Raw genomic sequence first — 72,089 nt, 5'->3', positions numbered from 1 at the left:
CATATGCGATACCCCCCAGACTGGTGTATTACGCCTTTCACTGGTGTATCTAATTCCGTCATCATATGCGATACTCCTTAGACTGGTGTATCGAAGCCCATCATTATGTGCAGTACTCCCCAGACTGGTGTATCTAATCCCGTCATCATGTGCGATATTCCTTAGACCGTTGTATCTAATCCAATCGTGCTATACTTCCCAGACTGGTGTATTACTCCTTAGACCAGTGTATTTATTGCCATCATCATGTGCGATACTCCCCAGACGAGTGTATCAAATCCCGTCATCATGTGCGATACTCCTTATACCAGTGTATCTAATCCCGTCATATGCGATACTCCACAGAATGGTGTATTATGCTTTAGACTGGCATATCCAATCCTGTCATCATGTGCAATACTCCTTAGACCGGTGTACCTAATCCAGTCATGTGCGATACTCCCCAGACTGGTGTAACGTATTCCATCATCATGTCCGATACTCCTTAGACTGGTGTATCTAATCCCATCATGTGTGATACTCCTTAGACTGGTGTATCTAATCCTGTCATGTGCGCTACTCCCCAGACTGGTGTATCTAATCCTGTCATCCTGTGCGATACTCCTTAGACTGATGTATCTAATCCCATCATGTGCGATACTCCCCAAACTGGTGTATCTAATCCCGTCATCCTGTGCATTACTCCCCAGACTGATGTATTTAATACCATCATCATTTGCGATACTCCCCAGACTGGTGTATTTAATCCCATCATCATTTGCGATACACCCTAGACCGATGTATCTAATCCCATCATCATGTGCAATACTCCCCAGACTGGTGTACCTAATTCAGTTATCATGTGTGATACTCCCCAGACTGATGTATCTAATCCTGTAATCATGGGCGATGCTCCTTAGGCTGGTGCATCTAACCTCGTCAAGTGTGATACTCCCAAGACTGGTGTATTACGCCTTAGACCGGTGTATCTAATCCAGTCATATGCGATACCCCCCAGACTGGTGTATTACACCTTTCACTGGTGTATCTAATTCTGTCATCATATGCGATACTCCTTAGACTGGTGTATCTAATCCCATCATTATGTGTAATACTCCCCAGACTGGTGTTTCTAATCCTATCATCATGTGCGACACTCCCCAGACTTGTGTATGTAATCCCGTCATCATGTGCGATACTCCCCAGACGGGTGTATCAAATCCCGTGATTATGTGCGATACTCCTTACACCGGTGTATCCAATGCCGTCATATGCGATACCCCCCAGACTGGTGTATTACGCCTTTCACTGGTGTATCTAATTCCGTCATCATATGCGATACTCCTTAGACTGGTGTATGTAATCCCATCATTATGTGCAATACTCCCCAGACTGGTGTATCTAATCCCGTCATCATGTGTGATATTCCTTAGACCGTTGTATGTAATCCAATCGTGCTATACTTCCCAGACTGGTGTATTACTCCTTAGACCAGTCTATTTATTGCCATCATCATGTGTGATACTCCCCAGACGGGTGTATCAAATCCCGTCATGTGCGATACTCCTTATACCAGTGTATCTAATCCCGTCATATGCAATACTCCACAGAATGGTGTATTATGCTTTAGACTGGTATATCCAATCCTGTCATCATGTGCAATACTCCTTAGACCGGTGTACCTAATCCAGTCATGTGCGATACTCCCCAGACTGGTGTATCTTATTCCATCATCATGTCCGATACTCCTTAGACTGGTGTATCTAATCCCATCGTGTGTGATACTCCTTAGACTGGTGTATCTAATCCTGTCATGTGCGCTACTCCCCAGACTGGTGTATCTAATCCTGTCATCCTGTGCGATACTCCTTAGACTGATGTATCTAATCCCATCATGTGCGATACTCCCCAAACTGGTGTATCTAATCCCGTCATCCTGTGCGATACTCCCCAGACTGATGTATTTAATACCATCATCATTTGCGATACTCCCCAGACTGGTGTATTTAATCCCATCATCATTTGCGATACACCCTAGACCGATGTATCTAATCCCGTCATCATGTGCAATACTCCCCAGACTGGTGTACCTAATTCAGTTATCATGTGTGATACGCCCCAGACTGATGTATCTAATCCCGTAATCATGTGCGATACTCCTTAGGCTGGTGCATCTAACCTCGTCAAGTGTGATACTCCCAAGACTGGTGTATTACACCTTAGACTGATGTTTCTAATCCCATCATGTGTGATACTCCCCAGACTGGTGTATCTAATCCAGTCATCCTGTGCGATAGTCCCCAGACTGGTGTATGTAATCCCATCATCATTTGCGATACACCCTAGACCGATGTATCTAATCCCGTCATCATGTGCAATACTCCCCAGACTGCTGTATCAATTCAGTTATGTGTGATACTCCCAAGACTGGTATATCTAATCCCATTATCATGTGAGATACTCCCCAGACCAGTGTATCTGATCCCATCATGTGCGATACTCCTTAGTCTGGTGTATCTAATCACATTATGTGCGATACCCCCCAGACTGGTGTATTACACCTTTCACTGGTGTATCTAATTCTGTCATCATATGCGATACTCCTTAGACTGGTGTATCTAATCCCATCATTATGTGCAATACTCCCCAGACTGGTGTTTCTAATCCCATCATCATGTGCGATACTCCCCAGATTTGTGTATGTAATCCCGTCATCATGTGCGATACTCCCCAGACGGGTGTATCAAATCCCGTCATTATGTGCGATACTCCTTACACCGGTGTATCTAATGCCGTCATATGCGATACCCCCCAGACTGGTGTATTACGCCTTTCACTGGTGTATCTAATTCCGTCATCATATGCGATACTCCTTAGACTGGTGTATCTAATCCCATCATTATGTGCAATACTCCCCAGACTGGTGTATCTAATCCCGTCATCATGTGCGATATTCCTTAGACCGTTGTATCTAATCCAATCGTGCTATACTTCCCAGACTGGTGTATTACTCCTTAGACCAATGTATTTATTGCCATCATTATGTGCGATACTCCCCAGACGGGTGTATCAAATCCCGTCTTCATGTGCGATACTCCTTATACCAGTGTATCTAATCCCGTCATATGCGATACTCCACAGAATGGTGTATTATGCTTTAGACTGGTATATCCAATCCTGTCATCATGTGCAATACTCCTTAGACCGGTGTACCTAATCCAGTCATGTGCGATACTCCCCAGACTGGTGTATCTTATTCCATCATCATGTCTGATACTCCTTAGACTGGTGTATCTAATCCCATCATGTGTGATACTCCTTAGACTGGTGTATCTAATCCTGTCATGTGCGCTACTCCCCAGACTGGTGTATCTAATCCTGTCATCCTGTGCGATACTCCTTAGACTGATGTATCTAATCCCATCATGTGCGATACTCCCCAAACTGGTGTATCTAATCCCGTCATCCTGTGCGATACTCCCCAGACTGATGTATTTAATACCATCATCATTTGCGATACTCCCCAGACTGGTGTATTTAATCCCATCATCATTTGCGATACACCCTAGACCGATGTATCTAATCCCGTCATCATGTGCAATACTCCCCAGACTGGTGTACCTAATTCAGTTATCATGTGTGATACGCCCCAGACTGATGTATCTAATCCCGTAATCATGTGCGATACTCCTTAGGCTGGTGCATCTAACCTCGTCAAGTGTGATACTCCCAAGACTGGTGTATTACACCTTAGACTGATGTTTCTAATCCCATCATGTGTGATACTCCCCAGACTGGTGTATCTAATCCAGTCATCCTGTGCGATAGTCCCCAGACTGGTGTATGTAATCCCATCATCATTTGCGATACACCCTAGACCGATGTATCTAATCCCGTCATCATGTGCAATACTCCCCAGACTGCTGTATCAATTCAGTTATGTGTGATACTCCCAAGACTGGTATATCTAATCCCATTATCATGTGAGATACTCCCCAGACCAGTGTATCTGATCCCATCATGTGCGATACTCCTTAGTCTGGTGTATCTAATCACATTATGTGCGATACCCCCCAGACTGGTGTATTACACCTTTCACTGGTGTATCTAATTCTGTCATCATATGCGATACTCCTTAGACTGGTGTATCTAATCCCATCATTATGTGCAATACTCCCCAGACTGGTGTTTCTAATCCCATCATCATGTGCGATACTCCCCAGATTTGTGTATGTAATCCCGTCATCATGTGCGATACTCCCCAGACGGGTGTATCAAATCCCGTCATTATGTGCGATACTCCTTACACCGGTGTATCTAATGCCGTCATATGCGATACCCCCCAGACTGGTGTATTACGCCTTTCACTGGTGTATCTAATTCCGTCATCATATGCGATACTCCTTAGACTGGTGTATCTAATCCCATCATTATGTGCAATACTCCCCAGACTGGTGTATCTAATCCCGTCATCATGTGCGATATTCCTTAGACCGTTGTATCTAATCCAATCGTGCTATACTTCCCAGACTGGTGTATTACTCCTTAGACCAATGTATTTATTGCCATCATTATGTGCGATACTCCCCAGACGGGTGTATCAAATCCCGTCTTCATGTGCGATACTCCTTATACCAGTGTATCTAATCCCGTCATATGCGATACTCCACAGAATGGTGTATTATGCTTTAGACTGGTATATCCAATCCTGTCATCATGTGCAATACTCCTTAGACCGGTGTACCTAATCCAGTCATGTGCGATACTCCCCAGACTGGTGTATCTTATTCCATCATCATGTCTGATACTTCTTAGACTGGTGTATCTAATCCCATCATGTGTGATACTCCTTAGACTGGTGTATCTAATCCTGTCATGTGCGCTACTCCCCAGACTGGTGTATCTAATCCTGTCATCCTGTGCGATACTCCTTAGACTGATGTATCTAATCCCATCATGTGCGATACTCCCCAAACTGGTGTATCTAATCCCGTCATCCTGTGCGATACTCCCCAGACTGATGTATTTAATACCATCATCATTTGCGATACTCCCCAGACTGGTGTATTTAATCCCATCATCATTTGTGATACACCCTAGACCGATGTATCTAATCCCGTCGTCATGTGCAATACTCCCCAGACTGGTGTACCTAATTCAGTTATCATGTGTGATACTCCCCAGACTGATGTATCTAATCCCGTAATCATGTGCGATACTCCTTAGGCTGGTGCATCTAACCTCGTCAAGTGTGATACTCCCAAGACTGGTGTATTACACCTTAGACTGATGTTTCTAATCCCATCATGTGCGATACTCCTCAGACTGGTGTATGTAATCCCATCATCATTTGCGATACACCCTAGACCGATGTATCTAATTCCGTCATCATGTGCAGTACTCCCCAGACTGCTGTATCAATTCAGTTATGTTTGATACTCCCAAGACTGGTGTATCTAATCCCATTATCATGTGAGATACTCCCCAGACCAGTGTATCTGATCCCATCATGTGCAATACTCCTTAGACTGGTGTATCTAATCACATTATGTGCGATACTCCCCAGACTGGTGTATCTAATCCCATTTTGTGCGATGCTCCCCAGACCGATGAATCTAATCACGTCATTATATGCAATACTCCTTACACCGGTGTATCTAATTCCGTCATCATGTGCGATACTCCTAATTCTGGTGTATCTAATCCCGTCTTGTGCGATACCTCTAGACTGGTGTATTACGCCTTTCACCGATGTATCTAATCCTAATCCCGTCATAAGGTGCGATACTCCTTAGACCGGTGTATCTAATCCTGTCATATGCTATACTCCGCAGAATGGTGTATCTTATTCCATCATCATGTCCGATACTCCACAGACCGATGTATCTAATCCCGTTATCATATGCGATAATCCTTAGACCGGTGTATCTAATCCCTTAATCATATGCGATACTCCTTATACAGGTGTATCTAATCCCGTCATGTGTGACACTCCTTGCACCAGTGTATCTAATCTTGTTAAGTGTGATACTCCCAAGACTGATGTATTACGCCTTAGACCGGTGTATCTAATCCCGTCATCATGTGCAATTCTCCCCAGACTGGTGTATCTAATAAAGTCATCATGTGCGATACTCCTCAGACTGGTGTATCTAATCCTGTCATCATATGCGATACTCCTTATGCTGGTGTATCTAATCCCGTCATATGCGATACTCCCCAGACTTTTGTATTATGACCTTCACCGGTGTATCTAATCCGGTCATCATGTACAATACTCCTTAGACTGGTGTATCTAATCCCATCATGTGTGACACTCCTTAGACCAGTGTATCTAATCTCGTTAAGTATGATACTCCCAAGACTGATGTATTACGCCTTAGACCGGTGTATCTAATCCCGTCATCATGTGCAATTCTCTCCAGACTGGTGTATCTAATAAAGTCATTATGTGCGATACTCCTCAGATTGGTGTATCCAATCCAGTCATCATGTGCTGTCCTTTAGACTGGTTTATCTAATCCCATCATGTGCGCTTCTCCCCAGACCGGTATATTTAATCCCATCATGTGTGATACTCCTTAGATCGGTGTATCTAATCCTATCATCATGTGCGATACTCCTTAGACCGATGTATCGAATCTCGTCATGTGCGATACTCCACAGAAAGGTGTATTACTCTTTAGACTGGTGTATCCAATCCTGTCATCATGTGCGATACTCTTTAGACCGGTGTATCTAATCCCGACATGTGCGATACTCCCCAGACTGGTGTATCTAATCCTGTCATCATGTGCGGTACTCCTTAGATTGGTTTATCTATTCCCGTCATGTGCGCTACTCCCCAGACCGGTGTATTTAACCCTGTCATGTGCGATACTCCCCAGACTGGTGTATTACGCCTTAGACCAGTGTATCTAATCCCGTCATCATATGCGATACTCCTTAGACCGGTGTATCTAATACCATCATGTGCGATACTCCTTAAACCGGTGTATCTAATCCCGTCATCATGTGTGAAGGTATCAAGGATAGATGGATGAGATTGAATAGGGTAAAAAAGGGGGTTCTTTGTGGCGAACAAAGAATTTAAATTTATAGTTTCATGTGATCCTTCACTTTCCAAGGTTTTTAAATCAAGGAGGGAACAAGATTCCTGAAAGGTTCCCACATCTGTGAGTACTAGTAAGTGCGAGGTAGTGGGTTGATGAATAAAATTCTGGTCATATTGCTGTTCAACATTATCCTCAAAGTGACACCGTAATGTTATCATTCTTGCGAATTTATGAACATCTAGGATTGTTCTATATAAATCAAATTAATTCATTGGTGAAAACGATAAGTCTTTAGATAATAAAGATAGCTGCGGTTCACTGAGGATATAACTTGATAGGTTGATCCACTGATTGCAATAAAAAGTCCGTTGACGTGCTGTGAACTGGTTCATGGTTCTTGTGTTTCCTGCCACTCCTGCTCCACCTTTTATATTTTTTGAATGGTCCATATTTTCAAAACTAGTTTTGATCAAACCTTTGTTATAGACCGTATTCCTCCTAGTGGTGCTAATAAATTGGTTGTCCGAAAATGTGTCGGAAACATCCTTTGAAGTCATGCCAACTGAGGTTTCAAAAGATGTCTGTGTCTGAAAAACTAACTTTTTTTAAAAAAAAATCCTTCTGAGTATAGGTTTAAAGTTTTGCCACTTGCCATTATTTCTTTTGTAGCCATTATATGTTCTCCAAGACAATAGATTTTTAGTTTTTAGAGCAGAGTCCCACTCTTTAAATTCCTTGGAATCAGTATGAGGAAAAATAGTTGTTTTAACTTGCTGGATATCTGCCTGCACCGCAGTCAATGATTGTCCTTCATATGAAACTGTTAGCTGCTTCAGCTGATTAGAACACTGATCCAAGATACTATACCATTTTTTGTTGAATTCATCTGAACACTGTGTAGTAGGTACTTTTTTTTATACGAGTCCTTTTGGGATCATATGTTTCTCAAGATATGAACCTAAGGTTGTACTGTCCCATCATAACTTTAATTCTTTAACAAGGAGATTTTTCAACTATTTGAAGTTTGTGTCTAATTTGTTTGGGCTCTGAATCTGCTAAACTAAACATTTTCCACCGAACATAATGGGATTATTTCCTGTTCTGTGGTTACAGGGATTAAACGGGTTAAAAACCCAGGGCAGGATCACCATGGGCATTTTTTATCCTGAGAATCCTGGTGGATCTATGAACTAAATACTAGGTTTCCTCTGGGTATGAACTTGATCTACTATTACGAATATTTTTTTTATTGTACTTTGTTTCACCATTATTTTTATTGCTAACAAAAGTGTTTCTTTTAAAAAAAAATTCCTGCTCAGGATTGGTGATGCTTGATCACGTGTTTAGCCAGTATATGACTTAATACGCTAAACAAGTTCCTTAATCATTGCCTGCATTGAACACATGTAGTGTTCAATTCAGGCAATGATTAACCCCTTACTTACCGGGGACGTATTAGTACGCATATTTGCGTACCGCCGGTTCAGTGAGGGCTCCGGCGCTGAGCCCTCACTGAACCGAGCACATGTCAGCTGATTCTTACAGCTGACATGTGCCCGCAACAGCCGCGGGTGGAATCGCGATCCACCCGCGGCTGTTAACCAGTTAAATGCTGCTGTCAATCTCCGACAGCAGCATTTAACGCGCGCTTCCGGGTAGCGCGTCATAAGCCCCGCCCACCGGCGACCCCGTCACGTGATCGCGGGTCGCCGATGGGCGTGCATGACAACCCAGGGTCTGCAGCAGACGCCTGTGGTTGTCATGATCTTGTCGCTATGAGCGCCACCTAGTGGTCGGCGCTCATAGCACAGGACCATTTCTGCTGCATGCAGGGGACCTGCTCGTCCCCTGTATGTAGCAGAGGCGATCGGATAGTTGCTGCTTCTAGTCTCCTATGGAGACTATAGAAGCATGCAAAAAGTAAAAAAAAAAAGTTTTTAAAAATATAAAAAAAAATAAAAAAATATAAAAGTTTAAATCACCCCCCTTTCGCCCCATTCAAAATAAAATATATAAAAAAAAAACCCACATACACATGTTTGGTATCGCCGCGTTCAGAATCGCCCGATCTATCAATATAAAAAAAGAATTATTCCGATCGGTAAACGGCGTAACGAGAAAAAAATTCTAAACGCCAGAATTACGTTTTTTGGTCGCTGCAAAATTGCAATAAAATGCAATAACGGGCGATCAAAACATCGGATCTACCCCAAAATGGTATCAATAAAAACGTCAGCCCGGCACGCAAAAAATAAGCCCTCAAACAGCCCCAGATCCCGAAAAATGGAGACGCTACGGGTCTTAGAAAATGGCGCTATTTTTTTATTTTTTTTTTTACCAAATTTTGGAATTTTTTTTCACCACTTAAATATAAAAGAACCTATACATGTGTGGTGTCTATGAACTCGTAATGACCTGTAGAATAAGAAGAGCAGGCCAGTTTTAGCATTCAGTGAACATGGTAAAAAAAATAAATAAAAAACAACTGTGGTATTGCACTTTTTTTGCAATTTTACCGCACTTGGAATTTTTTTCCCGTTTTCCCGTACAGGATATGATAAAACTAGTAATGGCGTTGAAAAGTACAACTCGTCCCGCAAAAAATAAGCCCTCACATGGCCATATTGACCAAAAAATAAAAACGCTATGGCTCTGGGAACAAGGGGAGCAAAAACGAAAATGCAAAAACGAAAAATGCTCCGGGGCTTAAGGGGTTAAGGAACTGTTTCCGAAACACGTTTGCTGGTAAACACCCCTCTTCCATAGTGACTTAAAACCTTTTGTATACTTTAATTTTTTTAATGCATTTTCATTAAAAGTGTTTTTAAGAAGCTCAGGACGCTGGAATTACTTCTTTTTACTGACAAAAAATTTTAGGGGCTTCATCGCAAAAGGGGTGTCTACATTTGCACATGCAAATTTTTAGTCATTTGATCCCATAAATTTAATTTATGCCTGTATGTTTCTCACTTCCCTTCACCAATTAGATTATTTAGTGCTGATCCTTCACACACAAATCGACTTACAATAATAGGTAAAAAAACAAGATGGGTGAATGCTTTTGCAAACCACTGTACATCACTGGGGTGACCAAGGGGACAACGATATAACGGGGTAGGACTTAGAAGCATAGACATCACTGGTTAGAGCTGGGGGTCATATACATCACTGGCAAGGCATGTACATGATTTAGGAGAGCTGGGGGCCTTATATATCACTGGGGAGGACTGGGGGGCATATATATCACTGGAGAGGGCTGGGGGTCATATACACCACTGGGGAGCCTGGAAGCAAATAGAGGACTGGGGGACATAGATATCACTGGGAAACGCTGGGAGACATATACAGTGGCTTGCAAAATATTTTTACCTATTTTGTTACATTACAACCTGTGTTTAAATATTTTTGTAATTCTATTTGTGTGTAATGCAACAGCACTAAATACAGTGGGTACAGAAAGTAGTCAGACCCCTTTAAATTTTTCACTCTTTGTTTCATTGCAGCCATTTGGTAAATTCTAAAAAGTTCATTTTTTTTCTCATTAAAGTATACTCTGCACCCCATCTTGACCGAAAAAAAACAGAAATGTAGAAATTTTTGCAAATTTATTAAAAAAGAAAAACTGAAATATCACATGGTCATAAGTATTCAGACCCTTTGCTCAGTATTGAGTAGAAGCACCCTTTTGAGCTAGTACAGCCATGAGTCTTCTTGGGAATGGTGCAACAAGTTTTTCACACTTGGATTTGTGGATCCTCTGCCATCTTTCCTTGAAGATCTTCTCAAGTTTCGTCAGGTTGGATGGTGAACTTTGGTGGACAGCCATTTTCAGGTCTCTCCAGAGATGCTCAATTGGGTTTAGGTCAGGGCTCTGGCTCTGCCAGTCAAGAATGGTCACAGAGTTGTTCTGAAGCCACTCCTTTGTTGGCTGTATGCTTAGGGTCATTGTCTTGTTGGAAGGTGCACCTTTGGCCAAGTCTGAGGTCCAGAGCACTCTGGAAGAGGTTTTCATCCCGGATATCTCTGTACTTGGCGGCCGCATTCATGTTTCCTTCAACTGCACGCAGTCGTCCTGTCCCTGCAGCTGAAAAACACCCCCATAACATGATGCTACCACCACGTTTCACTGTTGGGATTTTATTGGGCAGGTGATGAGCAGTGCCTGGTTTTCTCCACACATACCGCATAGAATTATCACCCAAAAGGTCTATCTTCGTCTCATCAGACCAGAGAATCTTATTTCTCATAGTCTGGGAGTCCTTCATGTGTTTTTGAGCAAACTGTATGCGGGCTTTCATATGTCTTGCACTGAGTAGAGGCTTCCGTCGGGCCACTCTGCCATAAATGTCCGACTGGTGGAGGGCTTCAGTGATAGTTGACATTGTGGATCTTTCTCCCATCTCCCTACTGCATCTCTGAAGCTCAGCCACAGTGATCTTGTGGTTCTTCTTTACCTCTCTCACCAAGGCTCTTCTCCCACGATTGCTCAGTTTGGCTGGACAGCCAGGTCTAGGAAGACTTCTGGTGGTCCCAAACGTCTTCCATTTAAGAATTATGGAGGCCACTGTACTCTTAGGAACCTTGAGTAATGCAGAAATTATTTTGTAACCTTGGCCAGATCTATGCCTTGCCACAATTCTGTCTCCTTGGGCAGTTCCTTTGAGCTCATGATTCTCATTTGGTCTGACATGCACTGTGAGATGTGAGGTCTTATATAGACAGGTGTGTGCCTTTCCAAATTAAGTCCTATGAGTTTAATTAAACACAGCTGGGCTCCAATGAAGGAGTAGAACCATCTGAAGGAGGATCACAAGGAGATGGACAGCATGTGACTTAAATATGAGTGTCTGAGGAAAGGGTCTGTATACTTATGACCATGTGATATTTCAGTTTTTCTTTTTTAATAAATTTGCAAATATTTCTACATTTCTGTTTTTTTTCAGTCAAGATGTGGTGCAGAGTGTACTTTAATGAGAAAAAAAATGAACTTTTTAGAATTTACCAAATGGCTGCAATGAAACAAAGAGTGGAAAATTTAAAGGGGTCTGAATACTTTCCGTAACCACTGTAGTATGAGTTGGTGAAGTGAAGGGAGAAAAATATAGGCATTAAAGGGAACCTGTCACCAGCTTTGCCCCATATGAGATACGGCCACAACCTTTCAGGCCTCATATGCAGCATACTAATATGCCGTGTATATGCCCCCGATCAGGACTCCAACAAAAGAAAAACACCTTTTATTATACTCATCTGCGGGGCGGTCGGGTCCGAGGGCTTCGCTGGTCCTTGACCGGCGCCTCCCTACTTTCAATGCTGTCCTTCTTCTGTGTTTCATGTGGATGATACATCCCTACGTCATCCATACAGGGTCCCTTACATTGCGCTATTGCACAGGCGTACATCTCTGCCCTGTTGAGGGCACACTAAAGTACTGCAGTGCACATGCGCCAGAGCTCTTTGAACTTTCCCATCACGTGCGCACTGCAGTACTTTACTCTGATAAGTAAGTAATGGGTCAAATAGGTAGAACCACTAAATAGAGAATATGATATAGCAAGATGTGGTAAAATAAAACGTAGCTTTGTCATCCAAATAGAGTCCGTGGCATCCATATATAAAGAAGGGAACAACTTCTACATATCGAGTATATGCAACAAAGCAAGAAAAAAGAGGAATGTATACAATGGTGATCACCTTCAAAAATAGTTTATTACAATTGACAATGAAAAACAGGGCAAAAACAAATTAAAAACATTTAAAAAAACAAAATGGCTGAGACAAAAACAGACCCAGTCTCTGTAGGACTTAGGTCCACCCAACCTGGAGTGCCCTTAGACCTTAAACTATGCATAACATAATTGGCTTAATAATTATACAAAAAATATGATTACATACACAGTAGTTAGGGCTCATATACGTGATAAATTTAATATACACAAGAATATAGAAAAGTCATAGCATTAATATACAGTTCAATGTGAAGCTAATATGCTTTATGTATACACAGCAGCAAATAAATGAATGACACCTATATCAATCCGCAGTATTACTAATATTAATCTGCAGTTTTGGTATTCAGCACTTATGAGGAATGTTTAGTATAGAGTAAATTAGCATGAGCTCACTATAGGTACAAAGGAGTAATCCAGTACCAGAACCACCAATTTAAAGTGTGTCTGTTTAAGAAGGATACTACTCTGAGGTACTCAGTACAGGATAAGACCAGGAAGGGTGGTCCCCCACACGAATCGCCGCTACCAGTGCGGCTTCATCAGGGGTAGACACAGTAAGGAAAGAGCGTGTATATATATATTTATATATACAGTATATATACACTGTATATACACATAATTCATTAATTAAGGCAACTTACAGCTGGAGGGGCGGCCGCCTCAGCAAACAGACATCCGCCAAAATACTCTGACGTCATTTCCTCATAAGTGCCGACCCGAGTACTGTGGTCCCCAGTAATCTGCCTGGGGGGCCAAAGAAAAGTTAATCGCAGGCCCGAGGTTCCCCACCCCTGCTCTAATGGGAATGTACTGCAGAGGAAACAAGCTATTGCAATGACAAGGACTCAAAACATCTAATCAAATAAAAGTGAAAGAACCTAGCTAGGACTGTATGTAGGCTGCATGGGAATTCTTCATTCAGCAAGGAACAGCATCATTCCTTTTTGGACTGCTTAAAATTATGTATAAAATATAACTAAAGTGTCGGTTGCAGGGTACAGTGCAAACCAAAGCCATTCAAGATTTTTTTTATGAATGAATCAGTGGACATCCGTTTAGGAATGAGCGATTGAATTATGCATGGGGAAATTCAGTTTTTCCGACTACATAAGTATAGATATACTGTATATGTAATTTTCCACTTACAGTAGGGCAGCCTGAAACACATTTCTCCCAAAGACAGGGCAAATACAATCATTACATAGCCCTTATTTGTTTACTGTGCAGTTTTTCTGTTATTATTGATTGAATTTATTTAATTTAATATAATATTTGTTAGAAATAATACAAAATATAATAGATAAATATCTTTGATCATGGGACGTTCTGATATATTCAGAATTCATAAAAAGTAATAAGAAAAATCCCACTTGTTATCTTTTCAATAGCTCAAATAGTTAATTTATGTTCATTTATTTATATCTTGTGGTGTTTACTTTGCTTATACCAAAGACAGGGCAAATACAATCATTACATAGCCCTTATTTGTTTACTGTTATGTATAAAATTTCCTGTGCAGTTTTTCTGTTATTATTGATTGAATTTATTTAATTTAATATAATATTTGTTATAAATAATAAAAAATGTTAATAGATAAATAAATATCTTTGTCTATCTTTGATCATGGGACTTTCATATATATTGAGAATTCATAAAAAGTAATAAGAAAAATCCATCACTCTGAAGTGAGTATGATAAAAACATGAGACTTTTTGTAACATCCCTGGCGGCGTGTCGCCATGGCTTCCTATCACTCACCATGCAAGGCTGCCATCCAGGCTGCGCACTGTGTTCCTCTTCTTGCTGTGTGGATGTTTCCTGGTAGAATGCCTAGAGCGGCGGCATCACTTCCTAATTCTTAAAGGAATATTCCTAATGCATCCCCAGCCTATTGCTGTGAGGCACTGGGTACTTAAGGCACCTCCACCCAGTGGGTGGTCCCTGAGGAACAGTCAACGTTGGTATTGCCAATCCTTGGTGAGTTGGCCCTCACCCCCATCTTACTTCTAACCCCAAGAACGACAGACATTGTGGCTTGGATACAATTGGCCACAGTCGCCCTTTATTATAGCAGTAGCAATTAAAACCGTGTTATATAAACAAATTGTCTTAGGGTCCTTGAAGCCAAGAAGAGTCTGGTGACCCCAATGACACAAACCCCACTTACTCCCAGCTGCGAACCTCAAGCTCAGGAGCTCCAAGAACCCCCTCGAAAGGGGGTTCAGAAACGGTTAAAACCGCCACACCCGGGACTCGATATTCCTTTGTCATAAGTCCCATAAATCACCAGACCCAAATACCACTTATAACTGAGGGATCCATGTCCTGTTGACACTCCCATACCAATTTATAACCAACTTCAAGGACCCTAAAGCACGCCACCACAAGAGTAATTGACAACCTTAAGTACTCGAGACCCCCTTTCCTTTCATAAACATCGCCTGCTCGATGCCCCCTTGTAAAGCTAATGACCATAAATCAATTCCGAAGTCATTCAAATGAACTCCGTCAGCCAACCAAAAATCTTCCGAGCAATTCTCCAAATCAAAATGCCGAATTGACGCCCCCCCATTTCTGGAAACAAAATTGGAAAACGCTCTGTTCACCTTCTTCTGTGCTCTATTCAAACTCTTTATGGACCAGGCATTTTGCCATCTCTTTCGGGGAACAATCTCGGAGCAGATCGTTATCATCCCCGGAAAAGATGCCCAAAGCCGTAATAAATCACGTCTCTGATTAGATCCCTACACGGCCGAACCCCTAAGTCATTACCCCCTACGTGTAATAACAGTATATCTGGGGGGGCGATCTAAATGGACAAAATTATTCACCTCCCGCAACAACCTGTTCCACCCTATACCCCTAAACCCAAGCCAGCAAGTAACAGCTTTGTCCCTTGAAGCACTGAGTTGCTTTCCATCTCGTCGTATGTCTGCCCACACCGCGCCCAGTGGACATAGGTGTGGCCCATTATCCAAATCAACAGAGGGAAACCTATCCAGAAAACAACATGTGATCAGAACACAACAATACACATTTTTTTCACAAGTTAACTGTCGACTCCGGTCTCACGCAAGACAAAATCCGCCTCGATTCCCATCTCCCTATCCGTTTTACAATATTCGAATTCAGGACGCAAGCCACCGCCTCCATAGCGGCCCCTATCCGAAAAGAATGAGGGGCAAAATTACACGGATCCAACCCCAACTTGTTCAAGCACATCCTAAAAATGACGGTGAATTGATACTGCAATAATGTTCCGTCTTCGTGACACAACAATGGTACGTCCGAATTCTGCCCCAGTCCCCTGGAGGACTCAAAAGTTTTTAAAGGACACATCCCTGACCCTTGCACCTCTCCTAACCATACCTTTTTTCCCCTTCCTAACTGGTCTGTTTTTGAAAGCCTCAACCAAAATTCAACACCTTGTTTTGTTGCGAACACATCTCCTGCTAGTACCCCCCGCCTTTCTTCTTAGATGGAGCTACTAGCTCGCTAACCCTTAGGTTTTTCCTGGGCATTTTTTGGGGCACTAACAGGAAAAGCCTTACCTCATACTCTGAGCTACAAATACCTCCCAGTTCCTTTCTCAAATATTTCAGGAGCTTAAACGAAACTGGGTGCTGATCATCCCTCTGTGCCCGCCCCCTACGAATACCCTTAACTGCTTGCTTCACTAGGAAATTCTTTGTCAGATCCCTACCACCCCTGATCCTAAAGCCGAATGCCAAACCTGCGATCAACCGATTAACCTAGAGCCCCCTCCCCTAACCGTAGGTGCAGCAAGCCTACCTGATCTTCTTCAGACAAGGTATTTTTGATACCCCTCAGCCGACCCTCCCACAGCCCCCAAGCAGCTTGATAGGCCTTCCATGTGCTAAGGGATATGGATGATTTAATTAATGGTTGGGCTGCACAAATACCAAGTTCCATAAGTGATGCGGGCACTCGAGCCCCCTCTCCTCTGCATCTGGGGCCAGCAACCGAAAGCGATCCCACTGGAAACGAGAAAGGGCGTCAGCAATTGAATTCCTTTCACCTGGAATGTGAGAAGCTGTTATACATTATTAAACATTCCAATGCCAGTTACCGTAACACCCTGATTACTGGTGGAGAAGATGCCGTAATATTGTTGATCGCCAACACTACTCCCATGTTATCACAGCGGAAACTAATCCATTTGTTTTGAAATTGATGACCCCACAGTGTCACCACAAACATTATTGGGAAAACTTCCAGCAACGCTACGTTTTTTAACAGCCCTTCCACTCTCCAACTCTGGGGCCACTCCCCTGCACACCACTGGCCCTTGAAATAAGCGCCAAAACCTGTGCTTTCTGCAGCATCCATGAACAGCTCTAAGTCCACTTTGTCTGTTACCTCTTCCATTATCAAAACGCCCATTATACACTTCGAGGAAAGTGTCCCACACCGACAAATCTTCCTTATGCTCATTTGACAATCTAATTTAATGATGAAGAGCCTTTACCCCCGCCGTTGCATTTACCAGCTTCTGGAGAAGACCCTCCCCATGGGCATTACCCTACGTGCAAAATTCTGCTTGTCTAGAAGCGACTGTGTCTCCCTCAATGTAATCTTTTTCAGCCACCTAGCCCTTGCCACTTCAGCCCTTAACGCCACCACTTTCTCCTCTTGTAATCGGAGTTTCCACTTCTCTGCATCAATAATGATCCCCAGAAAACAAATACAAGACGCCAGGCACTCGGTTTTTTCAGAAGCCAGGCGGACTCCAAACAGCTCGGCAATCCATTCCATGGCATGCAATGTGGATTCACACAGCGGTGAATCCTTCAAGCCGAAACACAAAAAATCGTCCAGATTATGAATGATTGGTGCCCCCCCCCCAGACACGTCTCGGACAACCCATTCCAGGAAGCAACTGAATGCCTCAAACAAGGAGCAAGAAATGGAACAGCTTATTGGCAGGCAACGATCTATGAAATATGCTCCGTCCCAGAAACAACCCAGCAGTCTAACGTTTTTCCTTATTTTCTGACCCATCCCACCGCCTCGTCAAAAGAGGTATAAACAACGGAGCATAATTCTGTTGCAATTCCATCATTCACCGACCTACCCTTTGGATAAGAGACATGATGAATTAACCTAAATTTGTTGGGCTCCGTTCTTGCAGGGAAGATGCTCCTGGTGCCGTCCGGGCTCCACAGTCGGCGATCCGGGCCACTTGCTCATCCAGCCAGCCAGGGGGGTGATCCATTGCCGACGTCCTAAGGGTCTCCAGCAGCAATATTTGGTATTGCCGCATCTGGAACGACCTGACCTATAAAACTGTCCCACTAGTTAATCTCTTTAGTTAACACGGTAAAAAAAAAAAATAAAGCAAAAAACGATGCTTTATCATCATACTGCCAAATAAAAAATGGAATAAAATGCGATTAAAAAGACAACTGTAAATAAATATGGTGGCTTTGAAAAGGTCATCTTGTTCCCCACCCCCCAAAAAAAAAGCCGCCATACTGCTTCATCAGCCGAAAAATAAAAAAGTTATATCTCTCAGAATAAAGCAATGCAAAAAAAAATATTTTTTCTATTGTGTAAAAGCGCCAAAACATAAAAAGAAGATATCAATGTGGTACCGCTGTAAACGTACTGACCCGAAGAATAAAGCTACCTTATCAATTTTACCACACGCAGAATGGCATAAAAAAAATTCCTGAATTGTTGGTTTCTGTTTATTCTGCCTCCCAAAAATCGGCATAGAAAGCGATCAAAAAATGTCACGTGCCCGAAAATGGTACCAATGGAAAAATTATAGCTCTCTAAATATGGCGATGCAAAAAAAAAGAATTTTTTAGTGTGTGACAGCTGTCAATCATAAAAACCCGATATGAATCTGGTATCGCTTGAATCGCACCGACCTGAAGAATAAAGTCATCTAATCACTTATACCGCACGAGGAAAGCCGTAAAAAATAAACTCTAGGGTTAAGATTGTGCTGGGATTAAGGTTGTGCTAGGGTTAGGTCTTTGCTAGGGTTAGGGTTGTGCTAGGGATAGGGTTGTGTTAGGGTTATGTTTTGCCAAGTATTTAAAGGGCTCGGATGCGGCTTTAAAGAAGGCGATTAATTTTTATTATAATTAAATGATTACAGAACATAGGAAATAGTGTGATATTGCGTACACCTTTGCATAATATAAATCACAAAGGTAAAGTACTTACAGCGCACACTATACAGGAAAAACTTCACCAGGAGAAACATACATCATCTGTCTGGGAGACATCAGCCGTGAGAAGAAAAATAGCGAAGACCGAGAAAAGTCCTGGGATGAATCCACACTGCGACGTCAGTGTATCCCCTTTTAGTCCACAGGTCAACAGGCTTCTGTCTTAGCTGAAAACTTCACTAGCTTATATCTTGTTTGAAAACAAATGTTTGCGTAACCAAATGTTACACAAATTCTGACAAGAGTCTTTTTGTTCAATATAGTATCTTTCTTCTGAGTGACCAGCTCTTCAGATGTCACTTAACACCGATCAAATATAGTTATATGAAAAAGTTTGGGCACCCCTATTAATCTTAAGCTTAATGTTTTATAAAAATTGGTGTTTTTGCAACAGCTATTTCAGTTTGATATATGTAATAACTGTTGGACACAGTAATGTTTCTGCCTTGAAATGAGGTTTATTATATTAACAGAAAATGTGAAATCTGCATTCAAACAAAATTTGACAGGTGTATAAGTATGTGCACCTCACCAGAAAAGTGACATTAATATTTAGTAGATCCTCCTTTTGCAAAAATAACAGCCTCTAGTCGCCTCCTGTAGCTTTTAATGAGTTCCTGGATCCTGGATGAAGGTATTTTTGACCATTCCTCTTTACAAAACAATTCCAGTTCAGTTAAGTTTGATGGTCGCCGAGCATGGACCGCCCTCTTCAAATGATCCCACAGATGTTCAATGATATTCAGGTCTGGGGACTGGGATGGCCATTCCGGAACATTGTAATTGTTCCTCTGCATGAATGCCTGAGTAGATTTGGAGCGGTGTTTTGGATCATTGTATTGGTGAAAGATCCATCCCCTGCGTAACTTCAACTTTATCACTGATTCTTGAACATTATTGTCAAGAATCTGCTGATACTGAGTGGAATCCATGCGTCCCTCAACTTTAACAAGATTCCCGGTGCCGGCATTGGCCACACAGCCCCAAAGCATGATGGAACCTCCACCAAATTTTACTGTGGGTAGCAAGTGTTTTTCTTGGAATGCTGTGTTTTTTTGCCGCCATGCAGAACGCCTTTTTGTATGACCAAACAACCCAATCTTGGTTTCATCAGTCCACAGGACCTTCTTCCAAAAATAAATTGGCTTCCCCAAATGTGCTTTTGCATACCTCAGCCGACTCTGTTTGTGGCTTGCTTGCAGAAACGGCTTCTTTCGCATCACTCTCCCATACAGCTTCTCCTTGTGCAAAGTGCGTTGTATAGTTGACCGATGCACAGTGACACCATCTGCAGCAAGTTGATGCTGCAGCTCTCTGGAGGTGGTCTGAGGATTGTCCTTGACTGATCTCACCATTCTTCTTCTCTGCCTTTCTGATGTTTTTCTTGGCCTGCCACTTCTGGCCTTAACAAGAACTGTCCCTGTGTTCTTCCATTTCCTTACTATGTTCCTCACAGTGGAAACTGACAGGTTAAATCTCTGAGACAGCTTTTTGTATCCTTCCCCTGAACAACTATGTTGAATAATCTTTGTTTTCAGATCATTTGCCAGTTGTTTTGAGGAGCCCATGATGCCACTCTTCAGAGGAGATTCAAACAGGAGAACAACTTGCAAGTGGCCACTTTAAGTAGCTTTTCTCATGATTGCATACACCTGGCTATGAAGTTCAAAGCTCAATGAGGTTACAAAACCAAAAAAAGTGCTTTAGTAAGTCAGTAAAAAGTAGGTAGGAGTATTTAAAACAAGAAAATGATAAGGGTGCCCATACCTATGCACCTGTCAAATTTTGTTTGAATGCAGATTGTACATTTTCTGTTAGTACAATAAACCTCATTTTAAGGCAGAAACATTACTGTGTCCAACAGTTATTACATATATCAAACTGAAATAGCTGTTGCAAAAACACCAATTTTTATAAAACATTAAGCTTAAGGTTAATAGGGGTGCCCAAACTTTTTCATATAACTGTATATCACCGGAGATGAAACATGCCAAAGGCTCCTGGTACCAGATGTTTTACCATTCTATAAACACAGCATATTCTTACCAAATATTGCTAATGAATATAAACATGCATCGTTCTCACTAAACATTAATAAAAGACTGCTTGATACTATAAACTAAACATTGATAATAGAGCTATGAGGTCCAGGTGTTGGGAAAATTGCAAGGCTAACATAAGCTGAACTGTTAAAGGGTTCTTTAAAGACAGGCTACCAATATGGATTCCTGATGGACATTAAAAACCTTAGCACTATAAACCACCCTTGGTCATCTGGAAGCGATATATCATTTACATACAATACCATATCCCAAGGGAATATCTTCAGCAGATGAACGACACATTGCTATAAAAGAAGGAATACATTGTATACAACAGCATAAGGCGATACAAGCACAGATTATAGCAAAAATTATTCCTAAAATATAGCGTAAATAACCAAAATCAGGCAACCAATAAAATAACCAATCCCACCATTTACCATTACGCTGTGTGATGTGATCAATGTCATCATGTAACTGATCTATCTGAAATTGCAAATCCTGACTATGGTCTGACAAGTTAAAACAACACATACCTTCAAACTCTTCACATCCATGGTGGTGAATTAATAACAAATAATCTATAGTCGCTCTATTCTGTAAGACAGCTTTTCTGGTAAATTTGTAAATCTAATAATATATCTTCTAAGGCTCTACTGGTAGCATTTATTGATCTAGCTACAAGACAAGATAATCTCCCTACAGTCATAGCCGCATATGGGACTATGGCAGGAGATCCTACAATCGTAAGGGATAACCCTATAATTTCTGATTCAGTTAAAAGGTTTACATTATACTTATAGGGAAAATATATATTCTTGTACCGTGTTAGCCAGTAGATAAAAAAAATATTTAGATTTGAGAGTCCTCAATGGTTGATACCTTTTAATGGCTAACTGAAAAGATGGTAACAAATTGCAAGCTTTCGAGACTACTCAGGTCTCTTCATCAGGCATAGTATACCACAAAATCTGAAGAGTCACATATTTATACACAATAAGACATACAAAAATTGCAAGAGGTAAGACAGGTGAGGAAAAGCAGAGTTATTATGGAAGAGATAAACAGATCTGGCTATAAATATTTTAGCAGTTAATAGATAAAGAGTGTGAAGGTTTTATTGTCCTGCTATTAGGTCCAATGTTATGATGGCCTCACAAGTCTGAGGAGTAAATTCCTTAGTTGATGTAGAATGACATAAATCCATGCGACACATTCATTCCTGCTATGAAAGTGTTAAAGGTCACCATCAGTTTATATTCTGAAATTCTTCAGACCCCCAGCTGGACAATTGGTACATATAATTAAGTACACTACATTAGATGTGATACAGCTGAACGTGCCTGGGATCTTATAGTCCTGATGTGAATTGGGAATCTTTATCTTGTCTGTGGTCGTTATAAACGGACAGGTTTTATATTTTTTCTGGTTGCAAGGAAAGGTACCTGTAGCTGGAGGAGATGACAGGGAGCTTCTGACAATGATGCTTCTTAGATTTGGGGGGTTGCCTGAAACACAGAAGTGGGGGGTCTGGAAATATGGATTGTAATCGGGCATCTTTTTGTAGTAAAGGTTATAGTTTCCGTGCAGCTCTCCTTAGCGCCTCCAGATTTGGATTGTAGGTGATTACTAGAGGCAACCGGCTGCTTTCTTGTTTGGTTTGGTAATGTAGGAGATGATTCCTTGATATTCTGGTGGCTCTTGTAATCTGGTTCTCAATTGTTCTTTGATGGTAGCCCTGTTTCAAAAAGGTCTTTCTGAGGCCATCAAGGTGTTTGTCTCTATCCATCTGGTTGGAACATATCCGATTGTATCTGATGGCTTGGCTGTAAACAATAGAGTTTTTTATGTGTTTTGGATGGAAACTGTCCCATTTAAGGTATGTAGGACGGTCGATTGGTTCAAGGATGTCTCTATTTCATTGTTCTCTAGCTTGATGGTGGTGTCCAAAAAGTTAATTTCAGTACAGGAGTAGTTGAGTGTTAGGTTGATGGTGGGATGAAATTAATTAAAGTGTTCATGGAACGTCTTCAGTTGTTGCTCAGACCCCGTCCAGATGATTAAAATATCGTCAATGAAACGATAGTAGGCCAGAGTCCTGATGGGACATGAGGACAAAAAGTCACTTTCAAGCTTGGCCATGAAAAGATTTGCGTACTGTGGAGCCATTTTACTTCCCATCGCTGTACCAGTTTCCTGTAGATATATACTAGGAGGTCCCTGCTAAGCAGAGAAAAAAAGATGGCCACTAGAGTTCGTACAAATTCATAAAAATATCTTTATTGAAAATATAAATACCACATCAAAACAATTCGTATCGATGCACAAACAGACCACATCATGTGGACACAATGCTGGAGACCAAAACTATTGGATTAAAAAGTTACACCATAAAAACCATGTGACACAGCGGCCACAATTGGTGAGCCTACGTATAGTAGATGATTAAGGGGAGGTAATGAAAAAAATATATACATTTTATCTCCAATATATAAATGTTGCATGTAAATTTGTCAATAAAATATAGAGTATTTCATCCTCCCAATTTGTTTAAATCTAATTATGACATCCAGAATACTTATAAATTATGGTTATTAAAGAACATACCCCATATTCAAATGAATGGCATTGCTCAAACATATACCTAGATAGTCACTTGGCCACCAAACGAACCGCTGTTGGCGTCACCCCGACGCACGTTTCGGTAAGAACCTTTTTCAAGGGGTATTCATGCATACTGATCACCCACCCTAATATACCCTGTGACAATTAGTGAAGTGTGCACATGCTATACCGCCATACCGGAAGTATCCAGCGGCGCGCACAGGCCAATCACCTGACTTCCTACAGACGCATCCCAGTCACCATGGAGAGGCGTCACATGATCCACAGTCACGCGATCGGAAGTACCGCCTCGTCGTCAGGGACGCCATCCCCGCTACATACCTGCTCATGGAGTGACGCGGCCCCACCGCCGCAACCGTGGCGCACAGCGGCGTCGGCATCAGCAAGATGTCGAAAGCCAATGAGCGCAACAGAGCGACCGCGTACCGGCGATGCAGCAGCGGTATGTATCAAGGGTGGTCCCAGAGATCATATACTCGGAAACCAAAGTCTGCAATATTTCACAACTAACAAAATGGCAGTACTGTATATTTATATCTATGTATATAGAGTACACTGAGGAGGTGTACCCACCTATAAAACATATGTACCAATTATATACCATCTCTCATCACATGATTTGACATAAAAAAAAAAGGGGGTACCCTATAACCACCATCGCCTCAGGACGAAGAAAATACCACATAGAGATACCACTAAGAAATATAGCATTATTCTGGACCCACCATTCAATAGCAAAAAATCCTCATTAAGATCACATCAATCCATAGCAATGTATAACAACATTTCCATATTTACACACATATGGATACATATACAAGAATATAATATTTCATATTTAAGTATTCTTACATATTTTTTTGATAGATATTATTTACATATTATACTCTTCTTTATTTCTTTACGGATCACTCCTACAATTCTTCCACCTATAAAACTCTAGGGTCCATACAGATCATTGCTTGGTAATAGTTGTTGAAGTAATTGGAACTGGTGAGTCCAAATGAGTACTGTCATCATAGATATTGCAGGCCGATAGTGGATCAGAGGTATCGCAACCAATCTGATGGGAAGTCAATATGCATGAAATTAAAACACAAATAATCACACAAAGAATAAATAAAACTGATATTATTAATATTGGTCAAGATATACCTGGGCATCACATACAGTATGGAGATTACAAAAATGGGACGAAACTAACGTTCTCATTAAGCCCCTTGGGGTGCAGGGTTTTGAACGCCCAAATCCATTTGGATTCCAATTGAGCCAGTTTCTGTGAAACGGGTCCACCACGAATACCCACCAAAATACTATCAACGCCTTTTATTCTCAATCCAGTAGAATCACAATTGTGATATAACTTAAAGTGGCGTGGGATGGTTTTAAGCGTGGATGCATCCACATGGCCAAGTGCCGCCTCAATCCCCAACACATGCTCTCTTACCCGTGTTTTAAATTGGTGTGTAGTCATACCTATGTAGATAAGCCCACACGGACAAGATGCATGGTATATCACATATCATGTTTGACAAGTGATGTATTTATTGATCTTAAATCTTGTACCGTCCGAATCACAAAAATCCGTACAACGGTCGATGTTGGGTCAGGCGACACAGTGACCATATGGACTGCAGCCACGCCGTCCCCCACCCACTCCATCTAAGAAGGTTTGTCGAGGTTCACCCTCATAGTGACTCCGCACCAGATGGTCTCGGAGTAAGAATACATATGTAAGAATACTTAAATATGAAATATTATATTCTTGTATATGTATCCATATGTGTGTAAATATGGAAATGTTGTTATACATGGCTATGGATTGATGTGATCTTAATGAGGATTTTTTGCTATTGAATGGTGGGTCCAGAATAATGCTATATTTCTTAGTGGTATCTCTATGTGGTATTTTCTTCGTCCTGAGGCGATGGTGGTTATAGGGTACCCCCTTTTTTTCTTATGTCAAATCATGTGATGAGAGATGGTATATAATTGGTACATATGTGTTTTAGGTGGGTACACCTCCTCAGTGTACTCTATATACATAGATATAAATATACAGTACTGCCATTTTGTTAGTTGTGAAATATTGCAGACTTTGGTTTCCGAGTATATGATCTCTGGGACCACTCTTGATACATACTGCTGCTGCCTCGCCGGTATGCGGTCGATCCGTTGCTCCGATGCGCTCATCGGCTTTCGACATCTTGCTGATGCCGACGCCGCTGTGCGCCACGGTTGCGGCGGTGGGGCCGCGTCACTCCATGGCCAGGCATGTAGCGGGGATGGCGTCCCTGACGACGGGGGCGGTACTTCCGATCGTGTGACTGGATCATGTGACGCCTCTCCATGGTGACTGGGATGCGTCTGTAGGAAGTCAGGTGATTGGCCTGTGCGCGCCGCTGGATACTTCCGGTATGGCGGTATAGCATGTGCACACTTCACTAATTGTCACGGGGTATATTAGGGTGGGTGATCAGTATGCATGAATACCCCTTGAAAAAGGTTCTTACCGAAACGTGCGTCGGGGTGACGCCAACAGCGGTTCGTTTGGTGGCCAAGTGACTATCCAGGTATATGTTTGAGCAATGCCATTCATTTGAATATGGGGTATTTTCTTTAATAACCATAATTTATAAGTATTCTGGATGTCATAATTAGATTTAAACAAATTGGGAGGATGAAATACTCTATATTTTATTGACAAATTTACATGCAACATTTATTTTTTTCATTACCTCCCCTTAATCATCTACTATACGTAGGCTCACCAATTGTGGCCGCTGTGTCACATGGTTTTTATGGTGTAACTTTTAATCCAATAGTTTTGGTCTCCAGCATTGTGTCCACATGATGTGGTCTGTTTGTGCATACATACAAATTGTTTTGATGTGGTATTTATATTTTCAATAAAGATATTTTTATGAATTTGTACGAACTCTAGTGGCCATCTTTTTTTCTCTGCTCAGCAGGGACCTCCTAGTATATTTATATGATGGTCCGTTCTGACTTAAAGTCCTGCATGCAATAACATGGGTCCATATGGATTTTATGTACTTCAACCCTGTTTATTGATTTGGTTCTTTAGCCTTTCATTTCCTGTAGATATATGTTGTTATCAAATTCAAAGTAATTGTGGGTGAGGATGAATTCTGTAAGTTTGACCACAGAATCAGCAACAATTCCTGTATTTTCTATGAAGATTTTGCAGGCATTTAATCCATCCTTGTGTGGGATATTAGAATACAAAGATTCCACATCCATGGTGGTCAGGATGGTTCCTTCTGGTAGAGGACCTATTGCTGCTAGTTTATTCAGTAGGTCTGTCATGTCCCGAATGTAGCTGGGTGTACTCTTTACCAGTCCAGAAACTTGCTCAGTAAGGGTGCCCACACATGAAATAACTGGTCTTCCTGAATTTCCAAATTTGTGGATTTTGGGGAGCATATAGAATGTCCCTATTCTTGGACTCTCTGGTATCAGGTCATTCGTCAGGCAAACAAGATACCAACTTGTTTAGTTCCTTATAGTCCTGTGTAGGGTCAGACTCCAGTTTTTTGTAGTAGCGTGTGTCCATCAGTTGTCTGTTTGCTTCCTTCATGAATATAAACTGATGGTGACCTTTAACACTTTCAGAACAGGAATGAATGTGTCGCATGGATTTGTCATTCTACATCAACTAAGGAATTTACTCCTCAGACTTGTGAGGCCATCATAACACTGGACCTAATCACAGGACAATAAAACCTTCACACTCTTTATCTATTAACTGCTAAAATATTTATAGCCAGATCTGTTTATCTCTTCCATAATAACTCTGCTTTTCATCACCTGTCTTACCTATTGCATTTTTTGTATGTCTTATTGTGTATAAATATGTGACTCTTCAGATTTTGTGGTATACTATGCCTGATGAAGAGGCCTGAGTAGTCTCGAAAGCTTGCAATTTGTTACCATCTTTTCAGTTAGCCATTAAAAGGTATCAACCATTGAGGACTCTCAAATCTAAATATTTTTACATTATACTTACAATCTTCAGCTAAACAGGAAAATCCCCTCTTTGGACGTTTAGCTTTATGGGATGAAAACAAAGGATACATCATTAGGGCTAATCTAGAAATAACACATGGCCCACCTATTATGTTAGCTGAAATATAATTAAAAGTTGTATTCCCACAAGAAAGCATCCACCCCTTGGGCAATTTTACATGTTGTATATGTGAGAGAGAGATTACTGTTTTGTTGCACTTCATGTTTTTCGCTACCTCATTCTCTTGAAATTTTTATCTGAACGTGAACCGCACATGATATTATGTTCATTGTGCCTTTTGTTACCTTCTATTTTTACCTATTTTATTTTGATTACAAGTCATTTGATAACATAACTCAGCAGATGCATTATTTTGAGTCTTTATAGTTATCATGTCTTCAGTAAGGAAGTCCTCTCCAGTACAGTTTATACAAGCGTAATACAGGTTATATGTATCATTTTGGATCACATCTCCTTCAATCTCCTCATCTTGGACAAACCCCCCTATTGAGTTTGTCCACAGTTGTAAGGGAGTTGGTATAGCTACCATACAATTCTCCAGTATATTGGTAGCGGTAGCAGTTTTTGTCATACAAAAATGGCTCATGTTCATCAATTGTGCCAAGTAACTCCATAGGTTCTGTTTAATTTTACACAATGCCACATTTTCTTTGACTGGCACTTCTTCTCTTTGTTGATACTACGGTTGGGTAGAGACAGAGACCGAAAGGACCATGCCTGTAACACCGATCAGCCACCATCTCCATATTTGAATTGGACACTAAAAAGAAAGAGCAGATTTATTATTCTCTGAGATAACACCTGTCTGCTGGAATATGTTCCCATTTTTCCTGTCCTGGCTTCATCACTATTAACACATTACCTGCCCCTCTAGCAATCACCTCTGCAGGCTCTGGGGGACCTTTATCCCCAGCTTGTTTTACCCATGTTTTTGCACCATCATTTAAAGAATGACTGGAACCAAAATCTTTATCTCCTCTGACAGTTATTACTGTGGGGGCTGTTCCCTTGATCACCTTCATTTTCTGGATGGATAAAATCAACAATTGAGCTACCCTGTCTCCTTTTTGAATCAACCAGTCACTATCCCCACTATTCAGCAGGAGTACCTTAATTTCACTTTGATAGTCCTGATCTATCACTCCTCCCATCACCTGAATTCCCTTTAAGGCTAAATCTGACCTTGGAGCTATAAGACCAAAATGTTCAGGAGGCATTTGTAATCCTATAGCAGTTCTGATTGCCTTTATAACTCCTGTTCCAATCTGATTTCCTCATGGGATTGTAGATCTAATCCTGCAGCTTGTGGAGTAGCCCTATAGGGTCCTAGTGCTCCCGTCTCCAATTCCCAATAGAGAACTGTCTGTTCTGTGGTAGAAGCTTTTAAGGGCATTATCTGTAAATTGGGGGTAATCATCCTCATTAATAGTGTTTCCTGTTCTCCAATTGGCCTGTTAAGAATGTTAAGGGCTTCATTTAAATGTTTTCTCCACCCTTTGTAAGTTCCATCTCCCAATTTCTTTAATTGTTCTTTGAATAACCCATTCATCTGCTCTACCAATCCTGCAGCTTGGGGATAATATGGGATATGAAAGATTCACTCAATGTTATGTTCTGAGCAAAATTCTGCAACCTTCTTGTTCCTGAAGTGACTACCATTGTCACTCTGAATTTGTTACGGAATTCCGTAGTATAATACTATGGTTTCCATTGTTTTGATCGTACTGTTGGCATTGGCCGCTTTACACGGACAAGCCATCATGTACCCTGAGTATGTATCCACAGCCGTGCATACATACACACATCCTCCATCTTGTGGAAGGGGACCAATATAATCTACCTGCCAAATTTGTCCAGGCAATTTGCCTCGGGCTATATGGCCCCTAACCACATGGGGAATAGGTCTCTGTTGTGAATGTTGACACACTGGCCATTTCATAATTGTTTCCTTAATTACATGTAACCTGAGGGGCACTCCTCTGGTTTGTGCCCATTCATAAGTAGCTTTTTCTACAAGATGCCCACATTTCTGATGTGCCCATTGAGCCAATCCAAGTTGCTTTTCAGCTGAGTCAGGCTCCTCACTGGCATCAGCAACTGATATTTTGGAATGTTCATCCGCTATTGAATTGAAGAGTCTTTCCAGGTTATCTGAAGCACAATGGACGTCAACGTGAAATACAGTCACTTTAATTCTTTGCACAATTGCCCAAACATCTTGCCACAGTTCTTTCCCCCACACATCTTTGCTGTATATTTTCCAGCATATGGAGTGGGACAGACTTAGGTCTATATCATCAAAAGGAGTATTTGGCTCTGATCTGATGAGTGTTTATAAATGATGATGGAATAGCAACCTCTATAGGTCATGGGGAATACTAGATGAATCTCTAAATAAAAGCTACAGCAAGAGAGACACTAGAAGAAGATTTATTTGTTGATTTCTCAGTGGAGTAGACAGAAACTGTTATCTGTAATGTGTTATACATAACCATATATTGGCTTGTTAACTTGTGTTGCCCCTGAAGAGCCGCTACGACAGTTGGTGGTGAAACGCGTCGGGCATTAAGCATTTTTCATCTGAAAGGATGGTTATAGTTGAAATTGGGTACTAGGCATCTTCCTTTGAGTGGATGGTTATAGATATGTCATACTGAAATCATCTAACCAATATACTACTTGTTTAGGTATACCTAGGAGAGTATAGGCTGACCTCGGACAATATAACTACTAACAGTAGATGGGAAGCTGAACCATGATTATAACCTAGGTTATTGGTTGGGTTTTTTTTCTGTTTGATTGGTAATTAGTATACAATGTTTAGTCTGTTAGCCTGTGAGTCAGGGTTGTTTTGTTTTTTTGCACAATTGTTTGGTATGTTTTTAACTTTATACCTTAATAAATATATAATTTTAAAATGTCTTCCCTTTAGTTTATATACTGTGATTGGTTAAGATTAATAACATTTATTGTTGTGAGCCCCTATTCTTATTTTGCCAATTAATGACCAAATTTACATGAGGGCGTCTATCTATGTGGAGGGCTCGGCCAAGAAGTCAATCACTTGTGTCTCCCTCTGACTGGGAAACCTCTCTGGGAGAAAAAGTCAACTCCTGTCGCTGTGTTTTGACCTCCTGCAACAGCAATTTTACTTCAGCGTAAAGATCCTCAAACCCCGGCGCTGTGGGTTTCACTGGGGACGAAGTCGGAGTGGGCCCTCCCGCTCTCTCCGTGTCCAACTACGCCCACGCTGTGGGGATCCAGAATCTTCCACTGTCACCTTTTTATTTTGTAAACTTCCTGATTTCTTATGAAGCCCTCGCTTTTGGTATAATTTCCACATTTCATCAGTACTAGTGATGGGCGAGCACTAAAATGCTCGAGTCGAGCAAATTGGAATGCTCGACCCGAGCAATGAGCCCAATGTAAGTCTATGAAAAATTCGAACATTTTTCAGGCGGCTCCCCCCGGAGGTCTGCAGAGGCCTAAAAATTGCCCAAATCGATGGGAACAGTGCTCAAATGACATGGGAACAGCATGGGGAAGACCCCTGAAAGCATTTCTGACTCCCAGGTCACTGCTGTGAACAACGTTGTCAGAGGTATTACGCCACTTTTACGAACTCACAATAAAACATACAAAAACTAAACCAAAATGGATTTTCCTGGGAAATATGTTAAGGAACATCCTTTACAGGGTAATGACTTGTATATAAGGCAAAATAAATAACCAAAACCAAAAATACTCCTCCACACCAGCGTTTTTGATGCCTTTTTGCATTCAACCGTGACAAATGCATTCACCGGGAGATGTAATTTTAATATTTTACAACCTTATCTGGCCATGTGGTGTGTGACACATCAGACACATCCTGTTTCATTTATGAAGGAGGCACTCTGAAAGTCACAAAGCCTATTTTTATAGGGTTATCAGGCGGCCTTTTCTATTCTTAAAGGGCCAGCAGTCAGCCCTCACCATTCTTAGAGAGCCATCAGCCGGCTGTGCTTTGTTGTTCCCATTACTAAAGAGTGGGTCTCCTATACTATTATTGCGTATGCAGTGAGTGGCAGGGCTGCACAAAATTTGGACGCACCCCAGTACCCCTTTGAAGAGACTTAGAGGAGGACCTCCTGAAAACAATGTTCCCATTATTAGAAAGTGGGTCTCCCATGCTGTTTGCCTATGCAGTGAATGCAAGGGCTGCCAAACATTGGGAGGCACTCCAATGTCCCTTGGAAGAGACGTGGAGGTTAGAGGGCCTCCTGAAAACAATGTTCCTATTAATAGGAAGTGGGTCTCCCATTGTGTTGGCCTATGCAGTGAATGCAAGGGCGCCAAAAATTTGGAGGCACTCCAATGCACCTTGGAAAAGATGTGGAGGAGGGCCTCATAAAAAAATGTTCCCATTAGAAAGGAGCGGGTCTCCTATACTTGTAATGCCCATGCACTAAGCGTATGGGCTGACAAACATTTACCCCTGGGGGGTATAAATGAACATATTGAAGACCAGAAGCAAATATCCAAAATCAGGAAGCGTATACCCATGTGTGGCTGTGAAAAGATGCATGGGAATACACCTCCCAAAAAAAGACACTGGATTTAAGTTTATGTTACGCTGCTATCATGGTGGTGTTAAGAAGTCTGGCCCAATCCAGCCCTTGTTCATTTTTATAAGAGTCAGCCTGTCAGCTTTTACAGTTGACAGGTGGATGCTCTTATCAGTTGTAATTTCACCAGCGGCACTAAAAACCCTCTCTGATAAAATGCTAGCGGCCAGGCAGGCCAGGACCTCCAAGGCGTAGAGAGTCAGTTCATTCCACGTGTCCAGCTTGGATATCCAATAATTATAAGGCACAGAGGAATCATGGAGGACATTGGTACAGTCGGCAAGGTACTCCCTCAGCATCTTCCCAAACTTTGCACTCCTTGTGAGAGTAACCCGCACCTCAGGGCCTGTGCAATGGGAGGGGCTGAGAAAACTCTCCCAGAACTTTGACAGTGTTCCCCTGCCTCTGCTGGATTGGAGTTGTGTCTCTCTCGGCTGTACTCCTTGGTTGTCCAATGAACTGTGACCTCTGCTGCCAGCGTTTTCAAAAGGGAATTTTTTTTAATAGTTCCACAACAAGGGCCTTCTGGTACTGCCCCATTTTTGTAGACCTGTCCGCCTCAGGAATAAGAGATATAATGTTTTCCTTGTAGCGTGGGTCTAGAAGTGTCATCAACCAGTAATGACTGTCACCCAAAATTTGGAGAACGCAAGGGTCACGGGAAAGGCAGCGTAACACAAACTCAGCCATGCGTGCCAGACTGCTAACAGGCAAGACTTCCGTGTCCTCACCAAGAGGATGACTGATCATGCTCTCCTCCTCCTCTTCCCTGTCCTCAGGACATCCACGCTGAACTGACGGTATGACAGTTGTGCAGGTAGTACCGTCTATAGCGCAAGAAACTAGCTCCTGTTCTTCCTCCTCCTTCTCTTGCTCATTGTCACCCAATCCCCGTTGGGATGAGATGAGGCTGGACTGTGTGTAATCATCCTGTATGGTTCCTTGCTCCATCTCATTGTGCTCCGCCTGCAATTCATCCTCTTTGCTTCTGAGCAGAGAGCGTTTCAGCAGACAGAGAAGCGGGATGGTGACGCTAATTATGGCGTCATCACCGCTCACCATCTTGGTGGAATCCTCAAAATTTTGGAGGATGGTACAGATGTCTGCTATCCATGTCCACCCCTGAGGTCTTGTGTGGAGTCTGAACTGAATACAGCCTTGTTGATGCTGGTAGTGAACAACTGCCCTCTTCTGCTAACAAATTCTTTCCAACATCTGCAGTGTAGAGTTCCAACGCGTGGAGACATCACACACCAGTCGATGAGCCGGAAGCTGCAAACGCTGCTGAAGCACGGTAAGGGCAGCGGAAGCTGTACCTTACTTTCTAAAATGGGCACACAGGCGGCGTACTTTGATGAGCAGATCCGGCAGCTCTGGGTAGGTTTTGAGAAACCGATGAACCACGAGGTTAAACACATGGGCCAGGCATGGTACATGTGTGAGCTCGCCTCACCTCAGAGCCGCCACCAGGTTCCGGCCATTGTCACACATGACCATGCCTGACTGTAGGTTCAGTAGTGTCAGACACAGATCTGCTTGCTTTTTCAGAGCTGTCCACAACTTTTCAGCATTGTGCGGTTTGCCACCTAAGCATATTAGCTTCAGCACAGCCCGCTTGGCTGAGGCAGTGCTTCCAGCTTGTGACTGATGTGGTCATTTCGGAGATTGAGGCTGAAAAGGAGGAGAAGGATGAGGTGCAGGAGCTGTAGACTGTGGGGGGCAACCCTGATTGACCTAGGGCCTGCAATCCTCGGCATCGGGAGGATGTGTTCCGTCCCAAGGTCCGACTGGGCTTCCACTATGTTAACCCAGTGTGCCGTCAGCGAGATGTACCGTCCCTAACCACAAACACTTGTACACGTGTCCCTGGTTAGGTGGACTTTCCCTGTAACTGCATTGTTGAGGGCATGGCTAATGTTGTGGGACACGTGGTTGTGTAATGCAGGGACGGCACATCAGGAGAAATAGTGGCGGCTGGGGACCGAGTACCGAGGGATGGTCGCTGCCATCAGGTCGCGGAAAGCTTCCGTCTCCACGAGCCTAGAAGGCAACATTTCGAGCGCAAGCAGTCGCAAAATGTGGAAATTTAGTAGTGTGGCCTATGGGGCGTTGTCTGCGTATTTGCGCTTGCGTTCCAAGGACTGGGGTATGGACAACTGAATGCTGCGCTGGGACAAGGACGTGCTTGCTGATGATGCTATTTGAGATTGTGCAACGACAGGTGCAGGGCAGGAGGCATCTTTGCATGCACTATGGACAGGGGATTGGCTTGCACACAAAACAGCGGAAGAAGCAGTGGTGTCACCTGCAGACACTGTTCCTGGACCCTGGGGTTCGGCCCACAAAGTCGGGTGCTTTGCTGCCATGTGCCTAATCATTCTGGCCTAATGCTGGCCTGGCAGGTGGTGTAAATGGCCTTTTTGGGGTTATCGGCAGAGTCTTTAAAAATCAATTAGACTCGAGAAGACCTAACAGTTGCACTGGCAACGTCCGTCGAGTTGGTGTTACTGGGAACTCTTTCTCGCCTTCTGTTTGCGACCACCACAGTGCATCTTCATGCCTGTTGGGGTGCTCTTCCTTCCTCCCCCTGTGTGCTGCTGTCCTCATTCTGCATGTCCTCCTGCCAGGTTGGGTTAGTTACTATATCATCCACCACCTCGTCTTCCACCTCCGCACAATGGTCCTCCTCCTGACTTTCTGGCAATTGTGTCTCATAGTCCACCTCTCGTGACACTTTCCCACCATCGCCTTCGTATGACCGTGGCTGCTCAAATATTTGGGCATTGCTAAATGCGATCTTCTCTTGCCCCGCTTCAAGTAGACCAGGCAAGAGGCCCGAATCTATAAATGGAAAAGTGAACAGCTCTTCGGAGTGTCCAAGTGTGGGATCAGTTGTCTCTGGGCACTCGGCATGGTGGGAGGAAGGGGAGGATCAGGGTGAGGAATATGCAGTCCAGACTCACGGCTACTGAGACTTGACCTGTGTGGAAGACAGGGTGGTGGTGGTGGTGGTGGCTAAGTGACTGGAAGCATTATCTGCTATCCAACCACTAACCTTTTCACACTGCTCTGTGTTCAATAGTGGTGTTCTATGGTCCCCTATTAATTGGGACAGGAAGGTCGAGCGAGAAGCAGTGGGTGTTTGTTGTGGCACAATTTCAGCTTGCCCACGGCCTCGGCCTCTGCATGCACCATCACCATCACGTCCAGTTCCCCGTCTCTTGCCACGTGCCTTGTCCATTTAAAATGGACGACAATATCTTCCACGCTCACTACAAATGGCTCAAATTGGAGCGCAATTATATGTGATCCGTGTGATGGACAAACCAGTTTTAAATAGCTGCATTTTTAGCGCTGTAATATGAAAAGGACCTGGCTGTACTCTGCAGTGCCAACAAGCAAATGACGATGAAAAATGGTGTTCTCTGGATTGCTTTTTAAGTATATAATCAGGATTAAAATAAAAATATATATATTCCTGACCCGATACCTAGGGCTATTTTCTGGAAATATCTGGAAAAGCAGCAGACAGAACTGGAATGGACCCTCTTGCTATGTGCACTGCAGTCTGCTATATACTCTGCCTGCCTGCCTAGCACTGATATCTCTGCAGCTGGATTAGTCCTCAGAAGGACTGTTAGTTGAGATGAATATGTGTCTCTAATATAGTCTGGCATACCTACACTAACTAGAAACAAGCAAATCTCTCCCTAGCTTAGCAGCAGCTCTCCCTACACTGTCTGATTCCGGAGTGACTGTGACGAGCATGGCGGCGCCAGGTCTGATATAGACCTGATGACGCTGTGCGGCCAGCCAATCACTGTAATGCCACAACCAACATGGCTGCGGCATTACAGTGTGTGGCAGACCATCCCTGCATGTTGCTTGGCGCTCTAAAGAGCACCAAACATGCAGGGAGGAGACCCGAGTTCCCGCCAAGCAACCCCCGGAAATACTCGGCGAGCGCCGAGCATCTGCGACGCTCCAGCCCTCCCTGGGATATGGGTTTACTCAGAGCCGGGTCAGTGTAGGGGTAGCGGGGGAGGCAGTCGTGGCCTGGACCGTTCCGTGCCCAGGGCCGTCACATAAAAATATTGGCCTTTCAAGTAAGAGTGATATTTCGACTACGCCACCTGCGGTTTCCGGTGATGGACACCAGCGCTGCTACAGTCCACTGAGGCTGGTGTTACGGGCTGCTAAGATGGGACAGCTCCCCACAGGCGGAGCAGGCCTCAGGGCAGTGTGAGAAGGAATGGTGGGTGCAGTGCCGCGCAGGAAATAACAGGCTGAGGCGGTGTGTGAAGTCATCCAGGGCTTTTACTCACTTTCAGATGAACTTCAGCCGCAAAAGCTTCCCTCTGCTACTCACGGCGTACTGCGACCACCGGGATGGTGGGTCCAGCACTTTCCAGGTAGATCAGGAGCACCTGTCGAGACCCCTCTGGTGTGTGTTCCTCTCCTTGGTAAGTTCTCCCACTAAGTCTTCTCCTGACTGTGTGTGGTTAGAACGAGGTGTAAGGCCGGGTCCCACTGGATAAACGCAGTGTAAGAGATACAGGTGGCGTAAGCCACTCCGTCCGTATCCCCCCTGGGATCCACTAAGCCTCCGGGCTTTTCTGACTGAGACGTGAAGTAACAAAGTCAGATATCGGGGGCCAGTCACCCCTCTTGCAGCAGGAATCCCTCTGACTAGGCCAGAATAAAGAGTACAGGTGGCCACTCCGCTCCGTCCGTATCCCCCCTGGGATCCTTTTGCCTGCTCCCCTCCAGGCCTTCTTAGGTCAGGACCTTGACCGGGTAGAGACAGTGGTTAACTCAGACCCGCTCCTCGTCTCAAGGCCAGAGAACGAGGACCGTGTATCTTCAGTCAGCTGCAGACTTTTGCTGGACTCTGGCAGAAGACCACAATCACAGACGAATACCACAATCATAGACGAATATCACAATCAAAGACCTTGAACTTAAGATGGCCGTAGATTAAATATGAAAGAATAAGTGTTTCCTAAAAGTATGTTCTCCACCCTCACCCACTACATGGTTCCCCCCATCTTTGGTTCCCCCCCCCATCTCCTCTATCCCGGGCTGGGGCAGCACCCTGGTGCATTTAGACCCCCTACTGGACAGGAGTGGTTTAGTGTTGAGTGGTAAAGTGGGGTCCTGAGAAATGCTCCATCCTTACCTGGAAGAGGAGATACCACACTTCGAGCTGAGGTGCAGTACCCCTGTGGCGACTGAACCCTCAGGGGCGCCACACATCTCGAGCAGTGAAATGCTCGGGGGAGCACCGAGCAGTAGCGAGCATGCACGCTCATCACTAGTCAGTACCAATCCCATCAATTTCCTCTTTGGGAACCTCATCTTTCAACAAGGCAATAAACATATCCTTGCGCGATATGCGGGAGCCATTGTTATTGTTTTTAGATTCTCTACGCTGCTCTCCGGAAACAAAATTACCACTAGTCCTGGGGCCCCAATCTCCCAAATTACCCAATTGCCGAATTGCCTCTAGGGTGTTGGAGATGGTCTTCCCAGTCTGGTTTACCATTAGGGTCATCATTATATGTTTATAAGCTGGGGAGCAGCCCTGATTATGCGATTTCTGACAGACACACTAACTAGGACTGCCATGTAGTCATCATAGGTCCTTACAGAAATAGCATTTTTTCATGACCTCTTCCTTCAACCTATGGGAACAATCTTTTAATGTAAACCATGGCTTCTTATTAGGGGGCCAATCTGCTTCAGATGGATTTTTAGGCTGTAATGCCATAGCCACAACATCCAGTATACTGCAAGTCGAATGTTGCAACCGAATCCGCAGTGTACAGAACGCTTCCTTCACTACAGGATCATGACTTAGTTGCACAAACTTGGGACCATCTACTGTATCCACTTGTACTCCATGGGCCCCTATCTCCCACAGTCTTACCTCCCAAGTAATCAATGATTCATTGGCTTTTTGAGAAAAACAATCATGAAGATCATTAAGTTCTTGCTGACTATAATCCTTCAACACATCTCTCTGTTGTGCACCTACAGGGGTATCTATGATCCGCCTGCGATGTATGGGATGTGCTTTTACTGAGTCAGTGGGGGAATTAACCTCTCTTTCCGCATTAAAGCACTCATCCTTCTGATCAGAATCAGTGGAATCCCACTTCTACACGTAATTTCAGTTATATACATTACTTTCCTATAAAGCTTGTTGTGTGTATATGTGTCACCCCAGGTCTGGATGCCACAAATATTAAAGGCTGTGTCTGAGAGCAGGAGGGAGGTTCCCTGGTTAGGGACAATTAGCATACAGCACCTCCTGTCCTAGGCCAGTAGGGGGAGCTGGCTGCCCCTATAAAAGCTGGAACTGGGGGTAGGGTTAGAGAGAACTGGACGACCTAGCTCAGGACTGAGACTAGTCCCAGAGAAGAAGGGACAGTTCAGCTGTAGCTGAGGAGTCCGTGAGGCAGAGGAGAAACTGCAAGCCAGGGACAGAGGCGATGAGAGCCGCTCCTGGCTGAGAGAATCACACAACCGGACATTGGAGTCCGAAGCTGTCAGGGTTGTAAGCCCAGCAGCAGAGAACCAACTCGCAAGGGATTGCAGGTCCCTTGGCCTAAGAAGCCTGGAGGCTCCGCCACACAGAGGGACCAGTACAGCGAGGAGAAAGCAAAAGGTACCCAAGGCCCGAGTCGCAAGCCATACAGGCGAGAAGTACACGGCCAGCTCAGGGACGTGGGCTATTACACCACAAAGAGGGGGATAGTCAGAAAGAGCATAGAGAGAACGGTAGGCCTACACACTCACCCTGCCCAGTGGGGCTCGCCCGAATGCTCTCAGACACCCAGGCCCATTCCTAACCTGTACTACTGTTGGGTCATTAATAACACCTACAATAAAGACCCTGGACTGTTTGAAGCGGACTCTGAACTCTTACTATTGTGGCCTGCACTATCACCCCCAGCATTCACCTACACTGCCCTGAGGCTACACTCTTCCCGTGGGGAGTTATCCTACCCCTGTGCTGCACACCAACACCAGCCTCAGCGGTCTGCCTTGCAGCGGCGGTTATCCCTGACCGCAATCCACGGGTGGTGTAGTCGGACATTCACAAATCTATAAATAGACTGCCACAACATTTGGTCTGACCATCCTGAGCCACGGAATCGGGTTGCCACTACTACCCCCAGCGTCGTACAGAAGCCCGGTTCCGGGTATCCCACAGCCCAGGGGGTGAGTCAGCTTTTTGGCGTAGTCGGCAGGATTGTGACCAACCCGCCACAAACGGGTATTGTGTGCCTGAAAAAGACTTTATACATACCTGGGTGAAGTTTCCCGCCATTCGGGCCATTTCCCGCCATCCGTTGCAGTTTCCCGCCATCGGGCGCCATCTTCGGGACGCCGCGCGGGAAGAAGAGGGGCATGGACGTCAAAAATGCGCAAGACCTATAGCCCCGCCCTACGCTGAGACGCTGCGCAAGGTCCTGGAAAGAGATCCAGCGGACGCCGGCGTCATCACCGTGCGACGCAAGGTCCTCGCCCAGAGCATCGCGAGCGGAGCCACGGCGTACAGAAGAGGATCGCCGGAAGGTAGGCCACGGTTAACTAGGGGGGAGGAAGATGTCGGACGCGGAGGGACCCTCTACCACCAGCGTGGCTGCTGCAGCTTGTGATGCCGTTTTCCATGCCCTATATCCCCGGAGCAGCCTGGCTGCCACAGTATGCCGGCGAGTAGCATACCTTGGGTGACTTTAAAGAAAGACTGTATAGCCTGTTTAAAGTTTATCCCCTGACAGAAGAACAGAAAGTAAGCATACTGATAGGGCAGTTAACTGGTGCGGCCCAGCGGGAGGTAAAGTCTTGCACAGCTGAGGAGAAAAGGACTGTAAGGGGGGTTCTGACCCATCTACGGGACACCTTTGATACCCGTACCTCAGCAGAAATCAAAATGTGGTTCTATGGATGTAAGCAGCGAGCTCAAGATAGCATCAGAGATTATGGCCTAAATTTACAGGAAGCCTTGGGAGCAATCAAGCAAGCTGACCCTGGCAGCGTGCAGGATACAGATAAATTATTGACTGAGCAGTTCATAGAAGGTCTGCTGTCCAGCGCCCACAGAACCCAGCTGCGCCTCATGGCCCTACAGAACCCCGATTTGACTTTTGCACAGTTCAAAGATAGGGCCATCCGGGTGCTCCGAGAACCCGCACCAGGTGGCGCTGTAGTTTCCCGGCGCCCTGCCATCACTTACCACCAGGGGGCGGCGCCCTACCCCGCAGACCTTGTGGGGGCTGATGTGCAGGCTCTAAACCCATCCCCGCCAGCAAACCTGCACCACCAGGTCCAAGAACTAACAAAGAGTGTTGCTGCATTGACCAGGACCGTACAGTCATTACAGATGGACTCGTCAGGACCAATCAAGCTGACTTCAAGTCCGGAGGATGTCCAGTGGCGTCGACAGAGGAGGATCCTGTCGTTCAGAGGGAGGCCCACCGACTGTTACACTGAGGATGGACAGCCGATTTGCCGCCGTTGCAGCCAGCCGGGACACGTAGCCAGGTACTGTACTTTAAATGGGTCTGACCTGGGGCAGAGGGCCAACCCCCAGGCATAAGGTCATTAGGCCCGTCTAATTGGCGTGATGAATACATGGGGGGGGGACGCACAGTTTTACCCATAGTGCTGGACGGTATCCCCATGAGTGTACCGCTGGATACCGGGTCACAAGTAACTACCATCCCCTATGTACTTTTTAAGCAGTATTGGAGTGACACTGACATAACCCACTACCCAGACAATGACTTGAGCATCATCGCCAGCAATGGCCAGCCCGTGCCGCAGGTGGGGTTCAGAGAGATGACCGTTAAGATTGGTAAAGTTGAACTGCCGGCACAGGGAGTGATCATTGTGGACATTGATCGTCGAGAAAGTCACCCTAAAATAACCTTGGGTACTAACGTGATTGAAAATTGTCTCTTTCAGAAGTAATTGTAATTTTGCAGCAGGTGGCGATGAATGTGAGCTCCAGCCAACAGAGGGTCCTCCAGAAGGAGATAAGAGCCCTGATGAGACAGCAACAGGTAGAACTGTCTGGTGGTGAGATCGGTAGTGTGAGGATGAGCGACCCGTTCCCCATTGCCATGCCTCCCAAAAGTGAAATGATGATCTGGTGTCGGACTGCAATCGGGTTAAGAGGGAAAGACTACCAAGCCATGGTAGAACCAGTGTACTCAGACAGCAGGCCCACCATTTTGACAGCCTGGGGGGTGGTTGATGTCCGCCATGGAAGGGTGCCCGTCCGGATCTTAAACATCGGGGAAAGGGAAGTACACTTGCCCCGGTACGCTACACTTGCCAAATTGTATACTGTTGAACACAATGCTGTCAGGGCCGTGGAACCCTTGCCTCCATCTCCCCAGGCGGAAGGTAATGGCTCCCAGAAACACAAGGAGGACTGGTGCCAGAAACTCCACGTGGGTGCTGACTCCACAGCCCTTGCACCAAAAACAAGGAGTCTACCGGGTGGTTCAGGAGTACAAGAGAATCTTTAGTAAGCACCCGCTAGACTTCGGCAGAGTGAAAGGGGTAGAACACCACATCCCCACGGGGAGCCACCCACCAATAAAAGAGATACAGACCTGTACCCCCCGCACACTATCAGAACGCAAAGGGCATGCTGAGAGAAATTAAAGAATCCGGGGTCATTAGAGACAGCTGTAACCCCTGGGCAGCCCACTTGGTTCTGGTAAAAAAGAGAAAGACGGTACCATGAGAATGTGCGTGGACTATAGACAAGTCAATCGTATCACCCATAAAGACGCATACCCGAGGCCTAGAATAGAGGAGTCTTTGGCCGCACTATAATCAGCTAATTTCTTCTCTACGTAGGACCTTACTAGCGGGTACTGGCAGGTTCCTGTGGCAGAGGCTGACAAGGAGAATGCCGCCTTCACCACCCCGATGGGATTAAGTGAATTCAACTGTATGCCATTCAGGCTCTGCAATGCACCCGGGACCTTCCAGAGGCTGATGGAATGCTGTCTAGGGCACCAAAACTTTGAGACGGTCCTACTCTACCTGGATGACGTGATTGTCTATTCGAAGACTTACGAGGACCATCTAAAGCACCTGGCTGAGGTGTTTGAGGCCATGGCAGGCTTTGGCATGAAAAGTGAAACCCTCCAAGTGCCATCTGTTAAAGCCGAAGGTACAGTACCTAGGACACGTGGTGAGTGCAGAGGGAGTAGCCGCCGACCCTGACAAGGTTACAGTAATCCAGAGCTGGCCAAGCCCCTCTAACATCAAAGAAGTGAGGCAATTCCTCGGGTTGGTAGGCTACTACCGAAGGTTCATCCCCGGGTTCACAAAGATGGCAGCTCCAATGCAGGACCTCCTGATAGGTCAGTCTAAATCCAGAAGTCACAAGCCACCCTTCAAGTGGGACAAGCCGGAAGAGGAGTCCTTCCGCCAGTTGAAGATGGCCCTCACGGGGGATGAGATCCTGGCCTACCCAGATTATGACCAGCCTTTTATCCTCCACACAGACGACAGTAATGTGGGGCTGGGAGCCGTACTGTCACAGAACCAACAGGGCAGAGAAAGGGTGATCGCGTACGCCAGTCGGAAGCTGAGGCCCACTGAAAGAAACCCGGAGAATTACAGCTCCTTCAAGCTAGAATTCTTGGCAGTGGTGTGGGCCGTCACAGAACGGTTTAAACATTACCTGGCCTCCGCAAAGTTCACCGTGTACACGGACAACAACCCGTTGACACACCTGGACAATGCAAGACTTGGTGCCCTGGAACAGCAGTGGATGGCCCGGCTATCGAACTATGACTTCACAATCAAATACCGGGCAGGCAGGACCAACGCCAACGCAGATGCCCTATCGAGAATGCCCCACCTACCCGAAGGGGAAGAAGACTCGGAGGAGCTGGAGGAAGTAGAGCTCCCTGCGTTCCACCGGTATGGGGCCACTCAGTATTCTCACCGGGTAAGAGACAAAGACCTAACCACCGTCATGTTCAACTCCTTACCCCACCACGGCTGGGCTGAAACGCAAGATAGTGACCCTGCAATTCGCCTGGTGAAAGACCTGTTGACCCAGGCAGGCGCTAGCCCTGGCCCGGACGCTCTAGAGGAAGCCAAGCAGTTATGGAAGAAAAAAAGCAGGCTATTCCTCTACAAAGGTAAACTGTGCAGAAGGCTTGTCAACCACCGGACGCACGAGCTGACCTGGCAGGTAGTGGTCCCGAGACTAGATGCAGCAATGGTCCTGGAGGCCTACCATAACAGAGCAGGACACTTCGGGTTGGAAGAAACTGGAGTTCCTACTGAGAGAGCGGTTCTACTGGGTCGGTATGAGAGGGGCCATAGAGAAGTGGTGCAGGGACTGCGGCCCATGTAACCTCAGAAGGAAGGACTTACCAGCCAGAAGACACCCTTGAGGCCCATTGTCACCAGGCAGCCTCTTGAGCTGGTAGCTCTGGACCCTGTGAAATTGGCTCCAAGCCGGTCGGGCTACGTCTATGCCCTGACAATAGTGGACCACTATTCCCGGTTCCTGGTGGTGGTTCCCGTTAAAGACTTGACAGCCCAAACAGCGGCCAGAGCCTTCCAACAACACTTCTGCCGTCCACACGGGTATCCGGAACAGGTCTTGACAGATCAAGGTCCAGCGTTCGAGGCGGAAATCTTCCAGGAGTTCTGCAACCTCTACGACTGTAAGAAGATTCGGACAACGCCTGGTTTCAGAGTCAGGAGGGAATTTTTCCTCACGTGAAGATTGGCTAAATCATTTGGGGTTTTTGCCCTCCTCTGGATCAACTTTAGCAATTACAGAACTTACAGGTCGAACTTGATGGGCGCAAGTCTTTATTCGGCTTTACTAACTATGTAACCGGCAAACAAACGGGCTGTGTGAGAAAATTAATAATATTGTCATTGATCTCCTCAAAACGTTGCCCCTAGAGGAACGCAGCCTGTGGCCGGAAAAACTGCCGGACCTGATAGACTTATACAACCATATCCCGGTGAATGCTACCAATTGCACCCCGGCTTACCTGATGCGAACAAGACCAGGTAAGCTGCCGATAGACCTGGAGATGGGAGTCCTGACACCCGAGGACACCTCCCCCAGACGCGGACTGGGATACGGAACGGCGGCTGCAGTACAAGAAGGTACAGGAGAGTGTGGAGAGGAATCTGGCTCAAGCGAGAGAAAAGCAAGAGAGCCCTTGCTGGTCCCCTGAAACCTGGCGAGCAGGTCCTGAAGCGGAAGAGAAAGCTTCACAAGCTGGATGACCAGTGGGAGAGAGACCCGTAAACAGTACTGCCGTCCAACCACGACAACTCGAAGGTATGTGTAATTACCAAGGATGGAGGAGAAACCACTAGCACTGTCTCCAGAGACCACCTAAAACGGAGCCCCGAGCAACTACAGAGTGCAGGAGAAGATCGAGATGACCTTGAACTCGCAGAGGACAAAGAAGAAATGATCAACACAGTTCTTGGAGAGTATCCTGGACTCTGATAAACGATGCAATAGTGGTACCCGTCCTACACTTCCTTCAGCCAACCCAGCAGGAGCCTACAGCAGAGCAGGAAGAACAAGAGGAACAAGCAGCCCCGGAGGCAGAAGAACCCATGCCAGCAGCCCAGGAGAGTCAACCCTCTGCTGACAGTGATCCTGCCATGCCTGCGGTAAGCCAAAGGACCTGCAGACAGCTGCCTGCCCTGCCTGTAAACCCAGCTAGTAGCTGTACCCTAAATGCTAGTGGGGAAAGCCAGGTTAGACCACCACCAGACAGTGGGTTACGCAGGTCAACCCGGATTACTAGGGGTCAAATACCAGCTCGCTGGAAGATCTAAATGTAAAGTATGTAGTTAATGTGTTATACTTGTTACCTGGTTACTAATACTGTTTTCCCAGTTTTCCTAGATACAATGGACTGACAGGTTATGGACGGTGAATAACCGGAACTACCACGTAGATAGTTGCACCTGGTGCCCTCTTGTGAAGATTGCCACAGAAGAAAAACCTGTCCGGCGTGGCCTCCTTGTGGTCCAAAGTAGTTAGCTTTTACCTTGCCGCCATGCCCAAGGCCAGGAACTTGGGGTTTATGGAGACAGGTCCCCACACTGTGGAAAACTTCACCTTGTTGGGTGATATGGACACCCGGTCACGGAAGCGCCGTGGCCTTAAGGACAAAATGTACTTGTAAATATGTTATGTTGTCATTTATACCCTGTATTTGTGTTTCCTGTTTAGTCCGGAGTACTAAATTTTACTAGGGGGGAATGTGTCACCCCAGGTCTGGATGCCACAAATATTAAAGGCTGTGTCTGAGAGCAGGAGGGAGGTTCCCTGGTTAGGGACAATTAGCATACAGCACCTCCTGTCCCAGGCCAGTAGGGTGAGCTGGCTGCCCCTATAAAAGCTGGAACTGGGGGCAGGGTTAGAGAGAACTGGACGACCTAGCTCAGGACTGAGACTAGTCCCAGAGAAGGAGGGACAGTTCAGCTGTAGCTGAGGAGTCCGTGAGGCAGAGGAGAAACTGCAAGCCAGGGACAGAGGCGACGAGAGTCGGTCCTGGCTGAGAGAATCACACAACCGGACATTGGGGTCCGAGGCTGTCAGGGTTGTAAGCCCAGCAGCAGAGAACCAACTCGAAAGGGATTGCAGGTCCCTTGGCCTAAGAAGCCTGGAGGCTCCGCCACACAGAGGGACCAGTACAGCGAGGAGAAAGCAAAAGGTACCCAAGGCCCGAGTCGCAAGCCATACAGGCGAGAAGTACACGGCCAGCTCAGGGACGTGGGCTATTACACCACGAAGAGGGGGATAGTCAGAAAGAGCATAGAGAGAACGGTAGGCCTACACACTCGCCCTGACCAGTGGGGCTCGCCCGAATGCTCTCAGACACCCAGGCCCATTCCTAACCTGTACTACTGTTGGGTCATTAATAACACCTACAATAAAGACCCTGGACTGTTTGAAGCGGACTCTGAACTCTTACTATTGCGGCCTGCACTATCACCCCCAGCATTCACCTACACTGCCCTGAGGCTACACTCTTCCCGTGGGGAGTTATCCTACCCATGTGCTGCACATCAACACCAGCCTCAGCTGTCTGCCTTGCAGCGGCGGTTACCCTGACCACAATCCACGGGTGGCGTAGTCGGACATTCACAAATCTATAAATAGACTGCCACAACATTTGGTCTGACCACCCTGAGCCACGGGATCGGGTTGCCACTATTACCCCCAACATCGTACAGAAGCCCGGTTCCGGGTGCCCCACAGCCCAGGGGGTGAGTCATATACATATATAGTTCTCCTGCTCTCTTGTCCCCTTTCTCTCTATGACCAGTGATAGACTATTTTTATATCACATTTAGGCATCCATTTAATGTATACGCTGGGACATATAAGATAAACCGATACCTCTGACGGATGATGCACACTTTTAATGTTTCTTTTATGACTCTAAAACTATAAATCTGTTACACAGCTCCTTCCCGATCAAATAATGTGAACAGCTCCATTCCTCCCTCTGTGTATACATTGTGTAATGTGAATGTATTGTGCTCTGTGAACTGTATATGGGCTACAGAGAATGATACTTGCCACACGATGACCAGTAAAGGATGATGGAATCCTGTAAATCCTGCAAAAATGAAAAAAGGGGAAATGGGGGAGGGTACAAATGGGAGGAAAAGGAAAAAATGACAAAACATTGTGCCTTTATGGCTAAAAACTCTCCGGATGCTCCTTGTAGACAAGTCGCTGTGCTCGCTCTCTCATTGCAGGTGCCAGGAATGACCAGTAACTGCCAATCACATGACCTCCTCACTGCAGCCAGAACATTTCTATTACATTTGAAACTTTCAAGTAAAGATTTAGCCCTGATTCATCAAGACTGGCAGTTCTCATATCGGAATGTGGTGGTTTCTGGTCCCTTAGTCTGACATTTATTTTCTAAACACTGTGTATTCATGAGCTCCTGAGTATTTTGGGGGGGGGGCATTCAGTATTATGGGTACCACATAGTCCTCCATACAGTATAATGTTCCCCATATAGTGCTCCATACAGTATTACGGGCAACACATAGTCCTCCATACAGTATTATGGACCCCATATAGTCCTCCATACAGTATTATTGGCACCACATAATCCTTGGAACAGTATAATGGGCCCCATATAGTGGTTCATACAGTATAATGGGCACCATTTAGTGCTCCATACAGTATTAAGGGCACCATATAGTGCTCCATACAGTATTATGGGCCCCATGTAGTCCTCTATACATATAAAATAAACAAATACTCACCTCTCCCTTATCCCTCGCAGCTCCAGCCCCTGCACTGCTCAGCACAGAGGGCGTGCTGTAGTGATGTCATCGCGCCTTCTACACTGAGACATCACAGAGTTCAGATGGAGAGGGGGAATGATGGGAGAGGGAGCAACAGCTGATGGCTCCCTTTCCTATTGTTGTTTTCAACTGTATCGGCATCCATGATATGGATACACACGTTCCATTAATTTGGGGCAAAAGCAGAAATTGTTTTTAATTGGTTTTTCACCTTTTCAGCAACAAGCAAAACAGTGAGAGTAACACCAACCAATATTGAGATATGTTCTCACTATAGATTAGATACTAGACAGCAATTAAAGTGAGAATCTAAAACATAACTTTTAATATTTAATAGTTAAGAACAATAAACAGATAATGCCACCCATAAAAAGAGAGATGGATCTCAATGCTGGAATGATTATTACCATTAACACAGTCAGGGGACCATCTCTATATTAAATATGTGTAAAAATACATAAAGAGCTTGTACTCTATCTTCAGGTGTGAAGACCAGGCTCTGGATAGAATCTGTAGAGGGAAGAGGGTGTATACGGGGGACACAGTAAGTCGCCCTCCCCTGAAACACCAATTTTTAACAGATCCAGATATACATCAATTAAACTAGGGGAAAATCTCTGTTCTTCCCTTTATTCCATGGATTAAGCATTTATTTCTATCTCCAGGAATCCAGACACTTAAATGAAAAACAGAGATTTCTCAAAACACAAGTATGAGGTCTGAGTGCAGATCCTACATATTTATAATAATTCATACATGATTGTGTCAACAAAATGTCAAAGGGAAAGTGCAGGGCCTCCATACAGGGCTGGCTGTGGTCTGCCCTTGTCAGAGCGGGAGCTTTGTGGGGATAGTTTAAGCTTGAGCCTAAAGGGACTAATAGGGCCAGCTTATACAACTACTTGGTCCAGAAGGAACTCCCCAGACAGCAACTTTCATCCCGGAGAAACAAAGAATGGGTGAGAGAATTCCATTTTGTTGACACAATCATGTATGATGAGTATTACTGTGTATCTACACAATGTTACTTTACTGTGTCCTGTTTGCTTTTTACACCTTCCACCATGTATTCTAGTTTCAATTTATGCGAGCCCCCCCCCATAATCCCAGGCGTGGGGAGCAGTGAATATTCTGGCAGCTGATGTCGGCATGTGAGGGCCGCTGCGCCGTTTATACACTGAAGTAAGTTGCCAGCCTCAGAAGATGGTGCCGCACCGTGTAGGAGCAAAGGGAAGGTGAGCAGAATGGTTTATTTTTTTTAAGTATGCGGCATGATGGGGATCATATATACTAGAAATGGCGACATATATACAAAGATAGAGGGCCACATATACAAGGATGGAGATCATATATACCAGAATGGGAGTGCCATATACACCAGGATGGGAGGGCCAAATACCAGGTTGGGGAGGACATATATACCAGGAAGGAGGGCCACATATACCAGTATTTTAGATCATATATACCAGGATGGAAGGGCCATAAATACCAGGACGAGAGGGCCATATATACCAGGATGAGAGGGCTATATATACCAGGATTGGATGACCATATATACTAGGATGGGAGGGCCATATATACAAGTATAGGGGGAACATATATAACAGGATGGGGGGGATATATATACCAGGATGGGAGGGCATATACAGATGAAACCAGAAGTTTACATGCATTATATAAAAAGACACATATACATGTTTTTCTCAATATCTAACATGACATCAGGATAAACCTTTCACGTTCAATTAGGATTACCATCATTTTTAATATTTGCCAAATGCCAGAATAATGAGAGAGAGAATGTTTTAAAGCATTTTTATTACTTACTGCAAAGTCAAAAGTTTACATACTGTACATTTCATTAGTATTTGGTACCATTGCCCTTAAACTGAATGACTTGGGTCAATCGTTTCTCACAAGCTTCTCACAATAGTTGGTCGGAATTTGGGCCCATTCCTCCTGACAAAACTTGTGTAACTGATCCAGGTTTGTAGGTCGCCTTGCTCGCACCTTCGTTTTCAGCTTTGCTCATAAATTTTCTATAGGATTGAGATCAGGGCTTTGTAATGGTCACTCCAAAACATTGACTTTGATATCCTTAAGCCACTTTGTTACCATTTTGTCAGTATGCGTCGGGTCATTGTCCAATTGGAAGACCAATTTATGCCAAAGCTTTAACTTCCTGGCTGATGTCTTAAGATGTTGCTTCAGTATTGCCACATAATCTTCTTTTCTCATGATGCTATCTATTTTGTGAAGTGCACCAGTCCCTCCTGCAGCAAAACAACCGCACAACATGATGCTGCCACCCACGTGTTTCACATTTGGGATGGTATTTTTAGGCTTCCAAGCTTCTCCCTTTTTCCTTCAAACGTAATGATGGTCATTATGACCACAGGACATGTATCCAAAAATTAAGGTCTTTGCTCCTGTGCGTTGCAAACATTAATCTGGCTTTTTATGTTTCTTTTGGAGTAATGGCTTCTTCCTGGCAGAGTGGCCTTTCAGCCCATATTGATACAGTACTCGTTTCACTGTGGATATTGACACAATCTTACCAGCTTCCACCATCATCTTCATAAGGTCTTTTGTTTTTGTCCTTGGGTTGATATGCACATGTTGGACTAAAGCATGTTCATCTCTGGGACACAGAACCGTTTCCTTCCTGAGTGGTATGATGGCTGGACATTCCCATTTTGTTTGTACTTGCATATAATTGTTTGCACAGATGAATGAGGCACCTTCAGGTATCTTGAAATTGTACTCAAGGATGAGCCAGACTTGTGCAAGTCCACAATTCTCTTCCTGATATCTTGGCTAATTTCTTTAGATATTTCCATGATGCTATACAAAGAAGCAGTGCGTTTCAGGTGTGCATTAAAGTACATCCACAGGTGTGTCTCTAATTAACTCAGATGTTGCCAAAAAAATAGAAGCTTACAAACACATGACATCATCATATGGGCAGTCCAGAATTGTTTAAAGGCATAGTAATCTTAGTGTATGTAAACTTCTGGTTTCAACTGTTTACCAGGATGGGTGACATATAACAAAATTGAGGGACATACAGTTATATATTTGGACAGAGACAACATTTTTCTAATTTTGGTTCTAGACATTACCACAATGAATTTTAAACAAAACAATTCAGATGCAGTTGAAGTTCAGACTGTCAGCTTTCATTTGAGGGTATCCACATTAAAATTGGATGAAGGGTTTAGGAGTTTCAGCTCCTTAACATGTGCCACCCTGTTTTTAAAGGGACCAAAAGTAATTGGACAGATGAAATAATTGTAAATAAAATGTTCATTTCTAGTACTTGGTTGAAAACCCTTTGTTGGCAATGACTGCCTGAAGTCTTGAACTCATGGACATCACCAGATGCTGTGTTTCCTCCTTTTTGATGCTCTACCAGGCCTTCACTGCGGTGGTTTTCAGTTGCTGTTTGTTTGTGGGCCTTTCTGTCTGAAGTTTAGTCTTTAACAAGTGAAATGCATGCTCAATTGGGTTGAGATCAGGTGATTGACTTGGCCATTCAAGAATATTCCACTTCCTTGCTTTAATAAACTCCTGGGTTGCTTTGGGTCATTGTCCATCTGTAGTATGAAACGACGACCAATCAGTTTGGCTGCATTTGGCTGGATCTGAGCACACAGTATGGCTCTGAATACATCAGAATTCATTCAGCTGCTTCTGTCCTGTGTCGCATCATAAATAAACACTAGTGACCCAGTGCCACTAGCAGCCATGCATGCCCAAGCCATCACACTGTCTCCGCCGTGTTTTACAGATGATGTGGTATGCTTTGGATCATGAGCTGTACCACGCCTTCGCCATACTTTTCTCTTTCCATCATTCTGGTAGAGGTTGATCTTGGTTTCATCTGTCCAAAGAATGTTCTTCCAGAACGGTGCTGGCTTTTTTAGATGTTTTTTTAGCAAAGTCCAGTCTAGCCTTTTTATTCTTGATGCTTATGAGTGGCTTGTACCGTGCAGTGAACCTCTGTATTTACTTTCATGCAGTCTTCTCTTTATGGTAGATTTGGATATTGATACGCCTACCTCCTGGAGAGTGTTGTTCACTTGGTTGGCTGTTGTGAAGGGGTTTCTCTTCACCATGGAGATTATTCTGCGATCATCCACCACTGTTGTCTTCCGTGGGCGCCCAGGTCTTTTTGCATTGATGAGTTCACCAGAGCTTTCTTTCTTTCTCAGGATGTACCAAACTGTAGATTTTGCCACTCCTAATATTGTAGCAATTTCTCGGATGGGTTTTTCTGTTTTTTGCAGCTTAAGGATGGCTTGTTTCACCTGCATGGAGAGCTCCTTTGACCGCATGTTTACTTCACAGAAAAACCTTCCAAATGCAAGCACCACACCTCAAATCAACTCCAGGCCTTTTATCTGCTTAATTGAGAATGACATAACGAAAGGATTGCCCACACCTGTCCATGAAATAACCTTGGAGTCAATTGTCCAATTACTTTTGGTCCCTTTAAAAACAGGGTGGCACATGTTAAGGAGCTGAAACTCCTAAACCCTTCATCCAATTTTAATGTGGATACCCTCAAATGAAAGCTGAAAGTCTGAACTTCAAATGCATCTAAATTGTTTTGTTTAAAATTCATTGTGGTAATGTCTAGAACCAAAATTAGAAAAATGTTGTCTCTGTCCAAATATATATGGACCTAACTATATACATAATGAGGAGGAGGAGGAGTTAAGGAGCTGGTTGTTAGAGCTCTCCTGTTAGTTTTTTTTTAGTTTGCTGGTCACATGACCATTTTTGCCTATTTTATCCGGCTCCGCCCTCCTGGCCTTGCTGGACTTCATTGTATTTACTACTCTTGAGCTAGCTTGGTGCTCTGTTGCCGTTCTCTGTTAGTTTTGCTAGGTCTTCTGACCTCTATGCTTTTTGTTGTGGGTTTGTCTTTGACTGCTACTATTTCTGCTAGGAGGTGTCCAACTTATCCCAGTCCCTAGTTCTTGTAGGGATCCCTCCCTCACATCTATAGGTCTTCGTACAGACTAGCCGAGGACTTTAGCGGGTCTGATCGCAGGATCAGGTTCCCCGTTACATCGTAGGGATCTAGTTTAGTTTTATTGTAGGGACAGATATCCTGTCTTTCCTTAGTCCCTGTAGCTGATCATAACACTGGTTGCCTGAGCTACAGACGGTACTACCCACACCACCTTCATCCAATCAGTACAGTGAGGATGGCCTGAAGAGGAGGAGTAGAGGAAGGACGAGGTGGAGAAGATGGACAGGTGTCCTCTTGGTGGGGACAGAAGTCTTGGCTGTTGGCAGTCTAACACACATGGCTGAGTTTATGTTCCACTGCATTTCCTGCGACCCTCACGTTATATGCATTTTGGCCAACACTAATTACTGGTTGGTCACCCTTCTAGACCTACGCTACAATGAGAACTTTCCATCTCTCCTTCCCGTGGCGGAGAGGTCTAATAAAATGTTGCAGTACTCGAAGGCCCTAGTTGAGGAATTATTAAAAAAAAAATTCCATCTGACAACGCAGGCAGCAGAGGTCACAGTTCCTTAGACAACAAAGGAGTACTGACGATTGAGACGCACACCAGATGGAGCAGAGGCAGGGGAACACTAAAAAAGGTCTGGGACAGTTTTCTCAAACCCTCCCAGCGCCCAGGCCCTGATGTCTGGTGTACTCTGACAAGGAGGGAAAAGTTTTGGAAGATGCTGAGTACCTTGCTGACTGTACCAGCGTCCTTCATGATTCCTCTGTGCCTTACAACTATTGGGTATCCAAGCTGGACACATGGCATGTACTGTCTCTCTACACCTTGGATGTCCTGACCTGCCCTGCTGCTAGCGTTTTGTCAGAGCGGGTTTTTAGTGCCGCCGGGAAAATTATAACTGATAGGCACATCCGCCTCTCATCTGAAAATGCTGACAGGTTGACCTTTTTATGTCCTCCTCCTCCTTCTCCTCCACCACCATATCAACAGGGTGATCATGCTACCCTTACTATAAATCTTTTAAGGGTGTTTATAATACCCGCATTGAGAATTTTGAGAGGCCTATCGCTAACATTTTCTGATATAAATGTATACCCCCTCCGGGGGTAAGGCTGTGTGCCCACGTAGCGTTTTTCAAGCGTATATGCTGCGGAATTTCCGCAGCGTAAACGCTTGAAAAACGCATGTATATCCGCACCCCATGGTCCCCAATGGCATTCCGCAATGTCAATGCCCATGCTGCGGATTTTTCCGCAGCGTATATGCTGCGGTCAAAAATCCGCAGCATGTTCATTAATTTTGCGGAAGCGCAGCGGAATCAATGTGCGGATGGTACCCAAGTCTGGATGAGAGGAGACTCTCATCCAGACCTGGGTACCAAAGAACCTGTAAAAAAAAAGAATAAAATAAAGTTTATACTTATCTTCTGATGTTTTCCCTCCGTCGCGCTGTTGTCTGAAGGACCTGCCACGTCATTGAGTCATGTGACCCACCACATGACACAATGACGTCACCGCAGGTCCTGCACACAACAGCGTGAGCCGCTCAAGCCTCCGGACGGGGCAGAGAATGCATCAGAAGGTGAGTATAAAGTTTATTTTTTACCATTCTGAACAAGTTGTCAAGCACTTTTCCAAGTGATGCTTGGAGAAGTGCTTGATAACCCGCATGCGGAAATGCATGCAAAGACGCCTCACAAACGCTTCTACCTGGCGGGAAAACCGCATGTAATATCCGCATGCGATTTTCCCGCCAGGGAGAAGCGTAAAAAATATGCTTCAGGTCCGAAACGTGGGCACATAGCCTAAATGTTTTCCAGCCCATGCACTTAGTGCATGCGCATTATCAGTCTAGGATACCCACTCATTAATAATGGGAAAAAAAGGTTTTCTGAGTCCCTCCACTACGTCTCTTCAAAGAGGTATTGGAGTGCCTCCTTCTAATTTTTGGCAGTCCTTAAAGCGCATGCATTACCAGTCTAGGACACCCACTCCTTATTAATAGTAAAAAATGCTTTTCTGAGGCTCCATCTTCTTGTTGAGGGAGCATTTTTGGAAACCAAAAGAGCCGGATTCTATTAGTATATGATCCAGTGCCTTGTTGTGGGCTGTCAGGTGGTCGTCACATTGGGAGTTCTCACACTGCATACAGGATGTCACAGCCAGGACAGGAGACTTTGTACAGTAAGTATAGAAGATCCTGGTCTCCTCCATATTAGGCTGAGTAGATACGAAATGCTCCACTATATTCCCCAGCAGGGTTGATGAAATAACAGTCCTTGGTGCTGCTACGTTAAACTAATAGCTTTTTTCAGGGCTAATTCAAATAGATTATATTCTCTAATAATACCGTTCTTATCTGTAGTTCATGTAGTTTGAGCTGTCGCAGTAGGGATAGCTATTACAGGCATCTAGTCAAGAATTATTGCCTTATAGTCCTTGCTGCTGCAACCTAAAAAAAATATCAAGGTAACATCTATTCTATTCCCTATTAATACCGCTGTTAGCTGTATTTAGTGTAGGGATAGGTCATAGGTATCATCTGCTGGAAATGAGTGTTCATTTTGGTCACATATATCTCTTCCACAGTCCATAACTTGTTTGCTTTTTCCCATAAACTCATTGACAGATTCGTGTTTTTTATGGTGATCTGTACTCAGAAATTAAGTAATAAAAAGGATGGTGGTGCTTGCAGTTGAGCCCTTGAAACCTGCTGCAAGAAAGGACGATTACCACAGTCGTCTAATGGGTAAAGTAGATAAAATGGTATATATCTGATATATACAGACTTGCGCTTGTAACAGGGCTGGGGTAAAAGGAGAAAGGGAATGACAAGAATCAGGTAGTTAAAAAATGTAAATTCATTAGAGTACAATAAAAGAACTGAAAAAGTAAAAATGGCGGGAGGATATTCTGTTTTTTTATTTTTAATTATATACGGTATATATATGGCGCCCCTGAGGGTTCAGTCGCCACAGAAGTACTGCACCTCACCCCGAGGTGTGGTGTCTCCCTTCTCTCAGGTAAGGTGGGAGTGCTGCACGGAACCCCAAACACCTGCATCCAACACTACCCTACTCCAGGCCGGCTGGGGGGGCAACATGCAGAGCGCAGCTGCTGAGCCTTGTCCCTGGCTGGATGGGGGGAACCAGTAGTGGGTGTGGGTGGAGGAAGTAGTTAGAGAAAGCACTTTGATAGGAGTATAAATAGGGAAGCCATCTTAGAGAGAGTGTGTTCAGTCAGAGGAGGAGAGTGAGAGGATCAGAGCCTCTACAGGAGCTCTGCTCCAGAGGCGGGCCTAGCCAGTGAGGCCCAAGTCTGAAGAGATCAGTGTTCTAGGGACAGTTCAGAGGAACAGTCTGGGAGCAGAGTCTCTGTAGGAGCTCTGCTCCACTACAAGGGCCTAGGACAGAGGCCCAGGAGGGGAGCAGGGAGTAAGCTCCGTCCTGCAGAAGGGATCCTAGGGGGTACGGCGAGTGCAGGCGGCACCCGTACACCCCGAACCTGCCAAGTGTCAGGAGGATCTAGGCCACAAGAAGGGGACCGGCCCCTGGCCCAGTCGTGCAGCTTCAAGCCTCGGCTGGAAAAAACGGAGGCTTCTATAGCCAGTAGTCGAACCCCCCACCCCAATCCTAGTAAGGTCAAGCAGGTCTGTGCAACTCCGACGGACAGGGGGGGCTCGCAGCACCCGAACAGGATTCATAGTGGGAAGCGCAGGGCAGGAGGGAGTAAAGACCCAACGTGAAGTCGGTCTAGGAAGGTACATATGAAAGTGGGGTTCTGCCAGGTACACCCGAGCTGCCTGAGGAAGGACTGAACCCTTGCCCGGTGAACGCAGTGCGACGCGGGAGGCTTGCGCCGGTACAGTGCACCTGTGGACTGTCTAAGAACTGTGAGTAAATCTTGGATGACTGCACTGAGCTGCCTCCGCTCCTTTATTTCGCCGGTGCCATTTCCCTCCCTGCACTATAACGCCCAGCACACCTCCTCCATTTATCTACACTGCCCTGAGGCCTGCTCCACCTGTGGGGAGCCGATCCATCACAAGCTGTCCTAACATTTGCCTCAGAGGACTGTTGCAGCGCTGGTGATCCTCACCAGACACCGCAGGTGGCGTCACGGCAAATTCCCCTACAAAATATCCCCCTTTTTACACTGACCCGCCCTGGGTTACGGACCGGGCCAGCCACCGTGATCTCCCCCAAAAGCAGCCATAAGGCTCGGCTGTCGAGTACCCCATGGCCCTGGGGGCGAGTCATATATATAACAATAAGGACACTCGAGGTATATTCCTGTTGGTCCTGGATAAAGTGCGCTGTGCTTCTGATGTTAGAGGATAATAAGTGTGTGTACATATATCTCAGACATTAGCGCCAACAGACTAATAGAAGGGACAAAAAAATAATAATTAAGTCAATATAGCGATTCATAAATAAATGTCATAAAAGATTAACTTTATTGATGAAGTAAAAAGGTGCAGTGGACATACAAAAACAGGAAGATGGTGCAGATCACACATATAAATAGTAAAATGTAAAGGAGACTCACTGCTTAGTATAAAATCACAAATACAGTATACTGTATATAACCATCATCTGAAATATATATAAGCAAATATGTGTAAAAATACATGTATACTATTGATGATGCTATGAGAATATACGGGGGTATGGGGACTAAATAATGGTCAAGTATACAAGATTGGGGTAAAAGGTATATATATATTCCCATACATGGCACGGTCAAATAGCGTACACTCAGGATGGATGAGAAAAAATGAGTTTACTGCATACTTTGTTCACAGCAGGAGCTGCCTTACAATGTGCCCACCCCGACACATCACAGGAAGAGAGAGAATAAAAATGCTGCGCTAGCCAATAGGAGAGGGACGCAGAGTGTAGTGACGCATGCGTGAACTGGTGAAGTCCGGGAGCTTGCCTCGACCCACATCACATGACTGACCGTGACACAAACTGGATTGTGACGCCGAAGGGAACAAAAGATACAGGAAGAGAACTGGCAGGGCACCAGATGAGAATGCGTGCCACCGGGGCAATCTGCAAAAGTAGTGTAGCATTCATAGTTCATAGAGAGAAATCAACACTGTGCATAGTGGGAGCGTAATACTCAAAAAAGGCCACAAGATGGTGCAAAACAGCATGGTGTTATCTGTATAAAGCACAATGAAGATAACACAATTATGTGATGATATTATGACAAAAGGATAATAATATTGCCAGGGTCGGACTGGGGTGCCTAGGGCCCACCAGGGTAATTGACTCTAGGCGCCCACACTACAGCTCTGTAATCTAACGAGATGCAATTTGCAGCTTGTCACTACATTACAGAACAGGAGGAAGCGCTGGGCATTGTATATGAGTATATGTAAGTGTAATGCCGGCACGATCTTCCTCCAGAGCGGATATACCAGCAGCGTGTTTCACACAGTAGATTCACTTGTGTGAAACTAGCCTAAATTCCATTTAGTATTCATTGTATTTCTGAGTCAATGTTCTACCAGTAAAACAAAAAGCTAGCTATCAATACTAGATTTCGTGTATCACCTACCCTGTATCACTTTATAACTGGCTACCAACTTATCCGGTGGTCTACGCAGTATTCTCAGCTCTTGCTTGTTCACAATGCACAGCATTCACATTGGTCCTACATAAAAGAACATGTAATACTATTAGTTCTTTCATTGTAAAGAGGAAACTGTTGTATATTGTCTTATTTTGCAATTGTACTGTTTGCAGCGTACTTTGACCTGTAAAGGGGATGTTCTGGAAAAATTATTTTCTAGCAAGTGCCCTCAGCATGCCTGTCTAAACAGAAGATTCGTACCTAGGCACTGTTCACACCGTGTCTAAAATGTGTACGTTTCATCCATGAAGGGTCCGTTTCACGTCTGTGTGCCCTCAATGGGTCATCCGTATTCCATGGACACTGCTCAGCTCAGAAAATAATTTCCAATGCATCTATCTGTTAAAAACGGACCAAACATGGATGTCATTCCCGTGATTTTCACAGACCCATAGAATTTAGTGTGTGTGTGTTTGGTCCGCATCACGGACCAAAAATAGTGCATGTGTTCATGAATTTTTTTCATTGACCCATGGTCCGTAAAACAACACTGATATGTGAACACACATTAAAATCAATGTGTATGCGTGCTGCAAATGAGAAATGTGGACAACACATGTCAGTGAAAAATTGAAATGTGAATAGGTCCTTACCCGCTATGCACCGCTACGGTCTTCTACATCACCTTCTCCATGTCCATGGAACAGTCCACATAGTGTTTCCATCTATCACAGCCGGCACAGGAGCCAATAACTGGTTTCAGTGGTGACATGTGAAGCCAGTCATTGACTGCAGTGGAGCATGTGGCCATTGCTGTGGCAGATATAAGCACAGCGAGACCCAGAGCATTGACATGCAAGAGGCATGGAGGACCTCAGCGGTAGGGAGCAAGTATGAAACCTCTGTTTATAAAAGCAGGATGCAAAAATATGGTAAAAAATCATGAAGATCATCCCAGCATTTTTTCCTTAAATTATACACAGGTACCTGTTACAGCTTACCATGGGAATGTGCCAGGCAGAGGCGATTTCACTGCTCCAATATGAGTCGCCTCCCTCTGCTTTACGTCACAGATTCTACAATTGCTATTGAACGTGGCATCTGAGGGTTTAAATAACCGGGTATGGTGGCATCGCCAGCCCTGATCTTTGCAGTTCGGTGCCTGCTGTATTATACAGCCTGCACCTGGCATGTATAGAGCACAGTCAATGTAGCAGCGCGCTTGCCTATTTTGCTGGCTCACGACCAGCCTCCCTTTATAGTCAAAGGGAGCATCAGGCTGTATCAGGAAAGTGCTGGAATTTTGTGAAATCTATCCGACTCTTTCCAGGCAGAAGAGTTGGACGGATTTCACAACGCAAGTGTGAAAATAGCCTTACAGTGTGAATGACTTGGTGCTGTGGGCTCGGATGCAATACCTGTCCCCGCATCATCAGTGCAGTAACAAACCTACAACTCCCAGTAAACCCTGAAGGGTTAAATCTGACAGGGCCTGCTGGGAGTGGTAAGTTTCAGAGGGGAAACCACTCACATTATTATTATTATACATTTTATTTTAGCAGTGCAGTGTGTATATACAGATACTGAGAATTACACCCAGTATACAGTGCAGGAGAATTGGTACTATCCAGTGTATATAAAGGATAATACATAGAGAATTATGCCCAGTATACAGGACAGAAGTGGTACTCTGCAATATATATAAATATATATATATTTATACACACACATTATATATACTGTAAGGCAGCGCTTGTCATTATCCTGGGGGATACTCGCTTCGCTGCGTCAAATTAAAACACACCTGCCATATTTTCCGGTATTTCTCAAGTCAGCAGTTTATTAACTCCATAAACTGCTGATTTCCGGGTCCAACTCCGTGGCCCACCGACACAGATATAAAGTCCACGAGCCCAAGTGGCAGACCGGCCCACTTGGCTCTAGTTACAGCCTCCCGCAAGGTAATAATAAAACAATGTCCATGAAAATGTCCATAACACAAATAGTATTACCTACGTCGGGCTTTAGCTGCTTTGGTCCATTTGTTTCCCAGATGGGGTCTCTAGCCTCTGGCCCTCCAAGGCTTACTGACATCCACACGGGATCCAGGCTTCACCCGGCCTCACTAGGCTTCAGACAAACAGTGTCCCACCCACCCGGGAAACAGGCCTCATGCCTCTCTCACAGGTGCACTGCACACTGCTTAACTCACCAGGTTTTTATATATCCTGTAGACACAGCCACAGGACCTGTGCTTATCTCACAGTCACGTGTCCATACCTTCTGTGAGCAAAAGGACCTGTGTGATGTCACAGTCATGTGACCAGTCAGCTGAGGGGGAGGAAATAGCCTAAATAGACATACTAGATCATTATAGCAATGCCGCTGCACCACATATTCCCCCCCTCTGTTCAAACCTGTGGGGTTGAACACATAATATACACAACAGTTTAAAACCCACAGTTCACAGAGACCATGCACTTGACCCTTACGTTGTCCAGCCCCTGGAACATTATTCATTGACATTAGCCCATTCCTTAGGGACCTCCCATCTGTCAATGTCACTGACTTCGTCAGGTCACCTTTCCGGGTCGTAACCTTGTCAGGCCTCCCCCGCTCCCAGCGGTCAGTCGAAACCCTGTCAGGTCTCCCCCGCTCCCAGCGGTCAATACGGCAGTGCAACTCACATGTCCTTGTACCTAAGGTCTGGTTCGACTCCATATTGTCCAGTCCTCTATTGGGTCGTTTGTATGGGCCACCCACACCTGAGTTACTGGAGGTCTCACTACCTCTAAACCCACGCCCACTACTCTCAGGACACCTTGAAGGGTCCCTAACTTCAGGTGTTCTGTTATTTAGGGGCCCCCTTCTCTGTCGGGTCCCACCATTTCCAGACAGCTGCCATCCTCTACTGCTCAGATGATGCTGTCCATCTACTCGCAGTCTAGCGAGACTCAATTGTTCCACCTCTCGCAGGTAGGTCACTCGGTACTCCACCAGCATGCTCATATATGCCAGACTTTCTCCGTTCCTATAGCGTAGAATGACACCATGCCGTCTTCATCCGGTATCCAGTCCTGACGATCATGTGGATTGCTCACCACACCAGACTTCTTCACCATCATCTGCATGGCTCGGCCATTTCTCCCAATGAGCTCTCTCACCAGAACATGAGGCACCCGGATGACCTCTTCTAGCAGACTGTGAGCCTCTCTCATCAGCTCCAGTTGTCTAGCGGCTTGCTCAGTCTTCAACCGGAGAAACCGCTTCGTGCGAATACATCGCCAATGTATGTCACTCAGGATTGCCACCCTCTTCACTGTGACTTCAGGTCGTGGACAGGACCACCAGCTGTTTGGCCTCTGAGGTCAAGTACACCTTCCAGGCTCCCACGGCCTTCTTAAACTCCTCATGCACGAACTCACGGGTGCATTCTTCCCTCAGGTCCTCGGGTACATCTACGAGGCACTTGTACCGAGACGTTTCGGTCTCACCAGTGGTTTCCAGACGATCAACCAGCTCAGGTTTCAGGGACAACTGACTTCCAGCTTCTTCACCCTGGATGCTTCCCCTGAGCGGACTCACAGCTACAACTTCTCAACTTTTCATCTTGACCACCTCCACTTCACCATTATCTTTCAACACCATACTCTTAGCTCTCCTCAGGTCCACCTTCTCATGGTCTAAGGGAGTAAGTGCAACTTGTTTGCCTTTTCCCTTCTCCAAGGAGACCTCGTTCACCGCGTGACACTTTGCTAGGCGGCCTTAGAGCTCTAAAACTTCTCCTTTTAGCTCAGTTACTCGCCTCTCAGCAGTCCATCTCTGAAGCTCTTCCTGCTTCAACTGTTCTTCCAGCAGGAGAGCTCTCTCAGACCTCTCCGTCTCCAATGTGCCCACTCGGCTCTCAATAGCCAGTCTCTCACGCTTCTCTTGCGTCCACTGGGCTTGTAGCAACTCCTTGAGCTGCTTGATCTCGGCTCCGACATCCACCGAATCATCAGAGCTCACATCACTCGAGGAGGTATCTGCTTCATACCCCCCATCACCAGCGGTCAACTCCTGGCTCTGGTCTGTGGCTTTTCCGATGGACTCCTCCATCTTCTCTCGCTCAGCTTCCATCTTGCTGACTGTTTCCTTAAGGTACGTCTCCGCCTTCTGGAGGGTATCACAGGACATCTGTAGCTCCTTCACCTGAGCTTCCAGATCTAGGGTCTTTCCCCGGAGATCATCATTCTCCTCACGGATATCTTGCAGAGTGGTCTCAACCACTTGGCGCTCTTGCTCTGCATCCGCCTTACCCTCCTCTAGTTTTCCTTTAAGCTTGAGGAGGTCCTCATAATCTCTCCTAATCTGTTGCAGTTCCTCACTGAACCTTTCATGCCTCTTTTCTGCCTCATGGTCGTGAGCAGACACTTCAACTTTTATTGCTTCTTTCAGGGCGGATAGCTCCTGGTCTCGCTGGTACAGAGTCCTCCAGTCGCTCCTTCTCCTGCATTAGAGGCTTTACTTGGTCCTGGAACTGCTGCAGCTCCCTCATGAGTTCATCATACTCCTTTTTAGATTCACACAGCTCCTGGTTGAACTGTTCGCGCAGTCGTTCTAGTTCCGGATGACGTCCAGAAACTCCATCCTGCCGCGTCTCCTTCTCAAGTTTCAACTGCGAAACCTCCTCCTTAATTTTGCGGCGGTCCTCCTTAATTGCGTGGAACATCTCCTTCCACTGGACAACTTCCTCGTTGCTTTCCTTTAGACTTCGCCGTAAGTCCTTCACAACCTGGAATACCCTCTGCCGTTCAGACTCCAGGCTCTGCTGGTCTGAGGACACGTTCTCCAGGTCCGTCACCTCCTCTTCTGCCTCTGAAGTAGGATCCACCCTTGTAACAACGGCACACACCATTACATTTTCTTTATTTTCACTTTTAGTCAAGACTACAGGAGCAACCTTTCTGTGGCCCTTGCGCCGTCTACGTCGAGATGTGGACTCTCTCCCCTCGTCTAGTCCCTCCTGACTGACCTCTCCTACTTCCGTAGTGTCACCGTCAGCTATCAGGTCTGTGTCACTCCCCATGATGTTGTGGACTACCAGGTCACCTCCCACTTTGACTTCAACCGCCTCCACTGGAGTCACACCGTTCTCAACGGTCAAATTGTCATTTCTAGGAGGTACCAACCCACCATCAACAATTTCCAGTTTTCCACACTCTACGCTCTTGTGAAAATCCGCCCCTTTTTAGACTCCGCCCCCTTTTGTACAACCACACCTGTAAGGGAATTTTTACAAAAAACATCAGCGACAGTCTTAGGACTCAGTTCACAAGACCTCTTACCACCTCCCCGGGCACTCTGGGACAACACGGGCGCCCCCGGAGGGTCCATAGAATGGTCCACGGCCACCATTCTATATGGTGCCCACAGCTCCTGCGGTTCCCGCACCATGTCCAGTAACAGTTTCTCAAATACCTGCTCCGGACCCAACCGTCCCTTCAAACGCTCATTAGCTCCAGACACCTCTGTTGCTTTGCACACAGCCATCACGGTACACTGTTCACACTTGAACTTCACCGCTCCCCCCGAAAAAATCTTCGTGGCCCCGCCGAGCCACCGCAAAACAGGATTTGAGAGCGATGTCAATCTTCGCAACCCCGCCGAGTTGCAGCAAGATGCTTTGACTTCGTGAGCCCCGCCGAGCCACAGCAAACCAGGTTTGAGTGTGACAACGACCTTCACAACCCCGCCGAGTTGTAGCCAGATGCTTTGACCTTCGTGAGCCCCGCCGAGCCACAGCAAACCAGGTTTGAGTGCGACGACGACCTTCACAGTTGCTCCCAGCAACCAGACTGCAGATGCTCCCAGCAACCAGACTGCAGCTGCCCGCGCTCTCAAACCACATGTAAGGCAGCGCTTGTCATTATCCTGGGGGATACTCGCTTCGCTGCGTCAATTTAAAACACACCTGCCATATTTTCCGGTATTTCTCAAGTCAGCAGTTTATTAACTCCATAAGCTGCTGATTTCCGGGTCCAACTCCGTGGCCCACCGACACAGATATAAAGTCCACGAGCCCAAGTGGCAGACCGGCCCACTTGGCTCTAGTTACAGCCTCCCGCAAGGTAATAATAAAACAATGTCCATGAAAATGTCCATAACACAAATAGTATTACCTACGTCGGGCTTTAGCTGCTTTGGTCCATTTGTTTCCCAGATGGGGTCTCTAGCCTCTGGCCCTCCAAAGGCTTACTGACATCCACACGGGATCCAGGCTTCACCCGGCCTCACTAGGCTTCAGACAAACAGTGTCCCACCCACCCGGGGAACAGGCCTCATGCCTCTCTCACAGGTACACTGCACTCTGCTCAACTCACCAGGTTTTTATATATCCTGTAGACACAGCCACAGGACCTGTGCTTATCTCACAGTCACGTGTCCATACCTTCTGTGAGCAAAAGGACCTGTGTGATGTCACAGTCATGTGACCAGTCAGCTGAGGGGGAGGAAATAGCCTAAACAGACATACTAGATCATTATAGCAATGCCGCTGCACCACAATACATACAGTGCTGGCCAAAAGTATTGGCACCCCTGCAATTCTGTCAGATAATACTCAGTTTCTTCCTGAAAATGATTGCAATCACAAATTCTTTGGTATTATTATCTTCATTTAATTTGCTTGCAAGGAAAAAACACAAAAGAGAATGAAGCAAAAATCAAATCATTGATCATTTCACACAAAACTCCAAAAAAGGGCCAGACAAAAGTATTGGCACCCTCAGCCTAATACTTGGTTGCACAATCTTTAGCCAAAATAACTGCAAAAAAACGCTTCCGGTAACCATCAATGAGTTTCTTACAATGCTCTGCTGGAATTGTAGACCATTCTTCTTTGGCAAACTGCTCCAGGTCCTTGATATTTGAAGGATGCCTTCTCCAAACTGCCATTTTGAGATCTCTCCACAGGTTGTCTATGGGATTCAGGTCTGGACTCATTGCTGGCCACCTTAGAAGTCTCCAGTGCTTTCTCTAAAACCATTTTATAGTGCTTTTGGAAGTGTGTTTTGGGTCATTGTCCTGCTGGAAGACCCATGACCTCTGAGGGAGACCCAGCTTTCTCACACTGGGCCCTACATTATGCTGCAAAATTTGTTGGTAGTCTTCAGACTTCATAATGCCATGCACACGGTCAAGCAGTCCAGTGCCAGAGGCAGCAAAGCAACCCCAAAACATCAGGGAACCTCCGCCATGTTTGACTGTAGGGACCGTGTTCTTTTCTTTGAATGCCTCTTTTTTTTTCCTGTACACTCTATGTTGATGCTTTTTCCCAAAAAGCTCTACTTTTGTCTCATCTGACCAGAGAAAATTCTTCCAAAACGTTTTAGGCTTTCTCAGGTAAGTTTTTTGGAAAACTCCAGCCTGGCTTTTTTATGTCTCAGGGTAAGAAGTGGGGTCTTCCTGGGTATCCTACCATCCGCACAATCTTGCGTTGAAATCTCTCGTCAATTTTTCTTTTCAGTCCACATCTAGGGAGGTTAGCCACAGTGCCATGGGCTTTAAACTTCTTGATGACACTGCGCACGGAAGACACAGGAACATTCAGGTCTTTGGAGATGGACTTGTAGCCTTGAGATTGCTCATGCTTCCTCACAATTTGGTTTCTCAAGTCCTCAGACAGTTCTTTGGTCTTCTTTCTTTTCTCCATGCTCAGTGTGGTGCACACAAGGACACAGGACAGAGGTTGAGTCAGCTTTAATCCATGTTAACTGGCTGCAGGTGTGATTTAGTTATTGCCAACACCTGTTAGGTGCCACAGGTAAGTTACAGGTGCTGTTAATTACACGAATTAGAGAAGAGAAGCATCACATGATTTTTCAAAGGGTGCCAATACTTTTGTCCACCCCCTTTTTTAGGTTTGATGTGGAATTATATCCAATTTGGCTTTAGGACAATTCTTTTTGTGTTTTTTTCATTGAAGACAAATTAAATGAAGAGAATAATACCAAAGAATTTGTGATTGCAATCATTTTCAGGAAGAAACTGAGTATTATCTGACAGAATTGCAGACGTGCCAATACTTTTGGCCAGCACTGTATACACTGTGTTCAGGAATATAGAGTGGAGCAGTGTATATACTATATAATGTATAGCTATGGCAGTGTATATAGTGTGGATTCCACACTATATACGCAGTACCTTAGTATCTAACCATCTGTACACCATATACTGTGTATACTGTAGTAGCATATATAGACCCTTATACACAGAACGGCCTTCATCTTTTAGAGTCGTGGCGGGAAGACAACTAGAAAATACATAGCTTCTAATGGCCACAAGCCTACTCAATATTAAATATGAATATAACAGGAGAAACAGAGTTTATATAGGCATAAAACCAGTATAGCTTTATTAGATACAAGATAGTAAAAAAGCCACAACAGTGGCGACACAAAGTAAATAACAGATTACAAAATACAGTACATGGTAACATATGTAGAGAGTATATGTGGCAAAACCCCCCCAAAAAAAGGGGGAGTGATAAGCAGAGAACATATTGAATATACCATAAGTAAAGAGTATCCGCACAAGTGTGCAGGTATGCATCAAATGTCGAGGAGAATTCAAATACCGCTTACCAGTCACTAATAAGGGAGGGCCAGCAGAAGAAAGGTGACAGGTAGACCAGGAACAGGATAAACTCAAGGCACCAAGAGACCAAAAGGGAGGCTCGACGCGTGTTTCGCCCCGATGCTATGGGCTTTCTCAAGAGGCATAAGCTTGTAAAGGACAGGGACCTTTTTAAAGTCTTTTCACACGGTCACGTGACCGCGATACTAGTCACGTGACCGGAAGTGAATAAGTGACCGATGCTCGTCGGCGCATGCGCTAGGCGCCGGAAACTGTCGGTGCGGGCAGAATCCGTCACCTGGTAACGCGCACGCCGGAAACACATGGTATGTGCACCGGAAGTGCGCGGCCAGGAGAAAGACGGCCATGCCCGGGCCGAGAGCAGCGTGCCCAGAGCGCATGCGCACCGCATCGTGTGTCACCTAGCAACATAATGGCCAATAGCAGAGGCCGGCATCCAAAAAAATAACAAAGGGTCAAGCAATCATTAGTCCTGCAATGCATTATATATATAATGGCCGATAATACAAGTCACGACAGTATAACATCAAATGTGTAGAGATGTCCATGTATACAGTATGCAGGGCCGGTCTCATTAAATCCAGTGATGTTGATCAGCGCATAAAATAGGATGTGGTTCCGTTCTCATGCTATATATGGACCAAAGAAAAAAGGAGCCAAGAGGAAAAATAAAGAAAAATAGGGATTAAAAGGTAAAAAGCAAATATTGAAAATACCAGATAAATATTAAAAACAAAAATAGCCAAAAGGGCCAAAATTGGTTATATAACATCTAAGGCGGAGAATGATATAACAGGCGAGGCCCATGTCACAGGAAGGGGGCAAAGCTAAGTGCCTCATTAAGGCCCCGAGGAGACATGGTATTCAGACATACGATCCATTTTACTTCCTTTTGACCAAGAGCCTTTGTCCAGTCACCTCCACGGGAGCCAAGGTGTGAAATATCAATTCCACGCACCTTCAAAGATTTTGGATCGCAGTTATGTTTGCATTGAAAGTGACGTGGGATAGTTTTTGGCTCCCGTTGGTCGGCCACCGTTCTGGCCGCGCCAATGTCGCGCACGTGTTCCCGTATCCTCACTCTTAGCTCTCTCGTGGTCAAACTGATGTAAATTAAATCACAGGCACAAGTTGCGTAATAAATCACATGGGTTAAACCACAGGATATATAATTACAAATTTGGTATTCACGAGAGCCGTCGGATGAGGAAAAGGAAACAGAGCGCACGGCATTGGCGCATGCCAGACAGTGGCCGCAAGGAAAAAAGCCAATCCTTGGTCCTCAGGACCCAAAAGGGTTGGTAAGTGGGGGAACATAATGACTCCGTGTCAACATGTCACCCAGGTTATTGGCTTTCCTGGGTGTCATGAGTGGATAGTCCCCCACATATTCTCGTAGGGAGGGCTCCGCACCAAGAACACCCCAATGCTTGGAGAGGATCCGCCGCATCTCCCCCCACTCATGATTAAAGGTGGAGATGTAGCGGATCCTTCCCATGTCTTTCTTCCCAGCGGAAGCTGTTGAATATAACAATTGATTGCGGGGAGTACCCCTTGCCCTTCTATAGCCCTTTTTTTGGGGGGGGGGTGGTTTGCCACATATACTCTCTACATATGTTACCATGTACTGTATTTTGTAATCTGTTATTTACTTTGTGTCGCCACTGTTGTGGCTTTTTTACTATCTTGTATCTAATAAAGCTATACTGGTTTTATGCCTATATAAACTCTGTTTCTCCTGTTATATTCATATATAGACCCTTGTAGCATCTGTGTACACACCCTCCATGCACTTAATAGTCCCCTGTATTGGTACTGTACACATGCTGGCTGGTGCAGACCCTATTTAGTGTATAATGGTTGTATCATACAATATCAGCACATTTTATCATTTACCTTTCGTGTCTCCCTATTTCTCCATAGATTGTAGCTTGCGAGCAGCAGGTCCCTCACTCCTCTTGGTATCTGAGTTGTGTGTTATCCTGTACTGTCTTTATTTTCTGTACATGTCCCCTCTGTAATGTAAAGTGCTGCGGAATATGTTGGCGCTAAAAATATATTATATACACAACGCTACATAATATTATACAAACACAGCACCATACTATACACTTTATTATGCTGTATACACTACATAAGGAACAACGAGACTGCGGTCTATACATCATACAGGAGGCAGAGAGTGCGAGTTTATAGGTCGTGTACAGCACTCTCTGCCTCCTCTATGACATACAGACCGCATGCTCGGTCTCCCATAATATATGCTTTATATAGGAGGCCGCGAGTGCGGTCTGTTTGTCATATATGAGGCAGAAACTGCGATCTATACATCATATAGGCCCCACACATGACATACACCACTCTCTCGGCCTCCTATATGAGATATAGACCGCACTTTCCTTCTCCTATAATATATACTTTACATAGGAGGCTGAGTGTGTTGTATATGTAATATAGACCCGCACTCTCAGCATCCTATATGACATATACTCTGTATATGTCATATAAGAGGCCAAGAGTGTGATCTATATTTCATAAAGGAGGTAGAGTGCGATCTATACATTATACACAGTAGGCCCCATATATTACATATACCGCACTCTCGGTCTCCTATATGACATACAGACTCTCGGCCTCCTATATGACATGGGGCTCTTTCACATGTCCGGATATTTCCCATACTGGAAAAAACAGTACCGGAGATATCCGTGTCTGTGTGGCATCTTTGTGACACGTACCGGCGCCTGGGAACAGCACGAACTGTACTACTGATTCCCAGGCGCCGCTACGTGTCACACGGAAATCATCTGTGTGTCATCAGTGTGTCATCAGTGCGTACGTGTGCAGGCGTTTTTCGACCCGTGCATGGTGTAAAAAAACAAACATATCAGCGTGTTTTTCCCACAGACACACGGTCTGTGGAAACGCACTGACATGTGCACAGACCCATTCATCTGAATGTGTCTACGTGTGTCAGTGTCTCTGATACGTGTGGAAACTGTCACAACACATACTGGAAACACTGATGTGTGAAAGAGGCCTTATAGATTGTATATGTGGTATAAGAGGCCAAGAGTGTGATCTATATTTCATATAGGAGGTAGAGAGTGCGATCTATATATCATATAGGCGGCGGCCCCATATATGACGTATACCGCACTCTCAGCCTCCTATAGTGTATACTTTATATAGGAGGCTGAGTGCGTTGTATACATCATGTAGGCCCGTCCCTACTCTAAGCCTCATATATGACATATACCGCACTCTCAGCCTCCTATATTCTGTACTTTATATAGGAGGCTGATTGTGTTGCATACATCATATAGACCCGCTGCCCGCACTCTAGGGCTCATATATGATGTATACTGCACTCTCAGCCTTCTATAGTTTATACTTTATATAAGAGGCTGAGTGCGTTGTATACATCATATAGACCCACCGCCCGTACTCTAGGCCTCATATATTACGTATACTGCACTCTCAGCCTCCTATAGTCTATACTTTATATAGGAGGCTGAGTGTGTTGTATACATCATATAGACCCGCTGCCCGCACTCTAGGCCTCATATATGATGTATACTGCACTCTCAGCCTCCTATAGTTTATACTTTATATAAGAGGCTGAGTGCGTTGTATACATCATATAGACCCGCCGCCCGCACTCTAGGCCTCATATATGACGTATACCGCACTCTCAGCCTCCTATAGTCTATACTTTATATAAGAGGCTGAGTGTGTTGTATACATCATATAGACCCACCGCCCGCACTCTAGGCCTCATATATGACGTATACCACACTCTCAGCCTCCTATAGTCTATACTTTATATAAGAGGCTGAGTGTGCTGTATACATCATATAGACCCGCCGCCCGCACTCTAGGCCTCATATATGAAATATACCGCACTCTCAGCCTCCTATAGTCTATACTTTATATAGCAGGCTGAGTGTGTTGTATACATCATATAGGCCCGCCGCCCGCACTCTAGGCCTCATATATGACGTATACTGCACTCTCAGCCTCCTATAGTCTATACAACACACTCAGCCTCCTATATAAAGTATAGACTATAGGAGGCTGAGAGTGCAGTATACGTCATATATGAGGCCTAGAGTGCGGGCGGCGGGCCTATATGATGTATACAACACACTCAGCCTCCTATATAAAGTATAGACTATAGGAGGCTGAGAGTGCGGTATATTTCATATATGAGGCCTAGAGTGCGGGCGGCGGGTCTATATGATGTATACAACACACTCAGCCTCCTATATAAAGTATAGACTATAGGAGGCTGAGAGGGCGGTATATTTCATATATGAGGCCTAGAGTGCGGGCGGCGGGTCTATATGATCTATACAACACACTCAGCCTCCTATATAAAGTATAGATCATATAGACCCGCCGCCCGCACTCTAGGCCTCATATATGACATATACCGCACTCTCAGCCTCCTATAGTCTATACTTTATATAGGAGGCCGAGTGCGTTGTATACATCATGTAGACCCGCCGCCCGCACTCTAGGCCTCATATATGACGTATACCGCACTCTCAGCCTCCTATAGTCTATACTTTATATAGGAGGCCGAGTACGTTATATACATCTGACTCGCCATCTGACTCGGCCGTGGGGCACCCGGAACCGGGCTTCAGTGCAATGTTGGGGGTAGTAGTGGCAACCCGATCCCGTGGCTCAGGGTGGTCAGACCAAATGCTGTGGCAGTCTATTTGTAGGGTTTTGAATGTCCGACTACGCCACCCGTGGATTGCGGTCAGGGATGACCGCCGCTGCAGGGCAGACCGCTGAGGCTGATGTTGGTATGCAGCACAGGGATAGGATAACTCCCCATGGGAAGAGTGTAGCCTCAGGGCAGTGTATTAGGATGCTGGGGGTGATGGTGCAGGCCGCAATAATAAGGGTTCAGAGTCCGCTTCAAACAGTCCAAGGTCTTTATTGTAGTTAGTACTAATGACCCAACAGGAGTACAGGGTAGGAATGGGCCTGGGTGTCTGAGAGCATTCGGGGAGCTCCACTGATCATGGTGAGTGGGTAGGCCTACCGCTCTCTGTCTGCCCTTACTGACTATCCCCCTTTTCGTGGTGTGATAGCCCACGTCCCTGAGCTGGCCGTGTACTTCGCCTGTATGGCTTGCGACTCGGACCTTAGGTACCTGTAGCTTCTCCGTGCCGTACCGGTCCCTCTGTGTGGCGGAGCCTCCA

This window comes from Phyllobates terribilis, unplaced genomic scaffold, assembly GCF_046119375.1.
Source record: "Phyllobates terribilis strain yellow unplaced genomic scaffold, ASM4611937v1 Scaffold_1096__1_contigs__length_421685, whole genome shotgun sequence".
In the NCBI taxonomy this organism is placed as follows: Eukaryota; Metazoa; Chordata; class Amphibia; order Anura; family Dendrobatidae; genus Phyllobates; species Phyllobates terribilis.
Note: the sequence above shows the minus strand (reverse complement) of the source record.